The 72,089-nt window shown below is 47.5% G+C and overlaps 1 long non-coding RNA gene across 1 annotated transcript; it reads left to right on the top strand.

The window, feature by feature from the left end:
* Positions 1-32,518: 32,518 nt before the first annotated feature.
* On the top strand, positions 32,519-47,386 carry LOC128321939 (uncharacterized). Its single transcript, XR_008305431.1, has 4 exons — positions 32,519-32,614; positions 37,309-37,527; positions 42,916-42,963; positions 45,449-47,386. It is a non-coding gene; the product is annotated as an uncharacterized LOC128321939 (long non-coding RNA).
* The last annotated feature ends 24,703 nt before the right edge of the window (positions 47,387-72,089 follow it).

A 72,089-nucleotide genomic window follows, 5' to 3' on the forward strand; every position in this document is an offset into this window, starting at 1 on the left:
TGGTTTCTATAATTAATGGTAATGAGAATAGCCAAAGTCTATTGGGTTAGATAGGAGATAGCACCTGAAGAAGATCGTGGTGGTGAGGGTGAAAACAAGAATTTTGGTGTCCCCCGGAAAAATAGCTGCAAATCTATATATTTAATTCTCCTGGGTGAGCCTTGGAATGTGTGTCCCGGCACCCAGCTGATTGGCTGGGCAGTGGAGGCTCCTGATTGGCTGAGGTGCACCCAGGAGAATTGGTCACCATGGCAGGCCTGGCTGCGGAGGCGAGGCGGTGGCAGCCCGGCCACGGCACTTGGCCTGGCCGTGGCACTTGGCCCGGCTGCAGCGGCAGCACTTGGCCTGGCAGCCTGGGCCTGGCATAGGCCGGCCGGAGACTGGGGCAGAAGGTGGGGGGGGGAGAGGTAGCCGGCCCCCAAAGAGCGCACAGGTGCTCTGTGCAGGGTCGGCTAGTTTTATTTAAAACAATCAACACCAAAGGGAAAGCAGTTGCTTGCCCACTTTGTACAAATGGGGGTAACAAGGAGAGTGGGATATAACATGTAAATAAATAAATAAATGTTGGGGAAATAGCAACCATCTTTTATAAGCAACAACTAACAACCTCTGTAAAGCTGAGACTTCTGCCCATCCTCCACCTGGGCGCTTTCCAGATTAGACCTTGCAATAGGGTCATGACGGATCTCTGAAGTGTGCTTCCGCACGTCCTAAGTTGTGACACCACAGTCCCTGATTTACGTCCAAGGTAAAAAAAAACACACACCACTTTTTGCATTGGTTGGGGGGGGCAAATTTGAACTTGCAGTAAAGCCTCGTGGTAAACCCGTGGCAAAGCCTGCTGTCTTGAAATACACCTGGTGTGTGTACACGCAGTCTGAGCCATGCTACTAGCGAGATGACCGAGGTCACTCAGTGGCTGCTCTCTTCCCTCCATGAGAGAGAATTCTGATGTACCTCTTAGCTGCCCCATGCCATCAGCAATGAGGTGCAGAATCTAGGCTTCAGTCAATAGCCAGATGACTAAGGGCTGCTGGAGGCTGTACACTCTCCTTGCATGAAAAAACATTCATTACAACTGCCAGCTGCATAATTCTGAATCACTGTCATAGTCCACTATGGCAGGACATTCACCGAATTTTTAGGGAGATGTGATCTCTTTGCTCCGCCCTCTTTTTTTTTTTTTTTTAATGTAAGCATTCACAGTGTTTCTGTAAGTTCCTGAGAGCTTCAGGAAAAGGACAGGATGTAAACAGAGATATCTTGGGCTCTGGGATACAGGATACAAAAAATCAATATCAATCGAATAAGCAAGCAATGCTTTGAGTGCAACCTAGCTGCTCCATTAATACCCAAGGGAGATTTTCTGTTGACTCCATTTGGGATAGAAGAACTCCAGCTTCTGGCTCTCATCCAGAGAAGCACAGAGGGCAATCTATACACACAGCAGGGCTGCAGCCCAAGCAGCAGTGGATGTTCTCCATTTCATACCCAGCTCTTCTGTTTTTGTGCTTAAACTCTAGGGTGCATATTTCTTGGATTCTTTACTTGGGGCTATACTCCGTCCGTTCCTTTTTATCCCCCTCCCCGTAAATCTAGACTGAATAAAGCAAATCTAATTATAGCCATTTTAGCAATAACTTTGCTGGAAGCCTCACAGCGGTAGACTGCAGAGCTGCTCTGTGTAATAGCAGGAAGAAATGCACACAACATTACAGTTGGAGTTTAGAGATGTTTCTTTCATTGTTCTCCAGTACGCTTCTTTGAGCTGGTTTGGGCACTGTTTTGTCATTTGCTTTTTCATATATTGGTACCTGCTTCTGCAAAGTTGCAAGCAAATATGTGGGGCAAAAAGTGACTTGGGGGGGCATAAGGCCTTGTGAGGGCATGTCTATCCGTAGTTGTCAACAGCTGGAGTTATTACTTGTTCCAATTGTACTGTAAAATTAAAGACGGTTAAAAGAACATCATCAGAAAAAATCCAGGGATGACTCCAAGGCAGGGGCGTAACTATAATAGGGCAAGGAGAGACAGTTGTCTGGGGGCCCACTGCCTTGGGGGGGGGGCCCAGAGGCAAGCCACATGACTGACTCCCACAACTGCGCACCCGCCTGAGCTTCCTTCAGTTGTATTCATCCTCCGAAATTGATGTGAGTGTTAAGACCTGGAGCTACCAGAACAGCATGTCTTTCTCTAGTACCATTAAATGAACTTGCATCGTCCACAATTCACAAAACCTATAAATAAAATAAATAAATAAATAAATAAATAAATAAATAAATAAATAATATTATGTTCTAATGTGGCACATAGGTATGCGTGTGTGTGTGTGTGTCTATGTGTGTGTGTGTGTGTGTATATATATGAATTTTACTTCAGTGAGCTGGGGGCCCTTTTTAAAATCTTGTCTCTGGGCCCACTCCAACCTTGCTACACCCCTGCTCCAAGGGGTGGCAAGTGCACCCCCCAATTTCCCACTCTTCCATCCACCAGACTGGAACTTTACCCCACCATGTATATTATGGACGTATCGTATCGTATGGTATGGTATGGTCCCATAGTATATTATGGCCCTGTAGCTTGAGTAAATTATTTTTAAAGACCTCCATTGTTTAACGAAGTCTCATTTACTCACCCCTCTATCCCAGAACAAGCAGCAGAAGCCCGTGCAGCCGGGGAAGTCGGAAGATCCTCCAGCCTCCCAGGAGACAAACCAACCTCTTCGCTTGCTTCCTGGCCACAAACTGGGCTCAGTGAGACCATGAGCCCTTTCTCACGATCCCGTAAGCAGGCTTGTGGGCAGGCAGTGGGGAAGGCTGCAGCAGCTTACTTTCCCGGGAGATGATCCAGAAGAGTTTGTGGGTGCACAGATCGCAAGCCCAGACCAGCTGCTGATGCCCCAGAAATCCCACAATGCACCGTGCAAGTGCGTTGTGGGGATCCCCCCAGTGATGGCCAGGAGCCTGCTTCTATGTCAGCGCTGGATGGGAACAGCTGGACTGACACACAAGCAGTTAGTCTGTTAAAGGCACGCTCATGCCCTTAACCTCAGCTAATCGGTGGGCTCCCTAGGCAGGTTTGCCACTGAGGCACCGCCAGGAGTCACACAGCTCCCTGCAGTTCTCACAGGCAGCCAAGCCCAAGCTTAGCTCCCCCAGCCCAGTCTTGGCTGCTTGTGAGAACACCCTCCCTGTGTGTGGCGGGGGGGGGGAGGGTCATCTCATCTGCAGATTTCAGCTGACCTGGTATTGACCTCTCTCTCCACCCCAGTCTTTTCTGCTACATGGTGTTGGATAGGAAGAGAAAACTAGCCTGGAAAGCAAACTGGATGATTTGCCTGATCCCCAAAGCGTATTTTCTAAGAATCTAGCTCATTTTCTGAACCGCCTTACAAATGACTGGTTAATGGGCTTGGCTATCATGGTTATTGAAAAAAGTTGTCAATGTCCCTTGATATGAAGAAAATTTGAGACAGATCTGCTGGCCACAACAGGCTTATCCAGCTTCTTTAATAAAGTTAAAAAAAAACACCCCAAACCCCTAACTTTAGCTTATCTCCATAAGTATTTAATGAGCCCTTTCTCATGACTGAGTGAGAGGGCTTGAGGTCGGGCAGTGGGGAAGGCAGCAGAAACTTGCCTTCCCTGCAGATGATCCATGTGGAGTTGCTGGGCCCACAAATTGCACGCCCAGATGGTCTGCAGCTACCACAGGCAGCATGGAGGTTGCCATGGGCAGCACGCATCATCTCGGCCCCCAGGAATGTGGTTGGAGTGCTGGACTAGGACCGGGTTCAAATCCCCATTCAGCCATAAAACTAGCTGGGTGACTCTGGGCCAGTCACTTCTCTCTCAGCCTAACCTACTTCACAGGGTTGTTGTGAAAGAGAAACTCAAGTATGTAGTACACCGCTCTGGGCTCCTTGGAGGAAGAGCGGGATATAAATGTAATAATAATAATAATAATAATAATAATAATACACCAAACAGTATCTGATCCAAAAATACCACCTAGATTCAAGGAAAATTAGAGAAGTCCTTGAAATAATAAAGCAGCAAATAACAGCAGTGTCAAAGAAGATTAGCAGATATGAAGCCAGAACTACACAACACAGGCAGAATCTCCAATTCCAGTCGAATCAGAGACGTTTCTACCAAAGCATAGAAGGAGAAACTGCAGGAAACGTAGAAACACCAAATAAAGAAGAAACAGTGCAATTCTGGGGGAAATTATGGAACAATCCAATAGGTCGAAAAATATAACCAACAAATGCAAGATCTAATAATAACACCAGAATGAATGAGTGAAAGAGCAAAGAAAATTAAAAATTGGACTGCTCCAGGCGACGATTAACTGCATGGCTTTTGGCTTAAACACCTAACAAGCCTTCATAAACAACTATAAAAACAGTTCAATCACATTTTGCAAGGAGGTGATATTGAACAATGGCTAACAACTGGGAAAACTCATCTCATAATGAAAGACCCAGCAAAAGGTGCAGTTCCAAGTAATTATAGACCGATAACCTGTCTGCCAGCCATGTTCAAATTATTAACTGCAATAATAGCAGATGAAGTGATGCAACGCTTATTAACTAACAAACAGCTTCCAGTTGAACAGAAAGGAAATTGCCCAAACACCAGAGGCACAAAAGACCAGCTGCTGATTGACAAAATGATTTTAGAAAATTGCAAGAGAAGAAAAACAAATCTAAGTGTCGCATGGATTGACTATAAGAAAGCCTTCAACTCATTGCCTCACACATGGATACTAAAATGTTTAGAAACAACTGGTGTCAGCAAAAGCATTCAGATATTTATTTAAAAAAGCAATGAGCATGTGGAGTACACAGTTAACGATCAATGGCGAGACACTTGGACAGGTTAGCATTAGAAGAGGCATTTTCCAAGGGGACTCACTATCCCCTCTGTTGTTTGTAATTGCCATGACCCCACTTTCACAAATACTAAACAAAACAGGCCTGTGATACAAAACATCTAAAACATCAAATAAAATCAACCATCTGCTGTACGTGGACGATCTGAAGTTGTATGGAAAGTCCCAGTCAGAAATCGAATCACTGCTAAACACTGTCCGTATATTCAGTAGCGATATAGCAATGGAGTTTGGACTAGACAAGTGTGCTGCACTAATAATGAACAGAGGAAAAATAAGAAAAACAGAAGGAATAGAACTGCCCAATGGAAGCAAGATCAAGAACCTGGATGAGAAAGAAAATTACAAATACTTGGGCATTCTCCAGGCTGATAACATTGCACACACTGAAGTTAAAAGAAAAATAGGAAGTGAATACATCAGGAGAGTTAGAAAAATCATAAAGTCCAAACTCAACGGCGGGAACACCATACAAGCCATAAACACCTGGGCTATACAGTACCTGTTATCAGATACACTGCAGGAATAATAGACTGGACCCAGGCAGAGCTAGAGATGCTAGATCGTAAGACCAGGAAAATAATGACCATCAATCATGCTCTGCACCCCCACAGTGATGTAGATAGGCTATACCTCCCTCGCAGCTCAGGGGGAAGAGGAATGCTGCAAGTCCATCAAACAGTAGAGGAGGAGAAAAGAGGCCTTGAAGAATATATCAAGGGCAGTGAAGAAGATGCACTTCAAATGGTCAATAATGTGAAACTATTCAACACCAATGAAAGAAAGCAGGCCTACAAGAAAAAACAAGTCAAGTTCCGAGCAGAAAAATGGAAAAATAAGCCCCTGCATGGTCAATATTTGCACAATATAAGTGGAAAATCAGACATCACCAAGACCTGGCAATGGCTTAAGAATGGCAACTTGAAGAAAGAAACAGAGGGTTTAATACTGGCTGCACAAGAACAGGCACTAAGAACAAATGCAATAAGAGCAAAAGTAGAAAAATCAACCACAAACAGCAAGTGCCGCCTTTGTAAAGAAGCAGATGAAACCGTGGACCACCTAATCAACTGTTGTAAAAAGATCGCACAGACTGACTACAAACAAAGGCATGACAAAGTAGCAGGGATGATACACTTGAACATCTGCAAAAAATAAAGCTACCTGTAGCCAAAAATTGGTGGGACCATAAAATTGAAAAAGTTGAAGAAAATGAAGATGTAAAAATATTATGGGACTTCCGACTACAAACAGATAAACATCTGCCACACAATACACCAGATATAACTGTAGTCGAGAAGAAAGAAAAACAAGTCAAAATAATCGACATAGCAATACCAGGGGATAGCAGAATAGAAGAAAAAGAAATAGAAAAAATCACCAAATACAAAGATCTACAAATTGAAATTGAAAGGCTGTGACAGAAAAAGACCAAAATAATCCCAGTGGTAATTGGCGCCCTGGGTGCAATTCCAAAAGACCTTGAAGAGCACCTCAACACCATAGGGGCCACAGAAATCACCACCAGCCAATTACAAAAAGCAGCTTTACTGGGAACAGCCTATATTCTGCGACGATCTCTATAACAACAGCAACAACATTGACAATAAAATTCTGGCATCCCAGGTCCTTGGGAAGTACTCGATGTCTGGATAAAACAAACCAGTCAATAACACCTGTCTGACTGTGTAAAATAATAATAATAATAATAATAATAATAATAATAATAATAATAATAATAATAATTATTATTATTATTATTATTATTATTATTATTATTATTACATTTTATTATTACAGTATTATTATTACAATAATAATACTGTGCAGGTATGCAGTGCATTCTGGAGATCCCCCGAGTGATGGGCGGGTGTCTGTCAGTGTTACAGCACCGGCTGAAAGCAGCTGGCACTGATATACGGTCAATTAAACGGAGTTAAGGGAGCACTCACTCCCTCAACCTCCTTTAACAGCCTGACTTCTTAGCTGGGTTGGCCACCGAGGTGCAGCTGGGAACTGACGGGAGCTGTGGGCTTAGCTGCCTTAGCCTAGACTTGGCTGCTCGTTAGAACAGCCTCTATGTACAGCAAAATCCTCACTCCCTTAAGAATGTTCTTTGCCGCCCCTTTGCTTCCCCAAATTATTTGTTCTAGACGAGTCACTCTCGGAAGGTTCCAATTTATGTCTCTAATGGAAGAGAAGGGGGCATAAGAACATAAGAACAGCCCTGCTGGATCAGGCACAAAGCCCATCTAGTCCAGCATCCTGTTTCACACAGTGGCCCACCTCTGGGGAGACCACAGGCAAGAGGTGAGGGCATGCCCTCTCTCCTGCTGTTGCTCCCCTGCTACTGGTATTGAGGGGCATCATGCCTCTGAAGCTGGAGATGGCCCACAGCCTGCAGACTAGTAGCCATTGATAGACCTGTCCTCCATGAATCTGTCTAAGCCCCTTTTAAAGCCATCCAAGCTGGTGGCCATCACCACATCCCATGGCAAATAATTCCATAGATTAATTACGTGCTGTGTGAAAAAGTACTTCCGCTTGTCGGTCCTAAATTTCCCAACCTTCAGTTTCATGGAGTGACCCCTGGTCCTAGTGTTGTGAGAGAGGGAGAAAAATTTCTCTCTGTCTACCCTCTCCACTCCATGCATAATCTTATACACGTCAATCATATCTCCCCTTAGTTGCCTCTTTTCCAAGGTAAAGAGCCCCAGATGCTGTAGCCTAGCCTCATAAGGAAGGTGCTCCAAGCCCGCAATCATTTTGGTTGCCCTCTTCTGCACCTTTCCCAGTGCTCGCGCAGGGCATACTGGAGCTTCCGGGGGCCACATGGCCCCTGAGCTCCCCAGCCCCCACCAGCTCCATCACGGAACTGGCAATCATCTCTGTCACTGAACCGGCAAAAAAAGGGCTCCCACCGGGATCATCTGCGGAGAGAGCGGGCTTAGCCCGCTCTCCCTGCAAAAGCAGGTCTCACTGATCGTGAGACTCGCCTCAGTGTTTAGTCAGACTTCATGTCTGGAATTATATTTCTTTGGGTGTGTGCTTTGCATTGTCTTAAACATCTGTTCTTTGCAACTGAGTATCTAAAATGTCAAAGTGTGCCACCCCAAAATTATCGGGGGTGCTTTTGAAGCATTCTTGTAACCAACTAAGTATTTTAAAGTGTTTCTACAAAGCTAAAACCCTCTGACAGAACCAGTCTGTAGTAATTGAATAAAGCCCCCCCCCCCGTTCTTTACTTTTTACAAGCCTCCAAGTGCTGGTTATTAACCCAGCAGGAGAAGGGGTGGGGGCAAGAATGTGTCTCAATGAGAGCTTGGCCAAATTAACAATTAACTCCATGTGCAGGCAGACACCTGGCAGAGCAATTAGATTTATTCTTGCCTATTAGGTAGGGGGAGCAGACTTTTGCATTTGCCCAATATCCAGTTTCAGAGGGACCTAAAGCACTCTATCCAATGGTCTGGTTCTCTGCAAGTCTTAGAGTGCTTGGTGACAGTGATATTAACCTACCAGAACATCTGGGCTTACCAGAGGCTTTTTTCTTAGCTTTTCTGGGTTTGGAAAGTTAAGGATTTTTGATTGTTCATGGGCAGCTTCTCTGAGCATGCTGTGGAAATGACCCATCACTGATAGGAGTCATTCCTGAGCTAGTTGACTGAGAAGGCTGCGAGGAGCTGGTTAAAACCAGTTCAGCCAGTTTATTCATTGACTGACCTGAGTCATGAAAGGAAAATTTCCACATACCAATTTGCCACAATGCCATCACCTGATGAGGATGTCGCCTGGACCATTCAATTCACAAGTTGTAGCCTTCTTAACTACATTCTATGGGTAGCATCTGAAACTTGGCTTCAAAGAGGCGACATTAGGCTACTAATGGCTATTAGTGCCATTTAAGTCCCTCTGGATGCCATTGCTGTCCTAGCATCTCTTGAGACCTGGATCCATAGGCTCTAAACTTTGAATGGACTCCAAATCACCACTGCTGATATAGAATGATTCTCTGTGCAACAATCTTCTTAAGCTTCAGAGAAGGGGTGCTGTCAAATTCCACCCTGGATACCAAAAGATACGGAAGCCTTTTCAGAATTAAACTAAAACCCACTATCTTCTAGTGGGTTTGGGGACCCATTCCAAAAATAACTGGAGGTGCCCAGTGTGACAAGCAATTGGTTAACCTGGTTGCCTCACATGCCTGGAGGCTTTTAGTGCAGCAAGAGGTCAATATCATGCACTCGCACTGAGCCCATATGGCTCAGAGGCTCAGAGTATGTGAGTGGTGGCCTAAGCTGTCCTGGAGGATATGCTAGCTTCTTGCCTTGCATGTCTTGGAAATCTCTGACACAAGAAGGGTTGGAGAAAAAACTGTGGCATTTTCATAGACCCCTTGTTGCATTAGAAGCCAAGGGCATGTGCTAAGAGGCCCAGCAGTTTAGAGATGCTTTCCATATGTCTGGACTGGATTGTACAGGAGCGTAGCTAGGGGAGAAGGGGCCTGTGTTTGCCCCCTCTCTTGCAGCCCCTCGGAGTGAGGGAGATAATGAAGGAAATAGGGAGGGGTGGAGCTGGGGGACCCTCAGGAGCTGGGGGCCCCAGGTTCTTTGAACCCATCCACTTAATTATAGCTACACACCTGGGATTGTGGAATCTTCACGGGAGTTTTGACAGAAAGGAATGGAACTATTCTGCTCACTTGCCAAAACCTTTTGTAGCAGAAGCAAGTGGTTCTGCTCAGTCCTAATTCAGATTTTATTTTTCCAACTTTTCTTTACAATTCCTAGGCCCCTCTCCTGCTTTAAACACTTTCATTATCATCTGCTTATTCACCCCATGTTCTTTCCTCAGTGCACACACTGTCTTTATAGCCATCTTTTAAACTCCTCCCCACATCTTATCTCCTCTCTTCTCTAGAAACCATTTCTTCTCTGGCCCTCAAATCACATCACCACCTTCTCCAGCCTTTGGACAAACCCCCTTTCTTGCTAACCCATTTCTTGCCTCTTGTTTTTTTATTGCATTGGCTGCACCACTTCCCTTTCTAAATCTCTTCTCCATCGCCTGCTTTCTTCCATAGCTCAATCTCTCTCTTAATCTTTATTTGACTTAATGGCTGTGATCCAGGAAGCCCATTTACACACATACAAGGGACTCAGTGTACACAGCTGGGCTTTTTGTATCTTTCAGCACAGCAGTCACCTCTCCCACCTCACCCCAGTGTGCTGAACAGAACACTTTTGAACCCCAAATTTCAGTAGCAATTTGCTGTGCCATGGGAAGAAGTGCTCGACATGCACTAAAATAAGGAGGAAGTTGACAGCATGAAAACTAGCAACAGCCATGGAATGGGACACTCTGTGGCAGGGGTGCAGATCCTCCCTAAGCATTTGGGGAGTTTTCTTCATTTTACCAAACCCCTTGCTGCCAAGCCTAATAATCCACATTTTGACATTTTCTTCCCACCAAAAATGTATTTCCTCTCCCCATATTTAAGTGAGGAATTGCTCCTCAAATTTTCTCTCTGCAATCCTGCTGTACTGGGCTAGACAGTTGCTCTCTCCCATTGCTAAATATAGGAGAGCCACCATTTTAAATGATGTCTTTAACAGCACCCCATGGGTTAGCAATCCTTCCCCTGGCCAATGTGGGGTCAGTAAAGAGTGGGAAGAAGCAAAAGAGCCAATGGGGAACAAGGAGGGAATTGTCAGCAGGTCAGCCCATGATTTAGGTCACCGATCAGAAGGCTGGAAGGGTGGAAAATTCAAAGAGATGTCAAACACAAAATGGAGACTGACTCAGAGATCTCCACAAAATGGAGGTCCGAAACAACAAAACGTTTTGTAACCGAAACAGGGACATTTTGTTTTGTGTACAAAACTTTTGGATCTGGAAAATTGGTGTTTTGTTTTGTCTACAAAACACCCAAAACAGGCTGTTTTGGGTACAAAATGTTTTGTATCCAAAACGTTTCGCACATCCCTAATATTTGTGTGTGAATTCAGTATTCCCATTACTCCTCTTCCTTTCTCTCTCCATGCCTTTTTGAATACTGGTCTTCAGCTGGTGGGATGTGTCCCATACGTGCATTGTACACCAACCTAAAGTGGGTTGTGGCAGTGACATTGCCAGAACTTTTTTCTTTGGTTTTGTTTAAGGTTTATTTTGTAGTGTTTTTTGTTTGTTTTAGAAGGAGGTCAGAGGGTAGGTGACCAAATGCAAAAGAGAATAAAGGTAAAGGTAAAGTGTGCTGTTGAGTCGATTTGACTCCTGGCACCCACAGAGCCTTGTGGTTTTCTTTTGGTAGAATATAGGAGGGGTTTACCATTGCCTCCTGCCACGCAGTATGAGATGATGCCTTTCAGCATCTTCCTTTATCGCTGCTGCCCAATATAGGTGTTGCCCATTGTCTGGGAAATATACCAGTGGGAATTTGAACCAGCAACCTCTGGCTTGAAGGAGAATAGGCCCTCCTGTAATTCCACATAGATGTATGGGGTAGAATTTCAGCTGGCATAGCTTTTGTCATGCAGGGATAACAAGTTGCATCTATTGCGATGCTCTGTTCCATGTAACAAAGGTTCAGAAGTCCTGTCTTCCCTTTCCTCTCTTATTCTAGAGACAAAAGCAGGAAGATGGACACGTATGGTTAACAAATAATTAAAGTGGGTCTCAGGCAACAGGTTGTAATTAAAGAAGGGCCCTAGGTCAGAAAAAGTTGAAGACTGCTGCTTTAGAACATTCGCTTTTGGGACAGGGCTTCTGCCTTGTCTCTGTCTGCTTGCCATTCATTCACCCCGCTGAATTCTGGGAGGTAGATCTATGAATCTAAATAACACGATGAGGAATTGGGGAGCCTCAGCTGATGCTCAAGCTCAGTCAGAAAGTAACAGTAGGCCAGGCAGAGAACAGTTTTCACTCCTACCGCAGTAATCTCTGCTGCTGTGATGTAATGGCATATAACAGCATGCTGAACTGTGAATGAAGAGGTCCCTGGTTTGAAGCTTGCCTCTGCCATGAACTCACTAGTGCCTGACCTTAGGCAAGTCATTCCCTTTCTGCCCCATATCACCTGTTCCCCCAGCTGTAATATGTGGATAATACTGATCTACCTTACATGGGGGCTGTAAGATTATAACAATTGTAATGTGAAAATAGGAAATAACCTTTGACTGTTGCTGAAAAGGCAGATAATTAATAAATTAAATTAATTGGTAAAAGCCCTTATTATTGAGGTGATCTCAGTTGTACTTGGTGGCTTTTCTGAAGTGGTTATAGTTAATTTAGAACATGGCAATGAATAAACTGATCTCAAACCTATCCTTCCCTCCCTTTATATTGTACATATCACGAATATCCTTTTCTGTCTCCTAAAGGTGAAGTCGATTTTGACTCCTGGCACCCACAGAGCCCTGTGGTTGTCTTTGGTAGAATACAGGAGGGGTTTACCATTGCCTCCTCCTGCACAGTAAGAGATGATGCTTTTCAGCATCTTCCTATATCGCTGTTGCCCGATATAGTACCAGCTTCTAATCCATGGCAGAATTGTACCTTTTCTCTCAATCAGTGCTTAATTGTTTAATAGTCTCTTGTAAGAAATGTTACCAGATATTTATGAAAAGATCTGACAAAAAATAGAAAGTTACTGATATTATTCTTTGTCACTTATTAGGTAGCCTGAAATAAACACAAAGCCCAAATCCAAAACCCTGTTATGAGAGCTGGATTTCAAACACATTTACAGTTCAATTCATTACATGGAAGTAATTTTCAGTGATTCCAGTGTAGCTTAGGCCTTGGAATTGGCCCTGGATTTCCTCTGCCAAAGCACTCAGAATCAGATGGGGAAAAAATCACAGAATGAAGATGAACAAATATTTCCAATTTCACCATTTAAATTTCTACTGTGACATTTCCAATGTTAATGTTAAATACCTCTTGACTAAGACACCAAGGTCCCTGTCATAGATAGTGCTGCCAAGCCAAGTCTCCCCCATCCTTGTACTTGTGCATTTGATTGTTTTTTCTCTTCCTTGCAACAAATGCAGGACTTTATTTTCTTCTCAGCTGAACTTCATCTTGTTGGTTTTGGCCCCACATTCGAGTTTCTCCAGGTCAGATTGAATCTTGCCTCTGCCTTCTAAGGTATTAGCTAATTAGTTCATCTAATCTACCAATCTCTGATGTGTCCCCTCTGTTTCCTCAAGAGTTACTCAACAATAATGAGGTTGAGGTATGAACCCTTTCCTAAAAAGACTACAGTTATGTCAGATTTCAAGTTGCAAGGGGCAGAAACCTTTGATGTTATATTCAAGGTTATTTTCAGAGGTTTTATTATATAATTATGCAAAAATGTTTCTTTTTGTCCCTTTTACTTTCTTATAACTGAAAATGGACTAAGAGGACACCTTCTTAAAAAAAAGAAAAACACTGAACAGAGGTCAAGCATGAAAAGTGAATGTTTCAAAAAAGCCCATAACTTCAAAAAGTTATGGGCTTGTGAAAATGGCGGTTATAGGGGAAACTGTTTTACAATGTTAATTATATCAGCACGAAGCGTGCCTGTCATAACACACAACATAATCAGGCACTTGACATCATTGAACAGAGCTCTTAATTAAGTACAGGGAATGCTGCAATCAGTTTGCAAGTAAGCTACATGCATACTGTACATCTTAAGAGCACTTCATAATAACTGTTTCAAAGGGAATTTCAAAAGGTTCTACAATAGGATAAACACCAGGCAGAATAGTCATACTTCCTGGCATTGGGTATTGGCACCATTCACTTCTTGAAAAAGGTTGAAGAGTGACGACTTCATATAATCAAGCAACAACAGTAATATTTTATTTGGACCCAGCCCAACACATTTGGATTTGGAGTTAATACCTCAAAAATTAAAGGATGTACAATCTGCATGTATTTTTCAGGCACAAAATTACACACAATTTAAGGGTGTTTCCATAACTGTTCAGTCCAGCATAACAAACACTTTTCTGAAACATGCTTTTAAAAAAAAAATCATGCGTGTGTGTGTGTGTCCTGGTATACACCTTTCAGGCAGCAAAACTAAGAGGCTATTCACACGAGCGTGCAAAACCCGACTAAGGGAGCCCAGCACAGTTTTGCATGCTCGTGTGAATGGCCGGGATCAGGCCTGATCCTGGCAGCTACATGGCGGCAAACCCATCTAAGCAGCCTCCCAGTTAAATGAGGTTACGGGAGTGAACCTTCCATACCCTAGTTTTTCTGAACGTGTGTCAGCCACAGCAGCTTGCAGCTGCAGCTGGCACACTTGGTGGGGTGAGGGGATCCCAGGAATGCCCTGTGCACTTTTGCAGTGCATTATTGGGGCTCGGGGGGGGGACGACACACACGCAGTGATGTGTCCCAGCACCCCGCCCCCAGTTGCTGCTGGGCGAGCCATCTGTCCGCCCGCCCAGAGAAGCCATGTTGATTGTGTGCAGGGAAAGTACATGGGACAGTGCAGGGAAAGTACTCTCCTTCCTCACAGACCTTCCTGGAGCTCTTCTCGCAGATTGTGAGAAGAGCTCTAAAGATTGCATAGCTATTATTCCCCAAACTGTTTGTTCTGCATGCATGGAATCTCATTTTTCTGGTACTGGAATCTCAGCTTAACTAGTTTTCCCAACTAAAAAACTAAAACCCAGAAATGAATTCCTGGCTATCATGGTCATGGAGATACTCTTGAAAAGGTATTCTAGACAATTGCCCAGATCGAACCATACACATATGTAGCAATGGGAGGCCAAATCATAGTTCGGAAACTTCAACGTAGTTCAGAAACTTCAGTTAGTTCAAAATGCGGCAGCCAGATTGGTCTCTGGGTAACCCAGAGAGACCATATTATGCTTGTCTTAAAACAGCTGCACTGGCTGCCGATATGTTTCCGGGCGAAATACAAAGTGCTGGTTATTACCTTTAAAGCGCTGAACAGCTTGGGTCCGGGTTACCTGAGAGAGCACCTTCTTCTGTATGATCTCCATCACTCGTTGAGGTCATCTGGAGAGGTCCATCTCCGGTTGCCACCAGTACGTCTGGTGGCAACTAGGAACAGGGCTTTTTCACATGTGCTTTGTCAGCATTGGTATCAACCAGTGTCTTTATGCCACCTTTATGCATTATATATTTTGTAAACATTCCTATGGCAAAATACATGTGTTGCTATGCCTCTGTGACATGCGCGCGCGCGCCGCGCAAAGAACTGCTGGGAGTTTTCCCAGCAACGTCGGAGAAGGGGCGGCAGGGAGGTATCCTGCCACCCCAATTACACTTGGAATTACGGCGCCAGATCAGGAAAGCGGCGGGAGGGGTAAGTAAACCCTCCCGCCGCTCTTAAAGGTACCCCCCCAACCGGACTGGACCGCCCAGGTCCGGACCGGTCGAGAGGCTATTTCAATGGCCTCTGGACCGGTCAGGGCCCATCCCTAAGAAGAAACAGAGGGGACGGGGATAATTGTTTGCTTTCCATTTTCATAACCTTATACAAAAAGTACATTACAGCCTTCTGTTGCGCCCTCTCACTCTTTGTGGGCCATCTTCATTTTTTGTGCTTCCTCTCTTTCTTTGTCCTCCTTATTTCCCCTCCCTCCCTCTCGGTCACTTTCGATTCATTCGCCTTTTTCCTTCTGTAAGGTTTGAATCCAAACACTGTCTTGGGGGTGCAGCTCAAAGTGTCAGAGCACCAGGGGCGAGTCATCCTAGTCCTGCCCTCCCTGCTCCCCACATGTCACTTTCTATTCATTTGACTTTCCCCTTCTGTTAACAAATTCTGAAGGAAGGGGATGCTTGTGGGTAGGGGTGGGCTGCAGCCGCTGCTTGTGCAGTTGGACACAAAGTTTATAATAAACCTGCATGCTTCCTCTGTGCACCTGGAGGTTCTCTATAGCCATCATGACTAATAGCCACAGAGGGATCTCTCCTCCCCCGTGAATCTTTCTAACCCCCTTTCAAGCCCATCTAAGCCAGTGGTCATCGCTGCATCTAGAGGTGGTGAGTTCCACAAGCTAATTGGCTTTCTTTTTGTGTATTCTGAACAGAGACGGGCCTCAGTGCTGAATGTGATTTAGAGGAATTTCCTAGCTAAAGGACTTCAGCAGGTGATTAGGTGGAAATCTAATCTAAGTGATTAGGTGGGAAATTAGCTGGGGACATGCAATGGATGTGGCTGTTGCCTTTGCCCTCTTACATGTTACAGAGGACTCATGCAAGGCTTATTATAAACTTTGTGTCCAACTGCACAAGCAGCGGCTGCAGCCCACCCCTATCCACAAGCATCCCCTTCCTTCAGAATTTGTTAACAGAAGGGGAAAGTCAAATGAATAGAAAGTGACATGTGGGGAGCAGGGAGGGCAGGTCTGGGATGACTCGCCCCTGGTGCTCTGACACTTTGAGCTGCACCCCCAAGACAGTCTTTGGATTCAAACCAGAGCCAGCATGACCAGTAACAGTAACTTGTGACTTCACAGTCAGCCACAGAATTCTGCCATCATGGTTCCCCTTGGAAACCTGCGAAGATTCTGCAGCAGGCACACTTGGCAGCATTTTAGGTTAGCTGAAACATCTTTGATAAATTGGCTGTCTTTGGCTGTCAGTTTATTAGCAGCTTATCAGCTTAGTTGTCAAGATGGGTGGCTGTTGGTCATGTGTGGCCTGCAGGTAAGTCTCTGGCATGGTGGGTGAAGCAAAATCTAATGGCGGTGTGGACTTGGTTTTTAAAGATGCCCTTCCGTTGTTTTAGCCTGTCTCGGCAGTGAACTGAAGCCCAGCCTGCTGTGTTCACATGTGTTTGTGCTCCCTGTGGGAACTTCAGTGGTCACAAGTTCACCACCACTATTCACACCACACAGCTTCTCCTTGAAATGCAGGCAGCCCTCGAAGGTCACCTGCTTGGCTGATTTCCACTGTTTCTTAAGCTTGGAGGTCCTAGACCGGTGAAGCTGTATCACTCAGGAGCTACTGGCTGGCTCCTGTGGGCCCACTTGGGGGGTTGTGGGGAAATCCTGCCCACCAGTTGAAGCTGACTTCAAAAGCTGCCCCCCAGCACCCCCATGTTATTTCCAAGAACATGCCTAACCTTTTCTTCTTTCATGTTCCCATAGGTCTCACCCAGAGGCAGAACCAAAGTGAGTTGCTCTCTTCTCTGCCCTTGACTCCTCTTAATGCTTTTGGCTCTGGTGTGGCCAGCTGAAGGGATGGGGGTGGGGGAGTGATGAGCGGGAGGTGTTCAGACATAGCCCAAACCCAGGTGTGGCATATATTGCCTCATCAAGGTGAGCCCATCTCCTTTCCATGTTCAGAATGCCAGTAATTGGCTGCTGAATCAAATGCCCGGAGAGCAGGCCCACCGGAGAGAGCAGGCCCACCCAGGCCCACGAAAGCAGGCCCACCCCCCGCCCCGCCACAACCAGTCAATCCTCAGTGAAAAATACTCTGAGCAAAATGCAGTGAGTGACATTCAACAGCAATTACATTCACTGCTCCCAACTATGGAATCATCCAAAATTAGCAGGGCCACCTATAAGGATTATGGGATAAAACATACTGGGCTGCATGTGAATTAAAATTAGAGGGAGGGCACATACTAGTAATACCCCTAGTAATACTAGTAATACCCCTAGTATTACTGGGGGAGGAGACCCTCTCTTTCCTGTGATTTGCTACTAAGAATATTTCTCCTTATCTCTGCAGGAATGAAGATGGAGAGGGGGCACTGACAGGTAAGTGGATGATGAGAGTGCCTGCTTCTCCTCAGGGCTCCCCAGCCCCCCAGGGAAAGCCTCCTTGGAGAACTGTTTCTCTTAGACAATGGAGAGAGATGGGCAGACATCCATCCGATGGATGGATAGCAGGAGGGCAGGTTCAGCCACATCTATCCTTTGCTGTTGATGCAACCGAAAGTGTTAGAGGAGACGGGGGGGGGGGCTCTGTGAGTCACATCTAGCTATCCTCCATTCCAAGAGGAGATGGGGAAAGGGCTGTGGCAGCAGGCAGGTAGGTTTGGTCATTCTCCTTTAGAGGTTGTGCACTTTTGAAAAAGTCCTGCAAGAACCCTTTGCCCACACCCAGCCCCAAGACATCCTCTGGGTCTTTTTCTCCCTGCCTTCAAGAAGAGGAAGCTAATTATTTCCAAAGTATCTCATTTTTTGACAATTACATGGGTCAAGATGGAATTGGAGGATCACCTGAAAACAAGGGCAACATTTCCTGGCCAATGTGCTCTGAGCTCAGACCAAAGAGACTCTTTCTTTCTCCAACCACAGTTTTCTACCTCTAGGAGCCAGGCCTGCATTCCTGAGATCACAGCTATGCTTCCTGCTTATGGCATCCAGGCAGATTTTCAAGACCCGCCCCCCCACCCCACTAGGCCAAGAGGCTGTAACTGGGGGTTGGTTCATGAACCAGAGATAGTCCATGTCAACCATCAGCTCCCATTCTGCTCAAAGGAGAAGCTTCTTTCCTCACACAGATGGGAGAGCCCATAGCCCAGTAGTGGAACAATTGCTTTGCTTGCACAAGGTCTCCTGTTGAGACTTCATCATCTTCTGTTAAAGGATCTTAGCTAGCTAGGAAAAGGCCTCTGCCCAAGAGTGGCTGCCAGCCAGAGTAGGGCAAAGAGAGCCAAGAGCATGACTTGGTAGAAGGCAGCCATTGCACTCCCTTCTGAAGTGTACATGGTGAGGGCTGTCTTGCCAGTCAGTGCTATGCAATGTACTCCTCTTCATTCCTTGCTTGTTTCCTTGGGTGGCCCACCTCACCCACAATCCCAGGATACTTCCCAGCTGGCTAACCTAGCAGAAAAGGGAGGCCATTTCTATCAGGCCTACAAGCCACGATCATTTTCTGATTCCTGCTTTATTTCCTCTCCTTCAGCTCATCCCAGAAACCCAACCCATGTTGCACCATTTTCTGGGGGACTCCCCAATGTTTTGGGGGACACTCTGGGGAAAGAGCTCACTGAGGAACCCTCCATGCCAGAACCTCTTCCAGCACCTTGCATCACCAACAACATCCTGGGGGAAGAGCTCACTGAGGAACCCTCCGTGACAGAACCCCTTCCAGCACCTCGCATGACCAATGACATCCTGGGGGAAGCGCTCATTGAGGAACCTTCAGTGCAAGAATCCCTTCCAGCACCTCATATCACAAATGACATTTTGGGTGAAGAGCTCACTGAGGAACCCTCCATGCCAGAACCCATTCAAGCACCTCCCATCACCAACAACATCCTGGCGGAAGCGCTCATTGACGAACCTTCTATGCCAGAACAGCTTCCAGCAATTCACATCACCAAGAATATCCTGGGGGAAGCACTCATTGAGGAACCCTCCATGCCAGAACCCCTTCCAGCACCTCGCATCACCAACAACATCCTGGGGGAAGAGCTCAGTGAAGAACCCTCCATGCCAGAACCACTTCCAGCACCTCGTACCACCAATGAAATCCTGGGGGAAGAGCTCACTGAGGAACCCTCCATGCCAGGACCCCTTCCAGCACTTCGCATCACCAACAACATCCTGGGGGAAGAGCTAACTGAGGAACCCTCCATGCCAGAACCTCTTCCAGCACCTCACATGACCAATGACATCCTGGCGGAAGCGCTCATTGAGGAACCTTCCATGCCAGAACAGCTTCCTGCACCTCGCATCACCAACAACATCCTGGGAGAAGAGCTCATTGAGGAACCCTCCATGCCAGAACCCCTTCCAGCACCTCACATCACCAACAACATCCTGGTGGAAGCGCTCATTGGGGAACCTTCCATGCCAGAACAGCTTCCAGCAACTCACATCACCAAGAACATCCTGGGGGAAGCACTCATTGAGGAACCCTCCATGCCAGAACCCCTTCCAGCACCTCACATCACCAACATCCTGGGGGAAGAGCTCAGTGAGGAACCCTTCGTGACAGAACCCCTTCCAGCACCACGTATGACCACTGACATCCTGGGGGAGGCGCTCATTGAGGAACCCTCCATGCCCGAACCCCTTCCAGCAACTCACATGAACAAGGACATCCTGGGGGAAACACTCATTGAGGAACCCTCCATGCCAGAACCCCTTCCAGCACCTCGCATCACCAACAACATCCTGGGAGAAGAGCTCACTGAGGAACCCTCCATGCCAGAACCCCTTCCAGCACCTTGCATGACCAACGACATCCTGGGGCAAGAGCTGACTGAGGAACTCTCCATGACTGAACCCCTTCCAGCACCTCGCATGACCAATGACATCCTGACGGAAGAGCTCATTGAGGAACCCTCCATGCCAGAATCACTTCCAGCACCTTGAATGACCAACGACATCCTGGGGCAAGAGCTCACTTAGGAACCCTCCGTGACTGAACCCTTTTCAAGCACCTCGCATCACCAACAACATCCTGGGCGAACTGCTCATTGAGGAAACCACAATGACAGGGCCCCTTCCAGCAACTCACATGAACAAGGACATCCTGGGGGAAACACTCATTGAGGAATCCTCCATGCCAGAACCACTTCCAGCAGCTCGCATGACCAATGACATCCTGGGGGAAGAGGTCACTGAGGAACCCTCCATGCCAGAACCCCTTCCAGCACCTCACATGACCAACGACATCCTGGGGCAAGAGCTGACTGAGGAACCCTCGGTGACTGAACCCCTTCCAGCACCTCGCATGACCAATGACATCCTGGAGGAAGCGCTCATTGAGGAACCCTCCATGCCAAAAACCACTTCCAGCAGCTCACATCACCAAGGACATCCTGGGGGAAGAGCTCACTGAGGAACCCTCCATGCCAGAACCCCTTCCAGCACCTCACATCACCAACGACATCCTGGCGGAAGTGCTCATTGAGGAACCCTCTGTGCCAGAACCCCTTCCAGCACCTCACATCACCAACGACATCCTGGGGGAAGAGCTCACTGAGGAAGCCTCCAAGCCAGAACCTCTTCCAGCACCTCGTATTACCAATGACATCCTGGGGGAAGAGCTCATTGAGGAACCCTCCATGCCAGAACCACTTCCAGCACCTCGAATCACCAACAACATCCTGGGAGAAGAGCTCAGGGAAGAACCCTCCATGCCAGAACCCCTTCCAGCACCTCGCATCACCAACGACATCCTTGGGGAAGAGCTCACTGGGGAACCCTCCATGCCAGAACCCCTTCCAGCACCTCGCATGACCAATGACATCCTGGTGTAATAGCTCATTGAGGAACCCTCCATGCCAGAACCACTTCCAGCACCTCACATGACCAATGACATCCTGGGGGAAGCGCTCATTGAGAAACCTTCAGTGCAAGAATCCCTTCCAGCACCTCATATCACAAATGACATTTTGGGTGAAGAGCTCACTGAGGAACCCTCCATGCAAGAAACCCTTCAAGCACCTCCAATCACCAACAACATCCTGGCGGAAGCGTTCATTGAGAAACCTTCCATGCCAGAACAGCTTCAAGCAATTCACATCACAAAGAATATCCTGGGGGAAGCACTCATTGAGGAACCCTCCATGCCAGAACCCCGTCCAGCACCTTGCATCACCAACAACATCCTGGGGGAAGAGCTCAGTGAAGAACCCTACATGCCAGAACCCCTTCCAGCACCTCACATCACCAACAACATCCTGGGGGAAGCGCTCATTGAGGAAACCTCCGTGCCAGAACCCCTTCCAGCACCTCACATGAACAAGGACATCCTGGGGGAAACACTCATAGAGGAACCCTCCATGCCAGAACCCCTTCCAGCACCTCGCATCACCAACAACATCCTGGGAGAAGAGTTCACTGAGGAACCCTCCATGCCAGAACCCCTTCCAGCACCTTGCATGACCTACGACATCCTGGGGCAAGAGCTGATTGAGGAACTCTCCATGACTGAACCCCTTTGAGCACCTCGCATGACCAATAACATCCTGACGGAAGAGCTCATTGAGGAATCCTCCATGCCAGAACCTCTTCCAGCACCTTGCATCACCAACAACATCCTGGGGGAAGAGCTCACTGAGGAACCCTCCGTGACAGAACCCCTTCCAGCACCTCACATCACCAACAACTTCCTGGGGGAAGCGCTCATTGAGGAATCCTCCATGCCAGAACCCCTTCCAGCACCTCACATGAACAAGGACATCCTGGGGGAAACACTCATTGAGGAACCCTCCATGCCAGAACCCCTTCCAGCACCTCGCATCACCAACAACATCCTGGGAGAAGAGCTCACTGAGGAACCCTCCATGCCAGAACCCCTTCCAGCACCTTGCATGACTAACGACATCCTGGGGCAAGAGCTGACTGAGGAACTCTCCATGACTGAACCCCTTCCAGCACCTCGCATGACCAATGACATCCTGACGGAAGAGCTCATTGACGAACCCTCCATGCCAGAATCACTTCCAGCACCTTGAATGACCAACGACATCCTGGGGCAAGAGCTCACTTAGGAACCCTCCGTGACTGAACCCTTTTCAAGCACCTCGCATCACCAACAACATCCTGGGCGAACTGCTCATTGAGGAAACCACAATGCCAGGGCCCCTTCCAACACCTCGCATGACCAAAGACATCATGGGGGAAGCACTCATTGAGGAATCCTCCATGCCAGAACCACTTCCAGCAGCTCGCATGACCAATGACATCCTGGGGGAAGAGCTCACTGAGGAACCCTCCATGCCAGAACCCCTTCCAGCACCTCGCATGACCAACGACATCCTGGGGCAAGAGCTGACTGAGGAACCCTCGGTGACTGAACCCCTTCCAGCACCTCGAATGACCAATGACATCCTGGAGGAAGCGCTCATTGAGGAACCCTCCATGCCAAAACCACTTCCAGCAGCTCACATCACCAAGGACATCCTGGGGGAAGAGCTCACTGAGGAACCCTCCATGCCAGAACCCCTTCCAGCACCTCACATCACCAACGACATCCTGGCGGAAGTGCTCATTGAGGAACCCTCTGTGCCCGAACCCCTTCCAGCACTTCACATCACCAACGACATCCTGGGGGAAGAGCTCACTGAGGAAGCCTCCATGCCAGAACCTCTTCCAGCACCTCGTATTACCAATGACATCCTGGGGGAAGAGCTCACTGGGGAACCCTCCATGCCAGAACCCATTCCAGCAGCTCGCATGACCAATGACATCCTGGGGGAAGAGCTCATTGAGGAACCCTCCATGCCAGAACCACTTCCAGCACCTCGAATCACCAACAACATCCTGGGGGAAGAGCTCAGGGAAGAACCCTCCATGCCAGAACCCCTTCCAGCACCTCGCATCACCAACGACATCCTTGGGGAAGAGCTCACTGGGGAACCCTCCATGCCAGAACCCCTTCCAGCACCTCGCATGACCAATGACATCCTGGTGTAATAGCTCATTGAGGAACCCTCCATGCCAGAACCACTTCCAGCACCTCACATGACCAATGACATCCTGGGGGAAGCGCTCATTGAGAAACCTTCAGTGCAAGAATCCCTTCCAGCACCTCATATCACAAATGACATTTTGGGTGAAGAGCTCACTGAGGAACCCTCCATGCAAGAAACCCTTCAAGCACCTCCAATCACCAACAACATCCTGGCGGAAGCGCTCATTGAGAAACCTTCCATGCCAGAACAGCTTCAAGCAATTCACATCACCAAGAATATCCTGGGGGAAGCACTCATTGAGGAACCCTCCATGCCAGAACCCCGTCCAGCACCTTGCATCACCAACAACATCCTGGGGGAAGAGCTCAGTGAAGAACCCTCCATGCCAGAACCCCTTCGAGGACCTCACATCACCAACAACATCCTGGGGGAAGCGCTCATTGAGGAAACCTCCGTGCCAGAACCCCTTCCAGCACCTCACATGAACAAGGACATCCTGGGGGAAACACTCATAGAGGAACCCTCCATGCCAGAACACCTTCCAGCACCTCGCATCACCAACAACATCCTGGGAGAAGAGTTCACTGAGGAACCCTCCATGCCAGAACCCCTTCCAGCACCTTGCATGACCTACGACATCCTGGGGCAAGAGCTGATTGAGGAACTCTCCATGACTGAACCCCTTTGAGCACCCCGCATGACCAATGACATCCTGACGGAAGAGCTCATTGAGGAACCCTCCATGCCAGAACCTCTTCCAGCACCTTGCATCACCAACAACATCCTGGGGGAAGAGCTCACTGAGGAACCCTCCGTGACAGAACCCCTTCCAGCACCTCGCATGACCAATGACATCCTGGGGGAAGCGCTCATTGAGGAACCTTCAGTGCAAGAATCCCTTCCAGCACCTCATATCACAAATGACATTTTGGGTGAAGAGCTCACTGAGGAACCCTCCATGCCAGAACCCCTTCCAGCACCTCGCATCACCAACAACATCCTGGGGGAAGAGCTCACTGAGGAACCCTCCATGCCAGAACCTCTTCCAGCACCTCGCATGACCAATGACATCCTGGCGGAAGCGGTCATTGAGGAACCTTCCATGCCAGAACAGCTTCCTGCACCTCGCATCACCAACAACATCCTGGGAGAAGAGCTCATTGAGGAACCCTCCATGCCAGAACCCCTTCCAGCACCTCACATCACCATCAACATCCTGGTGGAAGCGCTCATTGGGGAACCTTCCATGCCAGAACAGCTTCCAGCAACTAACATCACCAAGAACATCCTGGGGGAAGCACTCATTGAGGAACCCTCCATGCCAGAACCCCTTCCAGCAACTCACATCACCAATGACATCCTGGGGGAAGTGCTCATTGAGGACCCCTCCATGCCAGAACCCCTTCCAGCACCTCGTATCACCAATGACATTCTGGGGGAAAGAGCTCACTAGGGAACCCTCCATGCCAGAACCCCTTCCAGCACCTCACATCACCAACAACATCCTGGGGGAAGCGCTCATTGAGGAATCCTCCATGCCAGAACCCCTTCCAGCACCTCACATGAACAAGGACATCCTGGGGGAAACACTCATTGAGGAACCCTCCATGCCAGAACCCCTTCCAGCACCTCGCATCACCAACAGCATCCTGGGAGAAGAGCTCACTGAGGAACCCTCCATGCCAGAACCCCTTCCAGCACCTTGCATGACCAATGACATCCTGACGGAAGAGCTCATTGAGGAACCCTCCATGCCAGAATCACTTCCAGCACCTTGAATGACCAACGACATCCTGGGGCAAGAGCTCACTTAGGAACCCTCTGTGACTGAACCCCTTCCAGCACCTCGCATCACCAACAACATCCTGGGCGAACTGCTCATTGAGGAAACCACAATGCAAGGGCCCCTTCCAACACCTCGCATGACCAAAGACATCATGGGGGAAGCACTCATTAAGGAATCCTCCATGCCAGAACCACTTCCAGCAGCTCGCATGACCAATGACATCCTGGGGGAAGAGCTCACTGGGGAACCCTCCATGCCAGAACCCCTTCCAGCAACTCGCATCACCAACGACATCCCGGGGGAAGAGCTCACTGGGGAACCCTCTGTGACAGAACCCCTTCCAGCACCTCGTATCACCAATGACATTCTGGGGGAAAGAGCTCACTAGGGAACCCTCCATGCCAGAACCCCTTCCAGCACCTCACATCACCAACAACATCCTGGGGGAAGCGCTCATTGAGGAATCCTCCATGCCAGAACCCCTTCCAGCACCTCACATGAACAAGGACATCCTGGGGGAAGCACTCATTGAGGAACTCTCCATGCCAGAACCCCTTCCAGCACCTCGTATCACCAACAACATCCTGGGAGAAGAGCTCACTGAGGAACCCTCCATGCCAGAACCCCTTCCAGCACCTTGCATGACCAACGACATCCTGGGGCAAGAGCTGACAGAGGAACTCTCCATGACTGAACCCCTTCCAGCACCTCGCATCACCAACAACATCCTGGGCGAACTGCTCATTGAGGAAACCACAATGCCAGGGCCCCTTCCAACACCTCGCATGACCAAAGACATCATGGGGGAAGCACTCATTGAGGAATCCTCCATGCCAGAACCACTTCCAGCAGCTCGCATGACCAATGACATCCTGGGGGAAGAGGTCACTGAGGAACCCTCCATGCCAGAACCCCTTCCAGCACCTCGCATGACCAACGACATCCTGGGGCAAGAGCTGACTGAGGAACCCTCGGTGACTGAACCCCTTCCAGCACCTCGCATGACCAATGACATCCTGGAGGAAGCGCTCATTGAGGAACCCTCCATGCCAGAACCCCTTCCAGCACCTTGCATGACCAATGACATCCTGACGGAAGAGCTCATTGAGGAACCCTCCATGTCAGAATCACTTCCAGCACCTTGAATGACCAACGACATCCTGGGGCAAGAGCTCACTTAGGAACCCTCCGTGACTGAACCCCTTCCAGCACCTCGCATCACCAACAACATCCTGGGCGAACTGCTCATTGAGGAAACCACAATGCCAGGGCCCAATCCAACACCTCGCATGACCAAAGACATCATGGGGGAAGCACTCATTGAGGAATCCTCCATGCCAGAACCACTTCCAGCAGCTCACATCACCAAGGACATCCTGGGGGAAGAGCTCACTGAGGAACCCTGCATGCCAGAACCCCTTCCAGCACCTCACATCACCAACGACATCCTGGCGGAAGCGCTCATTGAGGAACCCTCCGTGCCAGAACCCCTTCCAGCACCTCACATCACCAAAGATATCCTGGGGGAAGAGCTCACTGAGGAAGCCTCCATGCCAGAACCTCTTCCAGGACCTTGCATGACCAATGACATCCTGGGGGAAGAGCTCACTGGGGAACACTCCGTGACAGAACCCCTTCCAGCACCTCGCATGACCAATGACATTCTGGGGTAAGCGCTCATTGAGGAACCCTCCATGCCAGAACCCCTTTCAGCAGCTCGCATGACCAATGACATCCTGGTGGAAGAGCTCATTGAGGAACTCTCCATGCCAGAACCCCTTCCAGCACCTCACATCACCAACACCATCCTGGGGGAAGCGCTCATTGAGGAATCCTCCATGCCAGAACCCCTTCCAGGACCTCACATGAACAAGGACATCCTGGGGGAAGCACTCATTGAGGAACCCTCCATGCCAGAACCCCTTCCAGCACCTCGTATCACCAACAACATCCTGGGAGAAGAGCTCACTGAGGAACCCTCCATGCCAGAACCCCTTCCAGCACCTCGCATCACCAACAACATCCTGGGCGAACTGCTCATTGAGGAAACCACAATGCCAGGGCCCCTTCCAACACCTTGCATGACCAAAGACATCATGGGGGAAGCACTCATTGAGGAATCCTCCATGCCAGAACCACTTCCAGCAGCTCGCATGACCAATGACATCCTGGGGGAAGAGCTGACTGAGGAACCCTCCGTGACTGAACCCCTTCCAGCACCTCGCATGACCAATGACATCCTGGAGGAAGCGCTCATTGAGGAACCCTCCATGCCAGAACCACTTCCAGCAGCTCACATCACCAAGGACATCCTGGGGGAAGAGCTCACTGAGGAACCCTGCATGCCAGAACCCCTTCCAGCACCCCACATCACCAACGACATCCTAGCGGAAGCGCTCATTGAGGAACCCTCTGTGCCCGAACCCCTTCCAGCACCTCACATCACCAAAGATATCCTGGGGGAAGAGCTCACTGAGGAAGCCTCCATGCCAGAACCTCTTCCAGCACCTTGCATGACCAATGACATCCTGGGGGAAGAGCTCACTGGGGAACACTCCGTGACAGAACCCCTTCCAGCACCTCGCATGACCAATGACATTCTGGGGTAAGCGCTCATTGAGGAACCCTCCATGCCAGAACCCCTTTCAGCAGCTCGCATGACCAATGACATCCTGGTGGAAGAGCTCATTGAGGAACCCTCCATGCCAGAACCCCTTCCAGCAACTCGCATCACCAACAACATCCTGGGGGAAGAGCTGGGGGGACATCCTGGGGGAAGAACCCTCCATGCCAGAACCCCTTCCAGCACCTCGTATCACCAATGACATTCTGAGGGAAAGAGCTCACTAGGGAACCGTCCATGCCAGAACCCCTTCCAGCACTTCACACCACCAACAACATCCTGGGGGAAGCGCTCATTGAGGAATCCTCCATGCCAGAACCCCTTCCAGCACCTCACATGAACAAGGACATCCTGGGGGAAGCACTCATTGAGGAACCCTCCATGCCAGAACCCCTTCCAGCAGCTCGCATCACCAACAACATCCTGGGAGAAGAGCTCATTGAGGAACCCTCCATGCCAGAACCCCTTCCAGCAACTCGCATCACCAACAACATCCTGGGGGAAGAGCTCAGGGAAGAACCCTCCATGCCAGAACCCCTTTCAGCACCTCGTATCACCAATGACATTCTGGGGGAAAGAGCTCACTAGGGAACCCTCCATGCCAGAACTGCTTCCAGCACCTCGCATGACCAATGACATCCTGACGGAAGAGCTCATTGAGGAACCCTCCATGCCAGAATCACTTCCAGCACCTTGAATGACCAACGACATCCTGGGGCAAGAGCTCACTGAGGAACCCTCCGTGACTGAACCCCTTCCAGCACCTCGCATCACCAACAACATCCTGGGCGAACTGCTCATTGAGGAAACCACAATGCCAGGGCCCCTTCCAACACCTCGCATGACCAAAGACATCATGGGGGAAGCACTCATTGAGGAATCCTCCATGCCAGAACCCCTTCCAGCACCTCGCATGACCAATGACATCCTGGAGGAAGCGCTCACTGAGGAACCCTCCATGCCAGAACCACTTCCAGCAGCTCACATCACCAAGGACATCCTGGGGGAAGAGCTCACTGAGGAACCCTCCATGCCAGAACCCTTTCCAGCACCTCACATCACCAACGACATCCTGGCGGAAGCGCTCATTGAGGAACCCTCCGTGCCAGAACCCCTTCCAGCACCTCGCATCACCAACGACATTCTGGGGGAAGAGCTCACTGAGGAAGCCTCCATGCCAGAACCTCTTCCAGCACCTCACATTACCAATGACATCCTGGGGGACGAGCTCACTGGGGAACCCTCCGTGACAGAACCCCTTCCAGCACCTCGCATGACCAATGACATCCTGGGGGAAGCGCTCATTGAGGAACCCTCCATGCCAGAACCGCTTCCAGCAGCTCGCATGACCAATGACATCCTGCGGGAAGAGCTCATTGAGGAACCCTCCATGCCAGAACCACTTCCAGCACCTCGCATCACCAACAACATCCTGGGGGAAGAGCTCACTGGGGAACCCTCCATGCCAGAACCCCTTCCAGCACCTCGCCTCACCAACGACATCCTGGGGGAAGAGCTCACTGGGGAACCCTCCGTGACAGAACCCCTTCCAGCACCTCGCATGACCGATGACATCCTGGTGTAATAGCTCATTGAGGAACCCTCCATGCCAGAACCCCTTCCAGCACCTCACATCACCAACGACATCCTGGCGGAAGCGCTCATTGAGGAACCTTCCGTGCCAGAACCCCTTCCAGCACCTTGCATCACCAACGACATCCTGGGGGAAGAGCTCACTGAGGAAGCCTCCATGCCAGAACCTCTTCCAGCACCTCACATTTCCAATGACATCCTGGGGGACGAGCTCACTGGGGAACCCTCCGTGACAGAACCCCTTCCAGCACCTCGCATGACCAATGACATCCTGGGGGAAGCGCTCATTGAGGAACCCTCCATGCCAGAACCCCTTCCAGCAGCTCGCATGACCAATGACATCCTGCGGGAAGAGCTCATTGAGGAACCCTCCATGCCAGAACCACTTCCAGCACCTCGCATCACCAACAACATCCTGGGGGAAGAGCTCATTGAGGAACCCTCCATGCCAGTACCTCTTCCAGCACCTCGCATCACCAACGACATCCTGGGGGAAGAGCTCACTGGGGAACCCTCCGTGACATAACCCCTTCCAGCACCTCGCATGACCAATGACATCCTGGTGTAATAGCTCATTGAGGAACCCTCCATGCCAGAACCCCTTCCAGCACCTCGCATGACCAATGACATCCTGGGGGAAGCACTCATTGAGGAAGCCTCCATGCCAGAACCCCTTCCAGAACCTCACATGACCAATGACATCCTGGTGGAAGAGCTCATTGAGGAACCCTCCATGCCAGAACCCCTTCCAGCACCTCGCATGACCAATGACATCCTGGGGGAAGCACTCATTGAGGAACCCTCCATGCCAGAACCCCTTCCAGAACCTCACATGACCAATGACATCCTGGTGGAAGAGCTCATTGAGGAACCCTCCATGCCAGAGCCCCTTCCAGCAACTCACATCACCAAGGACATCCTGGGCGAACTGCTCATTACGGAAACCTCGATTCCAGGGCCCCTTCCAACACCTTGCATGACCAATGACCTACTGGGGAAAGTGCTCATTGAGGCTCCCTCAGTGCCACGTCCTTCCATCCTCACAGACACTCCAAAGGAAGCAGCTTCTGTGTCAGAGCCTTTACTAGAGCCTTCCATCCTATATAATAAAAGGCTAAGTGAGTGGCCGTGGCCTTGGAACATTGGGGATCTGCGTCCCTGTCTCTCTGGGCTGTTCTGGGCCTGCGCGAAGCCAACGCCAGTGTCCCAAAGCCACCAAACACTCGACCTCCTGCCATCGCCCGCCCGCCCTCCACCACCGTTCCGGCCCCACCGGCAACCATTTCGCGCCTATCCCCGGTCCTCATCGCTGTCTGCCCGCCCGCCTGCCTCCCATCACTGTCCCGGCCCCACCCGCGGCCATTGCGGGCCAATCCCTGGTCCTCCTTGCACGGAACCCACTGGCGGCCATTTCATCCCAAGCACTGCCGTTGGCCGCCTGCCCTCCCTCCCTCCCAACTGCCGATCCCTCCTTACTCCGGCCATGTCCGTCGGGTTAAAAACTCCTTAATTTCCGAGAGGGAGAGGAGCTCGCAAGTAGAGCTCCTCTCTTTGCAACGGATCTGCCCGTACTGGCGGTTTGGGCGTAAAGGGCGTCCTTTACGCCCAAACCGCCAATACGGGCAGAGTCTTTGCAAAGAGAGGAGCTCTGCTTGCGAGCTCCTCTCTCTCTCAGAAATTAAGGAGTTTTTAACCCGACGGACATGGCCGGGGTAAGGAGGGCTTGGCAGTTGGGAGGGAGGGCAGGCAGCGGTGGCGGCGGCGTGGGCCCATTTTGCCCGGACGAAGTACTCGGAACTTGGGAGGGAGGGTGGGCGGGAGGGCAGCGGAGCCAGCGGCAGAGAAAGAAAGAGAGAGAGAGAGAGAGAGAGGGGAAGGAGTGAGGGAGGGAGGGAGATAGGACAATAGAAAGATAAAAAGAAGGAAAGAAGGAAGGAGAGAAAAGAGAGAGGAGGGAAGGAAAAGGACAATAGAAACAAGGAGGGAGGGAGGGAAAGTAGGAAAGAGAGAAGGAAGGAAGGAAGAAAGGAAGAAGAAAAAAAGGAGAAAAAAATGAGGGAGAAGGACCAAAAAAAAGGGGGGGAGGGAGGGAGGGAGGAGCAGCCAGCCCCAAAGAACAAGCCCATTAAAGAAAGAAAAGAGGAAAAGACCAAGAAAACAGAAAGATGGGAGTTAGAAGAGGTGGAAGGAAGAAAGGAAGAGAGGGAGAGGGGGAAAGAAGAAAGGAAGACAAGGAAACAGAGGAAGAGAGAGAGAAAAGGAAGACAAAGGAAAGACAGGAAAAAAAACAAAAGGAAAGGAGGGCGAACGAGAGAGGAAAGGAATAAAGGGAACAACAACAACAATAACAGGTACTAGCGCCCGTTATTTTAACGGGCTTAAAATTACTAGTTGGTTATAAATATCTTCAGCAAGAAGTAGAACTCCTCAAACGGCTACAGCATGACTATGTCCAGCAGCGTAAGTATTGCGACACCTCAGAAACCTTTTGCAGATACACCCAGCACAAAGATCAGCTGCAGTTTTGATACCCAGCGCAGATGATGGACTAAGCCCTAACACTGCCCTTTTTGCAAGTCACCAGTACTCAGCCTGGTCAGCACATACAACATTTGTTCCTTTTTGCTCTCTTTGTTGCGGAACTGAGGGTTCGCCACATTTCCCAACAGTTCCCTCGTTCTCTCCGGGCCATCAACCTGCAAATTGGACACATGCGGACAAGGCTCATCCGCAGTGAAGTTCGGCTGCAGCGGTGGGAAAGGGAAGGTATGTTCACAGCATGCCCCCTGAAATTGCTGCTGGGCTAAGAACGGCTCCTTTGCTCTGTTTCTTTCATGTTGAAATGCTTGATTTGAGTCTGCATCTAAGGTTTCAGAGGGGAGGCCTGTGAGTGGGTTGTCAGTGCTTGCTGAAGTGTTCCTTCGTTTTCTGTCTTTCAGGTGTCCAAGCTCCAATGCCTGTAATCCAAGCCAGGGGCGTAACTACCATTAGGCAGGGGGAGGCAGTCGTCTCGGGGCCCCACTGCCTTGAGGGGCCCCCCAGAGACACCTCACATGACTCCCCATTGCCCCCTGCCCAGCCCCAAGACCCTTCAGCCACTTGCGCTGTTTGCCCTCTCTCCTGCATGTCGTCCTGGTCGGAAATCAAAGCAGCAGGCAAGCTGCTTTTCTCCCCGCCTCTCAACTGATCGGCGGGTGGGCGGGGCTTCCAGGGAGGCCTCCATGTAGGCCTCAGTAAAGCCTGAATTTGAGTAGGCTGGCAAGCCTCAGGAAGAAGGCTGGCAGTCAGAGTGGCCACTACAGCTCTCTGCAGCAGACCCTCTTCCCAGGCCAGACAGCTCAGCCTTTGCCAGGTAGAATATGAATTCCTTTTTGTGGTTACACTCCCCCCACCCCCTATATAGGGATCTGCTTGCCATAGGGCTTTGATGGGGGGGGGAGACTGAGAAGTCTCTGAATATTTAATTTAAAACTGATTGGAAAATTTGCTGGCTTAAAAAAAAACCTCTAAAAAGTCCTATAAGTGGCTTGTTTCATGGCAGGAAATTACAAAAACTTCTGGAACAAATTTATTTATGTATTAATTAATTAATTAATTAATTCATAAATACACTTATGTTCAAGTTGTTTTGCAACCCAGGTCTGAGTGAGAACTGAGACATGAGTGAGAACTGTGATGCATGTGTTGTGCTTTTATATTTTTTCCCCTTAGGGTAAATCTGGCCAACATGTGAATGCAGCACCTCCGTTCCAGAGGAGATGTGTGTTAAAGGGCTTTAAAAGCCTCTTGTGAAAAACCTCCTGGAATCAAACTTTACTGAATTGGTTCAGAATTCTGAGAAAACAAACACGCTCACCCTGCATGGCTGAAAGTCTCCTTTGCTAATTTGCAGCAAGGGGCCCATTTTAATAATTAGTGTTTCTAGTGTCTTCTCATTTGCTCAGTTTTGTACATCTGTTTTTTGTATGTTTTGGATGAGGACAGAAATGTGAGAATAAAAGTCCCCTGCTAACTGGGCAAAGAGGCACCTTTTTCTCTTTGTAAACCTCCCTGAGCCATTTTTGGAAGGGCGGTATAGAAATCGAATTATTATTATTATTATTATTTTAAAAATGGTGATGCGGAAGAGGAAACTTGATTTAGGGCAGGGCTGCACAACTCCAGCCCTCCAGCTGCGGTTTGGCTACAGTTCCCATCAACCCTGACTATTGGCTACTGCGACTACTGGGGACTATGGGAGCTGTAATCAAAGAACAGCTGGACGGCCCAAGTTCAAGGCCAAATGTTATTCTCCAGCCCTCTTATTTTCCACGAAGAGCCAAAGCAGCAGCTGGAGGCTTAGATCCAGGCGGAGTCAAACTGAGTGACTGATTTGGCCCTGGGGGAACAGCTAGGAGGTAGCACCTCCATTTCCTTTACAGGAAGAAAAGCCGTGGGGGTGGCTCTCTGTAGAGCATGACAGGAAAGAACCAAAAAAGGCAGCCTCCATATCAGGCCACCTCACAGGACCTTCTAGCCTTGCTTGTACTCTGGCAGAAGAACCCAAGGAGACCACCTTTATATCATGAGAGCTCTGTATCAGACCGCCACCCAGGGCAATCCATCCCTGCTGATACTTCAGGGAAAGAGAATGAAGAGGCCCCCTACATAGCAGGCCTCCTCCCAAATGCAGGATCAGCAATGAGATTAGACCTTTAGCCTCTAGGCTGTTTTTCTGCCGGAGAAGAGAGAAGGAAAGCCTGAAAGAGAGCACTTGTCACTGCAGATGTTAGATTTGATATGACAATGAAATAAGACAGCAATGCAGGGACCACTGCATTAGCTACACAACTCAGTGGTCGAATGCCTGTCCTTGACCATCTCTAAGAGCCCTTAAAGATGGTCAAGTGTAAGGACAAGAATACGTTTGCTCTTGAGGCTCATTGTGCATGCACTGAGAAGAATCATTAGAATCAACAGAAGATGCCTTCTTAATGGGATACATTGGGCTGAGTGTTTGCACCTAGAACAACACATCACCATGGGAGTGCTGTGCCCATGAATGTAGTAATGCAAAGAGGTGATGTTTCAGACAAATGGTGCGCCTGATTCAGACAGCTCTAGGCAACAAGCTTGATCCTCTGGCAATGATTCAGGAATATCATCCAATCTTCAAGGTTAGTTTCCTTTTAAAAGTGAAGAGAGAGTTTCTGTAATCCTGACACCATTACTACATTTTATTAACATTATGCTAACTGGATGGTCATACATTGATTTTCTTAAAAGGATTCAATTTCCTGGCCAGAGTGACCAACATTTAGTCTACTAATTGTTTTAACTTAAGAGAAATAAACAGCTCCAGGAGATATGACTGTTTTGGATGCCCCTTAATAAAAATGGAACTACTTTGATAGAATTTCCTTATTTTGCCAAGACCAGATGGCTGAATTTTGAAAGCACATTTAGCAAATAGTTTCTCTCTCTCTCTCTCTTTTCTTCTGATAGAGAATAGTTCATATCTGTATCAATATATGCCAGCCCAGGGCCAACTCCAAAAGTAAATGGGATATTTGGCCCAGGGGTCGGGGAGCCAACAAAACAGCAGCTGAAAGTCCCTTGCTGTTGCCTAGCAACTAATACACATCCCTTTGCCTTGGCTCAGCAAAATTGCCAAATCAGATCTCAACATGGATATCACAAGCCACAGCACACCTAACCATGACAGTGCCTGCAACGAGGCAAGAAAGGATGCATCTTGCCAAGAGAAAGGCACACCACCTGCATTCAAGGGTGGAACTTGGGGGGGGGGGGGGCAGCCAGGGCACGTGCCCTAGGCGCCACTGAGGAGGGGGCGCCACACCAGTTCCTGACACCCCCACCCCACTCCCCACCGGCCCTGCCCCAGGGCCCCTCAGCCACTTGCCATCCTGCTTGCCTTGCCCTCCGGCTCTGGCCTAGGATCCCAGTGGCTTGCAAACTGCAGAGAGCTCTTCTTCTTCTCTCCCCGCCTCTCAGCTGATTGGCAGGTGGGCGGGGCTTCCAGAGAGGCCTCCGTGTTGGCCTCCCTGAAGCCTGAACTTGGCATTCCCCAGCAAGCCAGGAAGGAGGCAGGAGGAGTTCTCTGCAGCAGACTCTCTGCCCAGACCATCCAACACAGCTTTTGCAAGGTAGACTGTGAATTCCTTTGTGTGGTTACCCCACCCCCACCCCAGGTATATAGGGATCTGCTTGCCATAGGGCTTTGATGATGGGGGAGAGAGACTGAGAAGTCTCTGAATATTTAATTTAAAACAGATTGAAAAATTTCTGGCTTTAAATTTCTGGCTTTTTACTATCTAAAAAGGCCTGTTGCTTGTTTCATGACAGAAAATTACAAAAACTTCTGGAACAAACAATATTATATTCATTCATTCATTCATTCATTCATGTATAAATGCACTTATGTTCAAGTTGTTTTGCACCCCAGAAGGTCTGTGAAGCATGTGTTGTGATTGTATTGTATTGTATTGTATTGTATTTTTCTTGTGTGTTAACTGCTCTCCAAAAACTCACAAGACTTCAGGGTACATCTGGCCAACACGTGAATGCAGCACCTCCATTCCAGAGGAGATGTGTGTTAAAGGGCTTTAAAAGCCTCTTGTGAAAAACCTCCTGGAATCAAACTTTACTGAATTTGTTCAAGAATTCTCAGAAAACAAACATAGGCTCACCCTGCATGGTTGAAAGTCTCCTTTGCTAATCTGCAGCGAGGAGGCCATTTTAATAATTAGTGTTTCTAGTGTATTCTAGGCATTAAAAGTAGCACAAATAATATATAGTACTCACTGTATATCACTATATATTGTGAAGTGTCCGTGTGTGTATTCAGTGAAATGTATTTTCAGGCAACATACTTATTTTGAAATATCAGACTTAAATCCTTGGGGGCCTGGGGTGCGTGGAGGCCCTGGACTTTGAGGGGCTGGGGGCCCATTTTAAAATCTCATCTTGGCCCATTCCAACCTTCCTATGCCCCTGGCGGTCACTACACATGGGTTTCTGCACAACACCTGTACAGAAGAAACTTCCATGTAGAAAATGTGTCTCTTGTAAATTGACCCTGAATTTCCCATCCTTGACTGGGATATCTGAGAGAGAGTCAATAATAAAAGAACAGCACACTGCTTGTGACAGGAAGGGGCAAATTACAATGATTTCTTAGTCTGGCAAGGGCTTGTTTTGGCCCTGGCAGAACTTGGCTGTCTGCTCCTGTTGCAAACTCCTCTGTCTAGTGTGGCAAATTAATGTATCCTCCTCCCTCTTGGTGTCAAAGTAAGCACATATACCCCATCATGAGCCAACAGTCATCACAAGACAAAGGCTGGTAGGAATCATTCACTGGTTTATAGACCCCCCGCCACCTTCTTCTTCCCCTATTTTGCTAGTGGCTATTTGGGCAGGTGATCCTCTAGTCTAGGACAAAGTCATGTTTTTTAAAAAGCATGATATGAGTCAGAGAAAATGACACCTGGAATCCTCGCATAACTCCTGACTGGTGTTCTAAGTCTTTTACAGAGATGGCTCATGTTTTCAGGTTTTGATCAACAACCATGCCTAGATGGTACAGTGTTCCTTTTAACAGGGATTTCCAGATATTGTTGACTACAAGTCCCATCATTCCTATTTGGACAAGGGCGCAATTTCAGTGCTTGCTCTAGGCGCTATTTTCCCTAGATACACCTCTGTCTGTAGCTACTCCTGGTCTATGGAATGCACTCCCGGCAGATATCCGCAGTTTAGGCTCGCTGTCGGCCTTTAAGAGAGCCCTAAAAACCTATTTATTTGGCCTGGCCTTCCAAGGCTTGTAAAGTGTTGTTGTTTTTAAATGTATTTTAATTGGTTTTAAATAGTTTTAATCATTTTGAATTGTTTTTATATTGTTTTTAGCATTATTTTAATTGTGGGTTTTATGTTTTTAAAAGTTGTTGTACATCGCCCAGAGCCTCTGGATGGGGCGGTTTATAAATGTAATAAATAAGTAAGTAAGTAAAAAATCCATGGAGCTGAGCCAGCCTGTTTCATCTCTAGTATCCAGGACTCCACATGCACAGACAGCCCCAGAGAGATGGTAAATGGCAATATTAACCATCTGTTCCAGGAAGGAGGGGGAAACCAGGATGTTGGGTGAATTAAAACACTGAATGAGGAGGAAATCTACAATTCCACCAGCAAGATGAGAGGCCAGCATAAGTGTCCATGTGCCATTCAAGCCAACTGTTTTATCCACAATTACATTAAATGACCCAGGTAACAGTTGCAATTTGCCATATACATATACAATATATACATATGTGGGTTGCTCTTCTTTTTTCTTCCCTAAAAGCTGGTTGTGTTCTGCTGCTTGACAAATGTAGATCCTGCTTGTTTTAAAATTTTCTGCAAGGTTAAGTTTCTTTGCCAGAAAATGAATTGTGTGTGTCTTGCATATCCAGACCTAAGCCACAGAGCCCATAGATGTGCACTAGTACTTCCACAGGTGTACTGCGGCTTCCTCCTTTCCTTCTCCAACTACAGGTGGACCTTGCTATATGCGGATCCACCACCCATGGTTTTGCATATCCGCAGTCAGGTGATTGACACTTAACCTTGGCATACGTGGACTGACTTGCCTGTGTGGCGCAGCGGGTAAAGGTGCAGGTGTGAGGTACCAAGGTCCCGGGTGCGCTTGGTCTTGGTGGGGGGGGAGTGTATCTTATATTTAGGAGAGGAGAGCTGCTTTTGTGGTAGCAAGTATGACTTGTCCCCTTAGCTAAGCAGGGTCTGCCCTGGTTGCATATGAATGGGAGACTTGATGTGTGAGCACTGTAAGAGATTCCCCTCAGGGGATGGAGACTCTCTGGGAAGAGCAGAAGGTTTCAAGTTCCCTCCCTGGCTTCTCCAAGATAGGGCTGAGAGAGATTCCTGCCTGAAACCTTGGAGAAGCCACTGCCAGTCTGTGAAGGCAATACTGAGCTAGATAGACCAATGGTCTGACTCAGTATATGGCAGCTTCCTATGTTCCTATGTACGTGGGCGGGGGGGAGAATTGGGTTAATTCCAAATATCCACGGTCAGAGGCAACCAGAAATGACTGTGGAGGTTATTTCTGGCTGCCATTTTGTGAAACAGAGCCATTTTGTTGCTCATTTACTTGAAACCCCCCATGAAACATTGTGGGGAAATACCCCCCCAGAACTATTTTCAACTTCTGGTTTGCTGGAGGCCCACAGAGCATGGTAGGACACTTTATTTTGCCCTTTAAATCCCTTTTCCCCCATTTGGGGGCAATTTCTGGGCCTCCTGGAACCTAATTCGCCCAGTAGGGTGATGGGTAGGACTTCAGAGTTCTGACCTGCTTCTATTGGCCCGCACTATTCTCTAAGGGTGATTAATCACCTGGTGTTCCAGTCTGCCATGCCTGTGTAATAGTTAATAAAGTTGTGGCCCTTTTCATCCATATTAAGTCTGCGTGTCTTCCTGAGCTGGGGTCTGGGGACAATGTTTAATTCTTGTTTTAAAATGTTTTTAAATTGTTAATTGTTGTGTTATTGTTTTTAATTTTTTTTAGCTTTTCATTGTTTTATAACTTTGTTTTAATTGTAAACCGCCCTAAGCCATTTTTGGAAGGGCGGTATATAAATCAAATAAATAAATAAATAAATAAATAATAAATAATTCCCACGATCCCACTGCCCCAATGATTCAGTATTCACAGTTTCCATATCTGTGGTAATTGCAGAAAACGGAACCCCCGCAAATACTGAGGTTCTCCTGTATATGTTGCATTGGAAGGCAACAAAGGGGCCCTCTGTGCTCAGTTTCACAAGCAACATGTTGGGCAATGTTTTTGGAAGGGAGAGCAGCCTCAGAAAGTCCACTACATGCACTTGAAGATCTATGCTCAGGCAATATAGTATATGTGACAAAGAAGCAATTATTTTCTGCCCATATTGAATCTGCAAGCTCATGTCCAGCAGAGTTTTTCAGGGTTGTGAGAGGGCTAGTACATGCCCCTCCTCTCGTGAATCAGATTTTGGAACCAACAATTACCTGCTGTGACATTTTTAATGAGTCCTTTGTGGATAAAATCACTCGTATTCAGGCCTACTTAGACTCAGATCCCACAATTACTGCAGTGTCTGATGTGAAGGTGTTCAGCAACTCCTCTTATGTAGTTAGGCTGGATCAGTTTCAGTTTGTGACTCCTGAGGATGTAGACAAACTGCTTGGAATGGTGCTGCCTACCACCTGTTCTCTTGACCCTTGTCCGACATGGCTTATACTATCTAGCAGCGGGGGTGGTGGTGGTGGTGTTATTCTATAAGGCCTGGTAGATATTATAAATGCTTCTCTGCAGGAGAGCAGGATGCTTCCCTGCCTTAAGGAGGCAATCATTAGACCTCTTCCGAAGAAGCCTGCATTGAATCTTTCAGAGTTGAGCAACTATAGGGCTGTCTCCAACCTTCTGTGGCTGGGCATGGTAATTGCTGAACTCCAGGCAGTCTTGGAGGAAACCGATTATCTAGACCCATTTCAAATTGGCTTTCATGTGGGCTATGGGGTGCAGACTGCCTTGTTTGGCCTGATGGACGATCTCCATTAGGAACTGACAGGGAGTGTAACTCTGTTGGTCCTTTTGGATTTCTCGGCAGCTTTCAATACAACTGACCACAGTCTGGAGTGTCTGCGGGGGTTGGGGGTGGGAGGCACTGCTCTGCAGTGGTTCCTCTCCTACCTCTTGGGCAGATTCCAAATACCGTCCCTTGGAGACTGTTCTTCAAAATGTGGACTTTTATATGGCATCTTTCAGGGCTCCATACTGTCTCCAGTGCTTTTTATGAAACCACTGGGAGCGATCATCAGGGAATTTGGTGCAGGGTGTTATCAATATGCTGATGACACCCAAATCTATTTCTCCATATCAACATCATCAGCTGAAGGCATAATCTCCCTAAATGCCTGCCTAGGGAAAGTGATGGGCTGGATGAGGAATAACAAACAGAGACTGAATCCAAATAAGACAGGGGTACTTATTGTGCAGGGTTGGAACTCAGGGGAGAGTTTTGAACTTCTGGTTCTGCATGGAGTCACACTTCCCCAGAAGGAGCAGGTATGCAATCTGGGAGTGCTTCTGGATCCAAACCTCTCCCTGCTGTTCCAGGTTGAGATGGAGGTCAAAGGTGCTTTCTATCAGCTTCAGCTGATATGCCAGCTGTGTCTGTCTACAAATTTGATGATAGATAGATAGATAGATAGAGCACCATAGTTCCCTGAAAGGCCCTTTAGATCCCAGACTTAGCTGCTTGTTGTCTCTAGTTGTTCTAATTACACTGGTTTTTGCTGTGCTCTGTGAGGAGCTCTGTTACAAAAAATATGCAACTCAAAAGTAAGAACGTTTTCTTTGAATCATTTTTTTTTAAAAGTGCTGCCTTATCCTGGGTCCATTTCGCCCCCAGGATTGTGTCTACTATAACTGGCAGTTCTTCAGGATCTCAGGTAGAAGTCTTTTCCAGCACTTCTAACTGAGATCCTTTTACCTGGAAAGCTGGACTAGAACCTTCTCCTCTCCATACAAAGCAACATCACTTAGCTATCACTCTGCCCCTTTACTTACACTCATCCAGACTTAAAACAAGAACCACCCCTTCCTTGGGCAGACTAAAGTGAACTTTCATCCAATTCATTGAGAGTCCAATTATACACTTCTTGGGTTCATGGTGATTTGTAGGGGAATCACATAGGAACATAGGAAACTGCCATATACTGAGTCAGACCACTGGTCTATCTAGCTCAGTATTGTCTTCACAGACTGGCAGCGGCTTCTCCAAGGTTGCAGGCAGGAATCTCTCTCAGCTCCATCTTGGAGAAGCCAGGGAGGGAACTTGAAACCTTCTGCTCCTCCCAGAGCGGCTTCATCCCCTGAGGGGAATATCTTGCAGTGCTCACACATCAAGTCTCCCATTCATATGCAACCAGGGCAGACCCTGCTTAGCTAAGGGGACAAGTCATGCTTGCTACCACAAGACCAGCTCTCGTCCAAGGTGAAGCCAATCACTGTGGGTCAACGCAGCAAGCTTCATGTTGGGGCTTCCCATGCCCAGGTTTTGAAGGGAAGATCTATGGGGGAAGAAGTAGACATCAATACGCCCACCTGAAAATGGTTGTGCTAATGTTTATGATGGTGAGGGAGATGTTGCCTCACCATCAACAGACAGTGTAGCTTCACAGGATTGGGAGCAGCTCTCACAAGATCTCAAGGCGAGATCTCACAAGAGTTTCCCAGCTGTCAGGAGCTATATAAGGGAGGCCTGGCTAGTGATGAGGGGCCCGTCCAGGAGAAGATCTTGGCATGGAAGGAGACTCTGAGCCTTGTGGGTAGCAACACAAGGGTAGAACTGGTGAATGGGACAAGTCGTGCCTGTGAGTCTTAAAGCTCCCCCTGCTAAAAACTCTGAGGTCACCTCAACCTCCTTTGGCAGCGGAAGGCGGATGGCTATATTGAGAGCCTGACACAGTTCAAACCCACTTTTTCTCAGTCCAACTCATGTTTTTTAAGTATTTTAATTGTTTTAAAATGGTTTTTATATTGTTTTAAGCAATATGTTTTAAATGGTGTTTGTTTGGTCTTTAAACTTGTCATGCACCACCAGAGCCTTTGGATGGGGCGATCTAGAATGTAATAAATACATATATAAATGACATGCTTGTTTGTGGTGAATTGGCCATGCAAACAATCTATTATGTGCACAGACCTTGAGGTTATGAACTGGACCAGATCCTATTTAAACAGGGAGTTATAAATTGCAGCAACACCACTAACACCAGTCATGTAGCTCTCAGCCTAACCTACCTCACAGGGTTGTTGTGAGGATAAAAATAACCACTCTGAACTCCTCAGAAGAAGAGCGGATATAAGTGTTAAAAAATTATACAAGGTTGCAATATTCAGCTTTTCTTGTCACAGAATTTGAGTTCTCTTGATGCACAATTTCATTTCATTTCCCCCCGCCCTCCAGAGTGGACATAGCCCTGGGTATAACGTGCTGGTACACTTTCATACTGAATATTCTTATGCCTCAGCTGTAGCATAGTCCCTCCCTCTGTCTCTCCTTGGATATTTGCTTTCTGAGTGTCAATTGCTTAACAGCTGCCTGTTCTCTCTCTCTTCAGAGATTAGTTTGTTTTCTTAACACAATTATTGCCACGTGGCTTGCCTTTCTGCATGGATCAAATCTGGAGAGAGAGAGAAAAGGCTGATAAGATCTTGCTGTGCTATGAAATACAGAGCAGCCTGTCTTGGCTGCAGTGCGATCCCATCTGGGCTGCTAAGAGAAAGAAAGTTGTACAAAATAATTCATACAATAATTCATACTTTGAGCAAGCCCATTCATTGCTGGGATCTGTCTCCAAATAAATGTGCAGTAATCAATTGGAATATATATTCTCACTCAGAAGGCAGAAGGGCTGCCAATCACAAAGCAGGGTCTGTCATTCCAGGCTCCAACACACAAAATACTGAGAAAAAGAAATCCACTTTCCTCCCTGCCCCCGCCCCCCCGCCACCTAGCCAAAATAGATTCTGCAAAGAAGACAAAATGTACTCCTTTGGCATTGTAACATTTGCTTTAGATGTTCTTGTTCCAATTTTTCTTCTAGGGACTGGAAAAGGAGGAATGGAACATAAGGCACTGGATGGATGGTGGAGTAAGTGTGCAGATGCAGAAAAACAAGGGCTTGTGGCCACAGAGGGAGCTGTTCTGAGTGCAAAGGTTCTGTTCTTGCTCTGTGACCTGAGAAACAGAGCTTAGACCCATTTCAGTTTTTAAGCCTATCGTAGCAACAGCTCATTGGGGTACCTCTGCAAACTTATGAATAAAACTTCTCCATTCTAGGACCAATGGATTCCCTTTTGTGATCCAATCGATGAATAATAGCCTATCCATGAGCTGGGGCAGTTGCTAAGTGATAACTCTGTGAGGTGGATCTTACAATCTGTGAGACCCGCTTTTGTAAGAACTGCGGGGAGAGCGGGCTAAGCCTGCTCTCCCTGCAGACGAGCGGGCAGGGAGCCCTGGACGGCCGGATCGGCCACCCACATGATGGCTGGCTCCGAGACAGAGCCAGCGGGGGGAGCGGGGGCCATGCAGCCCCCGCAAGCCCCAGTATGCCCTGCGCAAGCATGCAGGGCATACCGGGGAGACCCCCGAGCCGGGAGGCTGCTTTTAAGCCTCCCAGCCGGGGGGCTACTCACAATCGCAAAAAGCAGGTTTGCAGGAGCGCTAGCTCTGCAAACCTGCTTTTTACAAAGGGTTCTCAAGCGGGTTTGCCACTCCAGAACCACCAGGCTTGGCTGCGAGCCCGGTGGTTCTGACAGTCAACAAAAATCGGGCTAGCCTTTGCTAGCCCGATTTTTGTTGATCGTGAGAAGCACTTCTGTATCTGGCATACTTCACAAGAACTTACAAGGATAGCAGAAAACCACAAAGGCTGCATTCTCACAATCATAAGGATCCTGGTTAAAAACTTTATTGGGATAAGCAAGCCCCACGGAGTGATTGTGAGAACATGGAAGTCCAGGGTTATCGTGGTCAGACCATTCAGGGTAACCAAATTTAACCCAGACAGATATCTAGGTGGGCTCACTAATCCTCTTTAATCAGGATTGCTGTGATGGTGCAAATGCAGTACTGCCAGAAAAGTAAGGAGCTTAAATAAAGGAAACTAAATAAGCAAAAGGACACCAATCAGCCCCTACAGTTTTTCAAAATTGACGAGGCCTTTACTGGAGATGAGGGAGAAGCAGAGCTGTGTTACAAGTTTGTACCAGGCCTAGATAAATGGTGCTTGGGCCCTAGATCCTGGGACCAAAACAAATTCAGTTCCCAAGCCAAATTTATCTAAAAAAATACCATTGTCATTGTATGCGCTACTGCAAACTTGATTAAATGATGCCATAGGAAACTGAAGTGTGAAACCAACTTAACACTATGCAACACCTACCACAATTGAACTCAGGATAAAAATATGCATAACAGTGAGCAAGTATCTGGCACTGACATACTTGTTTTTTACTTTCTAATTTGCTTCTGTGGTGGGAGGAAGTAATCTGGATTGGACCACAGCATGTAAGCTGGATGGAGTTATACTGCCACAGAAGGGAGTGCTCTTAACAGCTGTGCTGTTTTACACAGCTTGGGAGTGCTCTTGGATCCAGGCCTCACCCTGGTATCTCAGGTGGAGGCTATGGCCAGGAGTGCCTCCCATCAGCTTCGGCTGATTCAACAGCTGCATCCATTCCTTGAAGAGAATGATCTCAAAACAGTGGTGCATCAGAAGGTAACCTCCAGGCTACCAATGTGTTCTACGTGGGGCTGCCTTTGTACGGACTTCAGAAACTTAGTTCAAAATGCAGCAGCCAGATTGGTCTCTGGGGTAATCCAGAGAGACCATATTATGCCTGTACTTAAACTGTTGCACTGGCTGCCGATATGTTTCCAGGCAAAATACAAAGTGCTTGTCATTACCTTTAAAGCCCTGAATGGCTTAGGTGCAGGTTATCTTAGAGAGCACCTTCTTCTGTATGATCCCCACCTTATGTTAAGGTCATTTGGGAGTTATTCACACATGGCTTCATGCTATGGAGTATCTGATGTTTAATTCGGGGGATTAAACAGATAGTTCACATAGAGTCGGCTCCTCTCTGCAATCCCTAGCTTTTTCCTTCTCACAGCTTGCTCCAGGTTTTTCCTCTAACCAATCAGATCTCAGAGGAGGTGGCAAGAGAAGTTTTTGTTATTGTTGTTGTTCATTTGACAGCTGGTTATGAAAGAACGGCATGACAAGCTGCCAAGCAGGTGGATCAAACGGTAGAAGGCTTAACCCGAACCTGCCGAATCTGACCCAAATCTTTGCTGATTTTTATAATGAACTTGCCTTTGTGAGTGAATGCCCTCATCACCTCACCCCCCCCCCCCACATACACACACACCCCAGACCATCTAAGAGGCAGGGAAGTTTAAAGTAGAAATCATTGATTTCTCTCTGTCATGAAGAAAAATACAGGTGAATCAGCTCAGACAAAAAGGGCTCAGGTTACATCAGAACCTGTAGTCTCCATTCTCTCTGAGCCTCTGGGTCTCTTGCCTCTTTTCCTATTCTGCACCTCTTTTTCATGTTCCTTCTATGAAAGGCCAAGAGAAGCCAGGGATCAAGAATGTTCTCCTCAGGTTCCCAGCTGTTGTGCTTGGATGACCAGCCTCCCCACTTCACCAGATACTCCAGCTTGCCCTTACAGAGCCGCTTGCTGAGGATGCACTCAGCGATGAAAACCTGCTCTCCCATGCTACTCAGCTCCTCCACGTGTTGCCTGGTTCAGTTCCCTCCTGCTCTGACTTGGTTGTGGTGGAGACAGCATTGTGACTGCACAAGGCGAGAGACCCCGAGAGAGAGAGAACGCTCTCCTCCTCACCCACTGCCGTCCTCCCTTCGCCAGGCACAAGCATGAGCATGCCCATTCCCCGCAATAATTCAAGCACTGGAGATGCTGAGCACAGTGATCTATCTCCAGAGATGGAAAACCATGATTGTAAATAACTTTACATCTTGCAAAAGTACTATGTGGTTAATAACATAAAACATTTAGGGAATGTTCTGCATTTGCAGTTGTCACCCAAACAAGTTTATGTACCTTTTGCCATGCTAAAGGCAACCCTTTTCGCACAATCAGGAAAATGCCAGCCTTGCCATTCTCTTGAAAAGTATTGGAAAACGCTGAATTACAGGCAATAGCCCCTACACACATAAAGGGAGAAGCCTTGGTTTGTTTGTTTTAAAACGTAATGGAAAATAAAGAATTTTTTTAAGTCGGACATACTTCGGGCTAAGCCAGAATGTGCAGCCATGATTCAGGGAAAAACAGAGTCATGTCTGTACTGGTCCCTAATCGCCCGCAGGGACGTCAGGGTAAATGCAGCTAATATGTGGACTGGCACACTCCATTCCAGAGTAGATTCAAACCAAAAGCCATGTGTGTAAAGCCTCATGTCCAAGGCTCTAATTGACACAACAGGAAAACATGTTTAATGAGCCCCTGGTGGCGCAGTGGTAAAACTGCCGCCCTGTAACCAGAAGGTTACAAGTTCGATCCTGACCAGGGGCTCAAGGTTGACTCAGCCTTCCATCCTTCTGAGGTTGGTAAAATGAGTACCCAGAATGTTGGGGGACAATAAAATCATTGTAAACCGCTTAGAGAGCTTCCAACTATAGAGCGGTATATAAATATAAGTGCTATTGCTATTGCTAACCACAAATGATGTATGTCGATGGATGTACTGACTTGCTTTTAACCTATATAAACTGGCAACTGCGTACCCTGAGTGTGCAAGCGCTTGTCAGACATCTGACTTGTACTCTGCCTTCATGATCATGAAAAAAAGCTAATTTGAGCACACATTCTCATTGTGTTGACTTGTAAAAAGGGAATTTCTCTGTCAGGCAACAGGTTCTATTGCGGGAACCTTGTCTAATCCTCTTTAGTTCGGTTAGACGCCCCATTCTCTGACAATTTGATGGAAGGATGATTGCAAGGGGCTGAATTAAGAGGCCAAGGTTCCAGAGGATTTTCCCGCAACATCACTGCCCTGAGCCATTTTGGAAGGGTGGTATATAAATCTAAATCCAATAAATAAATAAATAATATCAGCATAAAACAAAATCAAAGCAGTAAAACTAGATAACAAAACATCAGGTTACCGTCTCCAGTTACCACCAGTACATCTCGTGGCGGCTTGGAACCAGGCCTTCTCTGTAGCTGCTCTTGGGCTATGGAATGCACTCCTGACAGCAATTTGTGGTTTGGGTTCATCATTGTTGGCCTTCAAGAGAACCCTTAAAACTTTTTATTTGGTCTAGCCTTCCAAAGTTTTTAAATTGTTCTTAAATATTTTTAACTGTTTTTAAATGGTTTTAAACTGTATTTAAATATGTTTAATATTGTTTTAAGCTGATTGTTTAAATGCTTGTTTTTTGTTTTGTTGTTGTGTACTGCCCAGAGCCTTTGGATAGGGCAGTGTTAAAATGTAAGAAACAAGCAAATAAATGTAGAGGGAGGTTTGACCCGTTGACTCCACCACAATCCAGATCTGTATCCCACCACCCCACCACTCCCAGGGCTGCAATGTATCGAGAAAACAAGCATGTCAGCTCCAAGAATGTGCTTGACACAGCTTGGCCTTCAGAATAGCTGCTGTCTTAGGTTTCAGTTCTCTTTCCACATTCCCCAGAACTGTTTTCTTGAATTCACCCTTCGTTCCTAAAGTAAGGTTTGCAAAAGTTCTCATTTTTCCAGAAAGAGACAGTTCCCAAAAACCAGTCCAGAAGTTTGGGGAAAGCAGAAATAAGCAATTGTGAGAACCTAGCTAGCTACAGACAGACAACAGCCTTTGCCAGATGTATCCTATAAAGCTGCTAGTGCTTTGTTCTAACGGTAAGTCCCAGTGTATTAATAATTAAATGTATCCCCACCACCACCACCAATAACCTGGGTTGTATTTCCTCTCTAATGGACGGGGCTGTGGGAATTTGGAAATGGCTGCATTGCAGCTATTTAGCTTTAATTTTACAAGAATCAAAAATAGACAACTGAAAAAATACACAAACTTGCTGTTTCCAATTAAGAAGGGATTTCTGTGAATTCCCTTGCCACTGGCATTCTTGCTTAGATAAATAACAAATGGTGAGACAGACAAGAATCAGCTAGGAAAATGGGCAGCAGGCAACTCCCAGGGATGTCTTAGGGCCAAAAGAGGTTTGGCAGCCACAGATTTTATTTCCAGATCTACCTGTTCTCATTGAAAGCATGAGATGAAAGGGGGCTCTACTTTTCACATCAAAGTGTGCATGGGTGAGAGGAGCTGGAACCTTCCCCCCTGCGCCTTACTTTCTTGGGCTTCCTTTTCTCCAGTGCAACCCCAATACTGTGAGTGAGCAGCACGGGAGAGCAAAGTTCTTGAACCAACAGAATGTGAGGAGGTAAAGTATAGGGAAGGGGGTTCCACCGAAATGTCCCCTTTGATGTAAAATGTAGACCCTCCTCCTCAGGGACATAGCAAGGCTGGAGTGGGGTCTGGGACAAGAAGTAAAGATGGCCCCCTAGGCCCCTTGCCTTCTTCTCCTTCCCCTCCCCCATGCCGCCTTTGCTGCAGAAGGTAAGGAAAGGAGGGGGGGGGCGGTAATTATGGCATAACCCTGTTCGTTTTAACAAGGTAGGATTCAAAAAGGGTCCCTAATCCACTTTAATTGGAAGAAAGCTTTTCAGCTCTGTCTCAGCTTCAGAAGAGAAGAGAGAGTGTCAGGTAGCATTTCCCCCTCCTCATCTCCTCATGACTGGCAGGCTGATGTTCAGGAACATTTCCCTCACAGTTGAGCATGACAAGCTAAGGGAGGGTTAGGCTGAACCTGCACACTAGCCAGCCAGTTAAGAGGAGAGATGGATGCTGCCTGACACTCTCTGCCCTTCCCTCCTGGAGAAGACACTAGGGATGTGCCAAAATGCGATTCGGTGTCCAAATTGCCGTCACAATCCTTTTAAAAATAAGAGCTTCCGCAGCCCCTTTAACAAGGAGGAGAGCAGGGCCATACCTGCTCCTCCTCCCACTGGCTGCCGCTTCCATATTCCTGGCGCTCCCCCTGAATATCTTTGCACATTGGTGGGGCATCTCCCAGCTGCCCCTGCGCACAATGCCGGCACACACATGGCCTCCATGCATGCACAGCGGAGGATGTGCTGACCATGCAAATGGCTGCTGCATATGCACAGAGGCCATGTGTGTGTCATTTTCATGTGCAGGGGCGAACTGGGAGACACCCCGCTGGTGTGCGAAGATATCCGGGAGGAGCACTGGGATTACACAAGTGGTGGCAAGTGGGAGGAGGAGCAGGTATGGACCTGCTCTCCTCCTTGTTAAAGGGGCTGCAGAAGCCCTTATTTTTAAAGAGATTGTTCCAGCGATTTGGATGCCAAATTGCCTTTCGGCACATCCCCAGAGTACACCTCACAAGCCAAGATCAGGAGTCCTCTGATCAGGAACCAGCAGCATGCCAGTGGGCTGAGGATGCAGGAGGAGGAGAGTGAAGACTAAGCTGCCGCCCCGCCAGCAGGAGCCTCCTCCCTCAGGGCACAGGGACATTTGTCCCATCTTGTTCAATTATAGTTACACCCTTCCCCTCCTCAGTCCTCTATACCATGAACAAACATGTATACAAGAAACATGGCTGCTCCGTAACATCTAGTTTTTCTTTAAGATGTAGGCATTCCCAATAAAAATTATAAATCTTATTAACCATAGCAATAATTTGTTTGTTTATTTATTTATTTATTAGATTTATATACCGACCTTCGAAACTGGCTCGGGGCGGTTTATAATAACATTTGTAGGCATAGAACTAATTTGATTATTAGATTTATATTGTGCCGTTTTTCAATGTACATCAAGGTGATGTATATCAGGTTCCTAGAATGCTGCTCTCCAAGCACTGACCAGATCCAGACCTCCTTAGGCTCAACAACATTGGTACATCATCTGCCTTCAGACCATGGGCTAGTAGAGAGGCAGAGGAGAAGCACCTGTGGAAGCTGTCTGAGGCCCATGCTGACCAGCTGAGGACACACACACACACAAGCTCCCTTTTCATCATCAATTGGTTTGCCAAGCATTTGATACTTTATTGGAGACGGCAAGGGTGTGGGTCCTGGGGGAAGCATGCCTTTGAGTGTGAAGGCACCTGTGACATCTCCCCAAGGCTGCCTGAAACCATGATCAAAGCACAACATTCAGCTCCCTTACCTTTGATGGCTTTTCAGGTCTGTGTTCCCTGTTGCTTGTTCCTCTACACATCTGGCTAAAGGGGTATGACTGTACGGCAGATGGTGATGTGACTTAGAACTGTACTTTATGTAGTGACTAGCTTGCCAGCTGTACCACACTTCAGGATGCAAAAACATGGCATTCATTTGGGAGAGTGCTGGAACTGGCCATTCCTAAGGGATGAAAACAATGAGACTATTCTCATAACCAGGGGGAGCAGCCTCCGTGCATGCACAGAGCAGTGCGGCTCTCTGGCGGCTGGGACTCATTGTCCCATTCTCCAGGAATCCCATAATGCACCACACAATAAGCATGGTGCACTGGGGGATTCCCTTGGGAGTCGGATGCTCTGGGCGCCCAACTCTGTGTATGCTTGGGCTGCATGCAGCATACACACAACTCCATACCTGTGGTAAAGGGCACACTCACCCTTTACTCAGGTCACCCTTCATTGAATACAAAACACGGGCTTGCAGGGGAGGCAGCGCCAGGCTTGGGCTCAATCCTGGTGCTGCACATAAGCAGCCTGACCCAGGTAGGGCTGATCATGTGTATAGCCTTAATGTTTTTTTACTCACCAAATATTGCTGCAGGCAAAGGTTAGAGCACTTCCACTTCCCATGGATGTATCTGAGCCCACCCAGTGGTTTATACAGAGTCCTCACACTGTAACAATTTTCCAAACTGAACTTCTGCATGCATACTTGGAAATAAACTGCACTGTGTTCAATAAGGCTAAGAAAGTGTGTAAAGAGTTGTATCATGACAATTGCTTTCAGTAAATGAACTGATTTATATGAGTGTTATGATTTGGCCACTATAATAAATAGATAAGAAATATATTATCTAGATAATAGATAATAAATATCTGATGTGGCTAAAACCTTGGCATTTAACAAGTGACTTTGTTCTCCTAATGGCTGAGATTTACTGCCTATCCATTTTGCCTAGAATGGAAGCATGTGAAAGCTTGCATTGTTTTGAACCAAAACAGTAATACAATTTTATTAGAGTTCCAGTGAATTTTTCAAGAAGCAAAATATTGAAGCTATTCGCACGACTGCGCAAAAGCGGGCTAATGCAGCCCAGCCTGCTTTCGCAGGGTCATGAGAACCACCGGGCTCGTGGGTGAGCCCGGTGGTTCTCTGGTGGCTAGCCCATCTAAAAGCCCCAGGCAGCTAATCCGCCCACCCAGGGCAAATGCTCTGCTCGTGTGTGGGGAGAGCAGGCTAAGCCCGCTCTCCCCACACTAACCCTCCCAGCGCTTCACACTAACCATGTGAAGTGCATCGTTGAGTCAAATTTGGAAGGTCCTAACTTAAGTAAAACATCCGAGGAATATTAAAGGAAGTAAAAAGCATTTCAGTAAGCCTTGTGACATTTTGCAGGGAAACACCGCACATCTCTACTGGAGGCCCACAGGAGACCTTCATGCAGGTTGATAGTCAAACTGTGCTGATGATATCATCCTCACAATAGTGCCAAGATGCAAGGAACCTTGGGACATGTTTACATGTTTATACTACATTTCAGGACATGCTTACACTACATTTCACAGGATTCTTGGTACCTGGGACTGCAGCATGCAAGGTGTAAGAGAGGGAGGGAAGCCTCAGATGAGACCTACCTGCAGCCACCATTTCCCCTGTCACAAGAGAATATGGGCAGCAGAGTAGGACAGCTGAGTTCTTGCCTTCACCAAGGCGCATGGAGAAGGATGAGGTGGTATTTGGACCCTGTTGTGTTCCTACAACAAGATGGAGGGTCACAGTGGTGGAATAGCTATGTAGAGCAGGCATCCCCAAACTGCGGCCCTCCAGATGTTGCTGAACTACAACTCCCAGCATACCCAGCCACAAAAAATTGTGTCTAGGGATGCTGGGAGTTGTAGTTCAGCAACATCTGGAGGGCTGCAGTTTGGGGATGCATGATGTAGAGGCAAAGGAACAAAAACGGGGGGATAAAAAGGGGGCTGTACACTACAATTCATGTTCTACAACCATGAGAAAACAATACCCAGTCCCCTTCTAGTTTCTAAATATTTCATACAACTGTCCAGGGCTTTCAGAACAATCTGAAAAGCTGCCTTCAGAACAATGAGGGCCATGCTTGTTTTTTTGTTTTTAAATGGAGCTGCCTTTTGTTTAAACCGAATCAGGCTGTTGGTCCTAGGGCTGCCAACATTCCAGCATTGGCCAGGAGTCTCCAGAAATTAGCACCAACCTCCTGGTGTCTTGTTGAAAACAATACTGGAGATTTTAATGGCTTGCTATTGTGAAAAAGCTCTCCATAGCTTCAGAGTTATCAGCACTATTGGTCCTTTAGAACTGTTCACACTGACTGGCAGAGCTCTCTGGTGTTTCATTCTAGGGTCTGATGCGTTTGGTGCCCTGTAAGGTTTTTCACAGCTCCCCCACCACCTACCATCTTGTGTCGTCATCTAGATGGGCAACAAAAAGAGAAAGTTTACTGAGCTGCTGGGAGAGTGGCCATATAGACATAGCAAGTGGTCTGAGCTACAAATAGGTGAGTGACATGTCGATGGCAGAGATAAAACATTTTAGCAGGAGCATCTTGAGAGTGACGACAGGAGAAAAGGCCATTGAGAAAGGAGTAGTGATAAAAAGCAGCTATATCTTTACAAATATGGTCAACTGCCTTAAGACAAAAGCATTGTTTTGAAGAGTTTGCTTGCTCAGATATGTGTATGTAGGCATGTAATCCCCCTTGTAAACTAGAGTCTGTTTCCCCTGACAGGTAAGGCTAAAGGCAAAGCGTGCAATCAAGTCAATTTCGACTCCTGGCACCCACAGAGCCCTGTAGTTTTCTTTGGTAGAATACAAGAGGAGTTTACTATTGCATCTTTCAGCATCTTCCTATACTACTGCTGCCCGATATAGCACCAGCAGGGATTCAAACCAACAACCTTCTGCTTGTTAGTCAAGCATTTCCTCCCAAATCCTTCCTTCCCTTTTAGCACATTTATGGAGATTTATTATTTAACAGCTTTGAATGAGTGAAGATGTCATTGGTAAGTTCAGCTTCTTGTAAAGCCAAGATTAGCCATGCTGTGCAGGTGAGGGCAACATTAGCCAGAGGGGCAGTAACTTCTGTTTGCCTGCCCTGAAGTTTAAGGATTTGTGGTTTGGTTTGTCATTGTCAGTTCCAGGGGCAGAGCCACCATTGGGCAAATGGGTTCAAAGAACCCAGGCCACTGCCAATCAGGGGCCACGCCTTGTGGCCCTGACATGCCCCCCGCATCTGACGTCAGCTGCGAGGGTGCTTGTTTAGCTCCCATGCGGGGCCGTGTGGCCCCTTTTGGAAGTTAAATGGCTGGTGCGGTGTTCACGGTGCGGCCAGGAGCAGCTCTTCCTTGCCTTAAAGGCAAAGAAGAGCCACTCCTGGCCGCGCTGCAAACGCAGCACCAGCCTGGCTCTAACTCCCAGACAGAGCCGTACGGCTCCGTTTGGGAGTTGGACAGCCAATGCTGCGTTCACAGCATGGGGTGGCCCCGCAGCCTCGCTTGGCTGACATGGAAGCTAACGGGAACCCGCCCTATATCAAGCACGGGCGGGTGGGCCGAGTGCAGCTGAGCGAAGCGCCAGGCACCTGAAGGGGTGGGAAAGGACGTAAGACGTGGTGGGCGGTGAGCTGAGCTCAGTGTTCACCTTAGAATTTTCTTCTTCTTCTTCTCACCTTCTCTTGGCCCGACTCGAAAGGACAAGCAGCCACTAGAGAGTCCCGAGCAATGGGCTTTGTGATTTACGTCCCCAGCCCCTTTCTCAGGCCTCGCCCTGGCTTGCTTTCCCTTCAGCTGGTGACGGCCTCCTCCCCCATTTGCACAGCTGCTGCAGTTCAGATTTGCATTTGTACTCGGCTCCCCTTCTGTATTTATTCGTTCAGGAAAGTGCTTTGCAACCATGTGGGGGACGGGGGAGGAACGAGTGAGGCAGCGTGCTGGCTCTGGTATGTTTGGGCTAGAGTTTGGCGGTGGGAGCGGGGCCACTGCTCTTCACCATCTTGGTTGCGTTATTGACTGTGGGGGCTCTAAAAAGGGTAATACTGGGAGGCAGAGGGTGGCTTGGAACTTCTCCAGTCGCCCTTGGAGAAGTCCCTGCCGGCGGCCCAGCCCTTCACGCTCTTGCCTCTCCACAGCCTATGGGAGAGTCCCTTGTAGTTGTGACAAGAGCTCCTTTCAGGAGCCAGACCACACCCCCAGCATCTGACGTCAGACGCGGGTTCAAGGTGAGAGGGGCCGCCACGGCTGGGCACGGGCCGCTCGCGATCTGGCTCCACCACTGGTCGGGTCTCACCTGGACTGGGTACAAATCTTTTCTGCCAAGCCAATGGAACAGGAGTGAAAAAGCTGATATGAGGAAGCATTCCCTTTGTAAAAAGAATAAAAATCAGGGCTTTTGTCTGTAACTGGAAAAGGAATTCCCCTTTGGTTTGGAGGCAGGAGCACATTTACCAGGATGAGCTGCACTTTCAGGGCTCCTGAGAGGCTTCTGTTTCCCTCTTTTCCAGAATGGGAATAAAATTTGAACTATTTTCCTACAGCCAAAGCCTCCTGGCCAAACTATCATAATTAAGCCAGGAAGTAAGAAGTTTTATATTGTTGATTTCTTCATGTTTTTAAATCTCTTTTTTATTTCTTGTTGTCTTACAAATGCCTATAAATCTGATCTCCTTAAGTAAATCTAATTTTACTTTTTATTAATATAATCTGTGCTTTTGGTTAACTCCGCATTACCACAGGATCTGGAACATTCTCTAGTTACAGGCATTCTTTTAAAAATATCTTGGGCACACCTCAGAGTTGTTAGGAGCCATTTTGCATCATTTACAAGATTGCTTTTCAGGAGGTCTTTATTCAAGACCTAGTTAATGATCAGATGTTGTATAGACTGTTAAAATTAAGGTTTTTGTGTCCCTAAGTAGTGTCTTGGAGGTGCCTATGGCCCGCTTGGGCTCTCAACTCATATCCCAGGGATTACAGTAGCCAAAGTGGGAAATGAGCAGAGCAGGGATAAGGATTTTAGCAGCAGATGTGAAAGGCAAAAGGGGCTGACAGTACCCATCCATCTTTGCCATATCTTTGTCACAGAAGATGCTGAGAATAAGGTTGGGTGCTTCACTCTTCTGCTCTTTGTTCACATAATATTTCAGGGGTGCCTGAGAGATTTAAAAAGATGTCACAGGCAGGCAGGCATGTGGGAAGTATCATGTAACCAGACTTCTGAGGAAAATTCAAAACACCTTACGTTTATTGCTAATGCCTGGGGAGGGACTACTAGCTTGAAGGTTTGACTCCAGGGCCAGGTTTAAGGGGAGGTTATGTTGCATTAGGTCAGCAACCTTTCTATTAGGGTTCGCTCAAAGCTGCCGCCACACATATGTGTTAGAAGTGAATGCTAATTCTCCTCTTCACATCTGGATCCCATGTATGGCAACTCCGGCAAGTGGTGAGATTTATGTTCTGCTGAAGCATTCCGCAGCTTTTAGCCCAGAAATGATTGGACTCCAGATGTTAACAAGATGCTGGGACTTATTTCTACTATTAAAATTTGGTTTTTTGAAATTTTGTTCATGGCAAAACTATCAAATCAACATTTTTAGGAATGGAACTGCCATCCTATATGTAGGAAGCTAAGTCAGGATTGGGTTACTGATGGAAATCCCCAGAAACCTAGTTCTGAGCATACAACTGAGCATGAAAGGAGGGTTCATCATACCTCAGTGGCTGCTATAGCCAAAGGCCAGAAAAATTAAATAAGCCAACCCACTTACCAGAGCTTAGTGGCAGAGCAAATAGTTTTAAAAGCACAGATTGTGAGGAGCTCCAAAAGGCTCTCTCCAAACTGGGTGAGCGGGTGACAAAATGGCAAATGCAGTTCAATGTAAGCAAGTGTATAGCGATGCACACTGGGGCAAAAAACCCCAACTTCACATAAACAGTGATGCTGTCTGAGCTGTCAGTAACTAAGAGTGAGATCTTGGGGTTGTGGTAGACAGCTGATTGAAAGTGTCAACTCAGAGCGCAGCAGCTGTGAAAGAGGCAAATTCCATCCTAGGGACCATTAGGAAGAGGACTGAAAATAAAAATACTAATGCCCTTATACAAGAATGGCTGAAAAAGAGCTCTGCCTTAGGATAGCTGTGGAGAGTTGCTGCCAATCATAGCATCATAGAATATTAGAGCTGGAAGGGACCTCGCAGGTCTTCTAGTCCAATCATCTGCTCACAGCAGGAAACTGCTATAGCAGGCATCCCCAAACTGCGGCCCTCCAGATTTTGCTGAACTACAACTCCCAGCATCCCTAGACACAATTTTTTGTGGCTGGGTATGCTGGAAGCTGTAGTTCAGCAACATCTGGAGGGCTGCAGTTTGGGGATGCCTGCGCTATAGCATCCCTGGCAGATTGCTGTCCATCCTCCAAGTTAAAACATCCTCCAAGAGTCCACCACTGCACAAGACAGACTGTTCCATTGCTGAACAGCTCTTAACACTTAGAAAAATTCTTCCTAATATCTAGCCTAAAGCTGCCTCCTTGTAATTTTAACCCGTTGGTAAAACTAAATCAAATCAAATCAAAGTAGGCAATGCTGAATTAAACAGACCAGTAGTCTTACTTAACTTAAGATAGCTTCATATGTTCTTCACCATGTGAGGCTATGATGAAGTTGTTCTCACAACTAGGCAGGCAGGGTGGCAGGCAGCAGGGAAGGCTGCAGAAGTCTGCCTTCCTTGCAGATGATCTCTAAGAACCACCTGGGCACACGAATCACACACCCAGATGGTCTGCCACTGCCCCCAGGGAGCATGGAGGCATGGGGGCCTGGATGCTGAGTCCCGGCCCCTGGAAATCCCACAATGTACGCTACAAGCGCGCAGTGCATTGTAGGGGTCCCCCCAGCAACAGGCAGGTACCCATCAGTGTTGCAGCACCATCTGAAAGCAGACAGTGCTGCCACATGATCAAGTAAACATGGTTAGGGGAGTTCTTGCTCCCTTAACCTCATTTAAGAGGCGGGTTTGCCACCAAGTTGCTGTGGGAGCCACTCAGCTCCCAGCCTTTCTCGTGGGCAGCCAAGCCCAAGGTTGGCTGCCCTAGCCTGGTCTTGGCTGCTTGTGCGAATAGCCTCTATTTGAGTCAGGAATGTCCTATTCACACCTTCTGCCAGTCTTGGAGGAGCTGCTTGCCTGTGGAGAGTAGACATTGCGAAAATCAAAACAGAATGGAACAGGCTAGAATAGGCTTTTTCTAAATAAAACCGAAGCAAAAAACAAACAGTAAGATGTTTTAGAGGCATTTGAGAACAATATTTTAGGCTTGAAATATTTCCAATATTATAATTTTATAAATACCTTCCCAACCAGAACATAACACAATGAGTTAGAACTAATATTTCAGTTATAATTATTGTAGAAAAACCAGTGAGTTATATTAGAGAAACATGCTAACAATATTTTGGAAATAAAATCCATGCACTGTTAAATTTTATTAACCTCTTCCCAGACAAAATCTGTTTTAACGAGAGAGAGAGAGAGAGAGAGAGAGAGAGAGAGAGAGAGAGAGAGAGAGAGAGAGATTGGAACCCCTTGTTCATCTAAGGCATCAAACACAAGCAGATTTACACAGCCGAACTAGGCGGTATTGTACAGTAAGCCACAGCACTTTCCTTCCTTCCTTCCTTCCTTCCTTCCTTCCACCCTCAATTTTTATACTGTCAATCATAATGTATCTCAAGGTGGTTTACAAAAGATAAAATATAATAAAATTCCATAGAAGTTACATTTAAACCTTAAAATCAACATTAAAAACCATAAACACACACACACACACAGAGCAAGAAAGCTGAGAAAACCTGGCAGCCTTTAAGAGGTAAACACCTGAGTAAATAAAACAGTCTTGAGTTGTTTTTTAAAAGCAGCCACAGATGTCAGAAAATGAACATTAACTAGGAGAGCCTTCCAGAGCTTAGGGGCAACAACAGAGAAGGCCTTGTCCTGTGTGCACAACAATTAAGCTTCTCTCAACATCGGTACATAGAGCAGAGGGCCCCCTGATGATCTTGTTGGGCGGGCAGAAACCCTTCAAAGCAGGCAGTCCCTCAGGTATCCAGGGCTCAAACCATTAAAGGCTTAAAAGTAACCAGTACCTTGAATTGAAAGTTCACATTGAAAGTGTCGACTCAATGTGCGGCAGCTGTGAAAAAGGCAAATTCCATGCTAGGGATCATTAGGAAGGGGATTGAAAATAAAACGGTTAACATTATAATGCCCTTATACAAAACTACGGTGGGACCACACTTGGAGTACTGCGTACAATTCTGGTCACCACATCTAAAAAGGACATTGTAGAACTGAAAAGGTGCAGAAGAGGGCAACCAAGATGATAAGGGGCCTAGAGCACCTTGCTTATGAGGCAAGGCTACAATACCTGGGGCTTTTTAGTTTAGAAAAAAGACAACTGCGGGGAGACATGATAGAGGTCTATAAAATCATGCATGGCGTGGAGAAAGTGGAGAGAGAGAAATTCTTCTCCCTCTCCCATAACACTAGAACCAGGGGTCATCCCATAAAATTGATTGCCAGGAAATCTAGGACCAACAAATGGAAGTACTTTTTCACACAACACATAATCAACTTGTGGAATTATCTGCCACAAGATGTGGTGACAGCCAACAACCTGGATGGCTTTAAGAGGGGTTTGGATAACTTCATGGAGGAGAGGTCTATCAACAGCTACTAGTTGGAGGGCTACAGGCCACCTCCAGCCTCAACGGCAGGATGCCTCTGAGAAACCAGTTGCAGGAGAACAGCAGGAGAGAGGGCATGCCCACCACAACTCCTGCCTGTGGCTTCCAGTGGCATCTGGTGGGCCACTGTGCAAAACAGGATGCTGGACAAGATGGGCCTTGGGCCTGATCCAGCAGGGCTGTTCTTGTGTTCTTATGTTGAATTGGATCTGGAAACAAACAGGCAACCAGTGCAGCTCTTTCAGAATAGGTGTAATTTCCTCCGAACAAGCAGTTCCAGAGAGAACCCTGGCAGCTGCATTCTGCACCAACTGAAGTTTCCAAATATTCTTCAAGGGCAGCCCCACATAGGGTGTATTGCATTAATCCAGCCACAATGTGACTAAGGCATGGGTAACCATGGCCAGATCTGCCTTCTCAAGAAAGGGATGCAGCTAGTGCACTAGCCAAAGCTTTCAGTATCACATGTTCCCATGAGCGTGCTCTCTGAGCATGCATGCTATCTAAAGGGATACAGAGGTATTTCATTTTCTCTGTCTGCTGCAGGAAATCTTGCTGTGTTACATGCTGACTTGTAGTATGGCTACATCTTTGATTTGGTAATATTTGTCAGTTTTGTACAAGCACTGACAAAGATTTACAAGAGGGGATTAAAAAAAAAAGCCTCAAACCGGACTCTATTTTCATACTTTGCAAAAACAAACAAAAGAACAAATAAGGCATTTCTGATCAATACTTCTACTGCCAGTTTCCCTGCCAATTCTTTACACTTCCAAATATCCCATATTTCTATGTCTATACCAACATACCATTTTATCTCTGTCATTTTATGCCAAAATGTATTTTCTGCTATCAGCAATGGTTTTAGAATAAAAATTAAAACATTGGGAAATCTTATCAAGAATCTTGGGTTTTTCTCCCATGCTGGTAAAACAGGCAATAGAGTCTCTTTTATTACTCTAGAATGGCATATAGATATGAGCTTACTATGTGGTGAGGTTCTTTACATTGTGGTTGCTTGCTTACCTGTATGCACAGTATGACTTTTTTCTGACACTTTAAAAAAAGTGTTGTTATTAAGAATAACAGTATACCACTTTTCAATAAATATGTTGTTAAACAGTTTGCAAGAAAAAGGAATGAAATAGTTCCCTAACCCAAAACAGCTCCCAATCTAAACAGAAACACAAGTTCCTGTTTAGATTAGTGACAGAACTAGTATTGGCGGCCTTCAATACTATTGACTATGGTATCCTTCTGGAACGTCTGAGGGGATTGAGGGTGGGAGGCACTGCTTTGCAGTGGTTCCGTTCCTGCCTCACAGGCAGATTCCAGATGGTGTCTCTTGGAGACTGTTGTTCTTCAAAATCTGAAATTTCATATGGTGTCCCTCCGAGCTGGGACAGATCATCAGGAGATTTTGTGCAGAGTGATATCAGTATGCCGATAACATCCAAATCTATTTCTCCATGTCAGCGTCATCGGGAGAAGGCATAACCTCTCTAAATGCCTGCCTGGAGACGGAGATGGGCTAGATGAGGGATAACAAACTGAGGCTGAATCCAGATAAGATGGAGTTACTTATTTTGCAGGGTTGGAACTTGAGAGACGGTGTTGATCTGCCAGTTGTGGATGAGGTCACGCTCCCCCAGAAGGAACAGGTTTGCAGTGTGGGGTGCTTCTGAATCCAAACCAATCTCTGGTATCCCAGATTGAGTCCCAGGTTGAAGTGGTGGCCAGAGGTGCTTTCTATCAGCTTCGGCTGATATGCCAGCTGCGTCCGTTTCTTGAGATGAATGACCTCAAAATGGTGGTACATATGCTGGTAACCTTTAGGCTGTACTACTGCAATGCACTCTATGTGGGGCTGCCTTTGTATGTAGTCCGGAAACTGCAGTTGGTACGGAATGTGGCAGCCAGGTTGGTCTCTGGGACATCTAGGAGAGACCATATTACTCCTGTGTTGAAAGAACTACACTGGTTGCCGATAAGTTTCTGGGCATAATACAAGGTGCTGGTTATCCTCTCTAATAAAAGCCTTGGTGTCCGTCCGTGGACGGACACCAAGGCGTGTGTTCGTGCCTCCCTGGCCTGTTCTGCGCCTGCGCGAAGCGCAGGCGCAGAACAGGGCAAGGGAGACACGCTCGCCGGCACCCGGCAGCCATCTTGGGCGGCCAGAAGCGGCCGCCCCGAAGAAGCTGGAGAGGAGGCGGCGGGAAAGTGACCAAGGCGGCAGCAGAGCCGCCGCCTCGGCCAAAATAGATGGAGGCCGGGGGCGGAGCGGAGGCCATGTAACCTTAACAAAAAATTTACTCCCGCGGCCGCCGCCGCCGACCGCCCACCCTCCCTCCCAGCTGCCGAGTCCCCCTTACCCTGGCCGACTGCTGTCGGCCGAAGACAGCCCTTAATTTAAGAGGCCGAGAGGAGCTCGCAAGCAGAGCTCCTCTCTGTGCAAAGCCTCTTGCCGAACTGCCGCTTTGGGCGCTTGCGTCCCTTGCACCCAAAGCGGCAGTTCGGCAAGAGGCTTTGCACAGAGAGGAGCTCTGCTTGCGAGCTCCTCTCGGCCTCTTAAATTAAGGGCTGTCTTCGGCCGACAGCAGTCGGCCAGGGTAAGGGGGACTCGGCAGCTGGGAGGGAGGGTGGGCGGTCGGCGGCGGCGGCCGCGGGAGTAAATTTTTTTTTAAGGTTACATGGCCTCCGCTCCGCCCCCGGTCTCCGTCTCCCCGGCCTGGCGGGGGCAAATGCCTGGGCCGATTTGGCCCTTAAAGGTAGGGGGGGAACGGCGGAGGGAGGGGGAATGGCGGCGGGGGTCCAGGAGCGCCGTTACTAGCGCCCGTTATTCAACGGGCCAAAATTCACTTGTTACCTATAAAGCCCCAAACAGCTTAGACCCTGGGTATTTAAGAGAACGTATTTTTCACTATGAGCCCCATCAACCATTAAGATTGTCTGGAGCGGTTCATCTGCAGTTGTCGCCAGCTTATCTGGCGGCTACTCAGGGACAGGCTTTCTCCATTGCTGCCCCAAGGCTTTGGAATGCGCTCCCTGTTGAAATAAGAGCCTCCCCATCTCTGGCAACTTTTAAAAAGTCACTGAAGACATTTATTCAGCCAGACTTTTAATTAGATAGATAGTTTTAATATTTTTAATGTTTGGTTTTAACTGATTTTAATGTTAAAGGTTTTAATGTTTAAATGATTTTAATTGTTTAATTGATTTTAACATTTAAATAATTTTAATTGTAAACTGCCCAGAGACACAAGTTTTGAGTGGTATAGAAATACGTTAAATAAATAAAATAAATAAACTAGTCAGTAATGAGGGGTGGAAACAGCAACTTAATAGTTGGAAGCAAGGAACAGCCATCTGTATTGCTGGACTTTCACACCCATGTAAGAAGCAGAAAAACATCCCCAAATATACCATATGGTAACTTTGTTGTGTGAACTCACCCTATGTGGGGGTTTGAATTGGGTGAAGGTGTACTTGCAGATCTACACTTTCTGTTCATATGCTTTGCAAAATGTGTTGGCATATTCCAGAAGCACAGATTCAAAAACTGAGGCAACTCATAAGGCAAAGCTTGGGTAAAGGATGGTCTTCTATTTTAGACTGACATAAATTCCCCTCCCCCCACCCAGAGAGCTGAAGCTTCCCCCCCCCCCCCGCGAAAGCTGAAGGCAGTTTCAAAGAACAATTAGTGCAGGTGGAACTAAGAGCTCAGTGAAGGAGCTCTTGAACCAGTTAAGTCAGGCTTCAAATAGAGGTGAAGCCAGGAACCTTGCCTCTTCCTGGAGCCCAGGCTAGTCCCAGTCTGAAGCAGGCACCTGAACTGCCCTTCCCCCCACGTAAGCCCATTGGGAGGGGGGACTCAAGTAGCCAGGCAAGCACTTCAACTCTGCTGTTGGAATTTGGCACTGGCAGAGCATCACCTAAACTTCTGGAGTCCCAGGGGCAATGAAAGGAGTTCTAGGAACAGAACCAGAACCCTGCTGGGGGTTCTGGGTCCCCTGAGCTCCAGGGCTCCCCTGAGGGCATAACTTCAGGATGGCTGACAAGCTCTGGCTACTCAGGGCTAGTTGACTCCAGGGGGCTTTTATCAGGACCAGGGATCTCAGCTGGGATATGCTCCTCCTTTGAGAGGGTGTCTTCCTGGTTGGAGTCATGTTAGGTCCTAACAACATATACACTCTTTCCCCTCTAGTGAAACAGGTTTGGCAGGGTTTTGTATTTCAAAAGCCAACAATACTGTTTAATCAGAGGCAATAGTGAGGCAGAAGAAAGGCGTATGCACACCTTGGAATACAATGCCTCATTCAAACCACTTTCAGTTATTCTTAAACAGTTATATTGGGCCCAGACTTAGGGTAAATATGCAACACTCATTATTCAGATCCTCTTTTGGTCTGGCTTCCAGTTTGGGTATGGGACAGAAACAGCCTTGGTCACATTGGTGGATGATCTACACTGGGAGACTAATGGGAAGAGAGCAACCCTTTTGATTCTCCTGGACTTCTCATTATATCCCTCTGAGATATAATCTATGTTGGGACTTGGGGGCATTGTTTTGCAGTGGCTCCGATCTTGCCTGGAGGGTATACCCAGAAGGTGGGGAGGAGGGACATCTGTCCCACCCTTGACCTTTGGCCTATGGAGTGATGCAGGGATCAATTCTGTCCTGCATGCTGCTTAGCTTCTATCTGAAACTGCTTGGAGAGGTTATCTGTGGCCACGGGCTATGGTGTAATAAATATGTGGATGACACCCAGTACTACCTATCATTTAAGTCAGCAGGTATCAGGGAAGCAGTGGATGTCCTTAACCAGTTTTTGGAGGCTATTCTGGGTTGGATGGGGTGAACAAACTGAAATGTAATCCAGATAAAATGGATGTGCTCTTGGTTGATAAAACTGATTATCTGAGTGGTGAAGTAAATCTGGCATTGGACAGGGCCACACTCACCTTGAAAGACAAAGTCCACAACTTGGGGCTACTTCTGGACCCAATGCTGTCCTTAGAGGCACAGGTGGCAGTGGCTGGTATGCCAGCTTCAACCCTACATGGAAAAGTTGGATCTGACCTCAGTCACCTACGCATTGGTGACATTCAGATTGGATTACTGCAATGTGCTGTATGTGGGGCTGTCCTTGAAGACTGTTTGGAAGCTTCAGCTGGTCAAGAATGCAGCTTCAAGGTTGCTCATGTGTGCAAGTTGCGTCACAAATATTACACCCATCCTGGGGCAGCTTCACTCATTACCAGCTTGTTTCCAGGTTAGATTCAAAGTACCGGGTTTTTTTTTTAACCTTTAAAGCCCCAGCTTGGGCCTGGGGTGTTGTCCAATCTGCTAGGGCCCTCCATTCAGCATTTCGGGCCCTGTCCGCAGGCCTGCCACTGAGATTTGGTTGGCTGGGATTAGAGACAGAACCTTTACAGTTGTGGCCCCTCAGCTTTGGAATGCCTCCCAGAAGAGCTTCACCATCCCCCCCCCTTTCAGGGTTTTTAAAAACATAGCAGATTTAAGCCCAGCCTTTGTCTCAGAGCAAGCCCACGTGAGGGGAAGAAAAATGCTGCATCATTCACTCCATGTTTGCGCAACAAAGGCTGTTCCTTAAAAATTATTCCTTTGGTACTCACTGCCACCATGCCCACTTTTTAAACAGAGTTTAATCCCTCCCTGGTGTGGGCAAAATTCCAGGGAACTCTCCTTTTCACCAATGGAAAATAACAAAAACACCCCTCCACATGCAGCCTACACGTGAAGAGAACACTTGGTAGTGAGTTGCTGAGCAATCAAACTTGAGACGTGTTTGCATCAGAGTAAAACTCCTTCTCCTGAGTTAAAAATCCACTCAGAGGCAGGTAAAATACAAAGAACAAAAAGAGAAAAACTATTCAAAATACTACATACTGCTTCAGTCTGAGGCTCTCTCAGCTTTCAGTTACAGGTAAGAGAAACACTCAGTACTTGCAAGAATACTTCAAAAAGCACCCTCAAATGATACTGGGATGGCACACTTTAAAAATTGTGGTTACCCAGTTGCAAAGAACAGAAATGTAAGAACATACCAAAAAGCACCTTTGGGAGTCTACAGAGACTTTTGCAATGCCCTAGGTGGAAAGAAAGGGCATAGTCTCAGTTTCTCTTAGTTTGTTACATTACAAATAAAAACACAATAAACCAGTTGTAAGGATTTGCAAAGCACAAAAAGAAAGAAATCTAACGTGAGCTAACTAACAAACTGTTCCCTTCAGAAGCCCTGGCTTCCTTCCCCTTTGAACTCACCCCAAACTCCAGGAGAGATTTCAAGCATCCTGCAATTCTGTCTCTCAAGGATCTGTAGATGCCCTTCCATGAGATAAGTCGCCAGGCTAGCTTTTGACCATGAGGAAGCAAATGCTCCATTGCTACTCCTCACTAAGCCTTCCACCCGTCCTCTCTCATCCCCCTCCTAGCTCCTTCTGAAAACAAAGACGTACTTCCCTTCCTGCTGCAAGACTCTCTGGTACCCACCCACCGTGTGCTGAGTGGCTGTTCCCTAGCCAGAGGTGTAACGGGGGGAAACGGCACCCAGGGCAAGCTCTGCCCCTGAAATTGTGCCCCCCGCCCCCCCCCCACATACCTGCGCCCCCCTGGCCGGAGTGAGTGCGGTGGTGGCAGGCGGAGGCAGATCACGTGGCGGTGGCGGGCAGCGGCGGGAGTGAGTGCGGCAGTGGCAGGCGGCGACGGGAGTGAGCGCGGCGGTGGCGGGATTGAGCGCGGCGGTGGCGGCGGATCGCCGAGTGCAGCAGTGGCAGGCGGCGGCGGATCGCCAAGTGCAGCAGAGCGACGCCGAGGCCTGCCGTCTGGCCTGGCGTCGCTTCCGAACTGCGAGGCGTGCCTGCGCAGTTCATTCTATGAACTGCGCAGGCGCACCTGTGCAGTTGGGAAGTGACACCAGGCCAGACGGCAGGCCTCAGCATCGCTCTGCTGCACTCGGCGATCCGCCGCCGCCCACTACCGCCGCACTCGGCGATTCACCGCCGCCCGCCGCCGCCACCGCCACACTCAGCAATCAGCTGCCCGCCGCCGCGCTCACTCCCGCCACCGCCCGCCACCGCCAGGCGATCCGGGGGGGGGGGTCGGGGGGCATGCCACTTTTTGGCGCCCCCCCATGTGGCCCACCAGAGTGGCGCCCAGGGCACGTGCCCTGCCTGCCCCCCCATCATTACAACCCTGTCCCTAGCCTGTCAGTCAGGACAGGGTTCACTTCCAGTTCACTCTTTAGGGTAAGGGAGGGCAAAAAAGCACCTGAAAACCCATCTTTTTAGAGAGGTTTTTAAGTGTTGTATCCATAGCTGTATGTGGTTTTTAACTTTTTAACTTGTTTTTAGTTATTTTACTTTTATTAACGCTGTATTTTTTAAAATAACAATAGCAATAGCAATAGCACTTACATTTATATACCGCTCTATAGCTGGAAGCTCTCTAAGTGGTTTACAATGATTTAGCATATTGCCCCCCAACATTCTGGGTACTCATTTTACCAACCTCGGATTTAAGTTAAGGGTTTAAGTTGATTGTTCTATCATATGGATTCTTTTTAGCATTTTTCTGAGCCAACCCAAGCAGTATTGCCTTGGAGGGGAAGGCTAGGCATACCTTTTTAAAAAGGAAATAAATAAAACAATCTTTTTCTTCTTCTTCTTCTTCTTTTTTGCTGTGGCACTTTAAAGGCACAACATCCACAGTTGCACTGGACATTTCTGTTCAGAGGGTGGAATCCACTTTTAAATCCAGTTTATTTCAATAGAAAGATTTCACGCATATGCTTAACTCTCCTACTGAAATAAATGGGATCTAAAAGGGTTTAACTGGCTGGATGGGGTCCCATAATTAGTGGTGGTTTTATTTTTTGCTCTCAACCAATGAGGAGAGATTGGGATACCATCCCCCCCCCTTTGGAGGGGAAATGGCAAATTGTTAGAATGTCCATTTCCTCAGTTTCACATCTCCTGAGGCAAAGGGGTGCCAAGCCCTTTTTGCTAAAAACAAAAATGTAATGGTCCGTTGAAAACCATGTTTGACTGATAGAACTCTAGCCAATCCAAATTATGAATGTGGTCACCATAACATTTCCTCTGAGAAATCTCTCCTGGGCATGCTCAGTAGCATTGAGTGCTGGCTTGTGAGCCCCAGGGAAAGCTCCTGAAACCCATGGTCACTAGCAGTGCATGCTGGGATATGCATCTTCTGGGAAGAGTGAATGCTCTGCTGTGCTGACATTGTTCATTTCCCCTCATTCTTGGCTCAGCTCAACACACACTTCAAAGAGGCCTCTGCAAAGGAAGAATGTTTCAATTCAAAGATATTTCCATCTGTTATTTCAATATTGTGTGCTGTGGGACTTACTTTGCTAACTCTTTGCTTTGCTTTGATTCCATTTAGATGAACAAATGTTTGATTATGAAGCCCCATGGGAGAGTCTGCCAATCAGGTTGCTGAGCTGCGAGCATTCCTGACCCTCTAATTTTGTCTAGAGTGAGAAACCCCTGCTGTAGAGAAAAGTGCTTGGCGGCTGTTGCATTCGACGAAACATATTGTTCCACCAGAGAATATCAATGGGGATGGGGGTGGAATTTAGAGAACATATGCTTGAATCTAATAAACTGACATTGTGAAGAGGAATGAGGGGCCGACGCCCAGGAGTGGGTTGCTCCTACTGCAGCTCAGTGGGTGGTGAGGTCCAGGGTTCCCTCAAGCCTGTCTTTTCTTTTCTTTTCTTTTCTTTAAAAAAAATTCACCCCCATGCTCAAGCTGAGCCACAGGGGAATCCTCATCAGCCGCCTGCTGCCTAGCTTTATAGACATGTTTGCAAGCCACACATGCTCCGTGAACTCTCACAAAAACGCCTCCTGGCATTAGGGAGTGGGTCCCTATCACCCTAGCAACAAGGGCAATGTTTGCTGTGGCTTCAGTCACCAACCAGTTCCCTTCTTCTCCCCTATGTGGCCCAAGGGCTCTGGGTTGGTTTCCCCTGCCATCCACTTCTGCCATGACAGCTGCACCATTCCCAATGCAAGGATTTCCTTCTTTGGTGATGATTCTCACCTTTTCCTCCATGTTTCAGTGCTGTGGAGGCTGTCCCCATGTAGAAATGTAGGGGGCGACTTCATAGTTTGTTTGTGTTTCCTGGGCCAGTATAAAATAATCTAGTGTCTGATGTGGAAAATCTGTGTGGCACTAGTGCACACACCCTAATCTCCCTGCTAATCTGGCAAGGAGGCACCTTTAAAAGTGGTGATTCTCTTATATTTGGCAACTGCCCCTGTTCATCCCGGCACAGCATTTCCCCAGTGGCTGTTTCTCGGGTCTCCCTTGAGTTTCTTTTAAGACTATGAGCCCCTTTGGGACAGGGAACCATCTTAGCACTTACATTTATATACCGCTCTATAGCTGGAAGCTCTCTAAGCGGTTTACAATGATTTAGCATATTGCCCCCCAACATTCTGGGTACTCATTTTACCGACCTCGGAAGGATGGAAGGCTGAGTCAACCTTGAGCCCCTGGTCAGCATCGAACTTGTAACCTTCTGGTTACAGGGCGGCAGTTTTACCACTGCGCCACCAGGGGCTTCTTATTCCTTTTTCTATATAAACCATTTTGAGAACTTTTTTTGTTGAAAAGCAGTATGTACATCATCATCATCATCATCTAACATGGGCACAATCCAACAGGAAGTTCTCCTGCACAAGTTTTATTGAAATGAATGAAAACTGTGCGAGAGAATGGATATACTCTTGTGCCACTCTGATTTATTTCAAGGGGTTTTTCACAGATTTATTTACTTACTTACTTACTTATTTGGTGGATTATGCCTTATGGGCCATTTGTCAGTCTCCTATTTGGTTGCCCTTAATGGTACCCAAAACCTGCTGCAGGGCAGGTATGTGTGGGTGTCTCCCCTTGCCTCATAACAGGGCCACCTCAGAATGTTGAATGTCATAATACTTCTAGCCAGCATGTTACATTTAGATCCTCTGTAAATTAACTATAACAGAAGTAAATCAACTGTAACAGAAGTTGTTGGACTACAGTTCCCATCATTCCCCCTCACAATAAATTGTGGCTGGGGATGATGGGAATTGTTGTTCAACAACAGCTGGGAAGTCAAGGTTGTCTACCCCGTCATATATTAATAGAAGATCAACAGTGATGAGCAAAGAGCAAGATATCATCCAGCCTGTGGGGCCCCCTCCCTCAGGGGCCCAGGGACATTTGTCCCTTCCCCAGCTACACCCCTACCAGAGGGAGAATGACATTTTCTTGACTCTTCTGGGAACATTTCCCATTGAATATTTCAGCACTGGTGCTTCTGAACAAAACTAGAAAGGTGTTTTTTTTAAGCACCAAAGTAACACCCAGTACAATTTCTGACACTTCCTATTGGATACCTTGACTCTGGTCTGGGGACTTAATTATGCTTCACACATCTTACAATTAAAACACCTTGTAGCCCAATCCTATGCATGTTTACCTGAAGATAAGTCTCACTGTGTACTTCTACCCTTAAGAAAGTGTGCATAGAACAGCAGTCTTTTGGTGAGTTTCATAAAGCCTGTTGATATTAGAAATGGGGCTTGTGCAAGTTAACAAAATAAAACTGCTCTGGAAAATAAATATGGTCTGCTCATAAAATCACTGTTTAACTACCGTTATTTCAATAAAATGGAAATGCTACTCTGTGTGGTGGCTCTGATAGAGCAGAGTTCAGCAGATTTTATCAATAACATCACAGGACTCCTACAGAGCGACTAAGTGGGTTGTCATGGTGATTATGACAGATTTATTATCATCGTAACTTAAAGCTCTATAATAAGTATCTGTGTAGTTGTTACTGGTTTGCAATGATAGTTCAAACCACATCTTTATGATTAAATCTGAGAAAGCGCCTTTCTCTACAAATCCTCACCACTCATTAAGATCATCAGGAGGCGTCTATCTTCGAATGCCACCAGTTCATCTGGTGGTGACCTGGAAACGGCCCTTCTCAGTGGTTGCCCCTGGGTTGTGGAACGTGCTCCCCGCGGTTATAAGGGGATGATCTTCCTTGGAGGCCTTCAGGAGAGCCTTAAAGATTTTTAGTCTGGCTGTTAATGATATCTAGTTTTGATTTTAATCTGGTTCAAATGTTTTTTGTTTTTAATTTTATTTGTTTTATTATGTGGGAGACTTTTAAAAAAATGTAAACCACCCTGAGTCACTTTAGGAAGGGCAGTATATAAATCAAATGAATGAATGAATAAAATAAAATAAAATAAAATCTGTATCATGGCTGTAGAATCCAAGGGAAAGAGTTGTGGTATGCAAGGGTTAGGGTTTAATAACAGCCTAACCCAAACAGTTTTAATGAAATAGATACAGTATTATCTACAGAGAGGCAAGTGCAGTCTGCCTTTTGTGCTCTTGCTGTAGGCTGTTTGCTGTAGGCCCCGCCTCTATTCCAGGACTGGAGTAAAAGTAACTAAAGCACCATTCAAGAGCTGGCCTGGATCAAGGAACCGATTAACCAAGAACACCGCATCAACTAGGATATACCCAAAGAACTGTGGGAAGGAAGGAAGGAAACTGACCCCTTTCAGAATCTTCAGATCAGAGGCTGTATATGTTGGGAACCAGGGCAAGTCTTCTTGTCACCTTGCAGATGTGACATAAGAAATAATGTCTTGGCGAATCCTCATAAAGTGAATGGGGACTACATTCAGTTGCTGGTCATAAACTTGCAAGGGTCTGCAGCTTAATTTCCCATTATAGTCATGTAATTTACCAAAAAGGAATTTAATCCACAGCAGCTGTCTCATTACACACACACATACATAAACACACACAACATACTTTCCCACTTTTAAACAGATTTCAGAAACGCTGCATGTAACTTTCTGCAATTTAATTAATTATAACAAGTATATGTGGGCAATAAGGCATTACTGTGCAGTGTGCCAGAGCAGGGTTAGGGTTTGTCTGATCTCAGCATGCAGATTATGTCCCAGATGGAATCCTGGTTTTTCAGGCAAGAGTACAAGACATTTTACCCAGAACTTAAGAATCCTGTGTACCAAGGCACAAAGCATTCAAATATACCAACAAAAATGCCGTGATGACCTGCCATTTTTACGTGCATGTGCTCTTCATTTCGGAGGCACTACGTATGAACTTTATACTCATATATATTATCTGTACCTGAATATAAAAGGTATCACAAGAAGTGGACCTCAGACACTACTTAATCAAAGTAATAATGCCCCACATCTCCACAAGTATTTGTCCATCTCCCTCTAAGCCATGGTAGAGGGTAGGAGCAGGAGAGGTACAATGACTGAGAGGGAAGGAAAGGTAATGGACTGTGTTTTGGGAACCTATAATCTTTCATTGGGTAAAGAGTCCCTCCCACAATGCCCCTTTCCTCAAAGGAACTACACAGCATGAAAGGTTTCGTTTCACTTGCTTCAGTGCAGGCTTGCACAGCATGTGGGCTGGGGGCTGGATCTGGCCTGCGGGGACTTTTTTGCTGGCCCCCAGGTAGGAATATCCTGCAGCAACAGCAGGAGCCATGAAGAGCTCTTGCATGTCTTGTCCCTCCAACAAGCAGCAGCAGCAGCTCAATGCAGTCAACTGCTTGAGACCAGATGATATGGTCTCGGCAGTGATGACCCAATGGGCAAGTGGGCCAGCTGCTGCAGTGGTGATGGACTGGAGCAGCAGCAGGAGGAGGAGGCAGGCACAGGCAGAGCACACCTCAGAAAGGCAGAGGGCGAGGCTCATTCTTTTGGACAGTTCCTTCTTCTCTGATGGCAGCCATCCTCTGTGCTCTTTGGAAACTGGCTTACCACACCATCCTATATATGTTCCACAGTGTACCCAGTAAGGCTTACTCCCAAGTAAGCATGCCTAGAATTGCAGCCTGAAAGCAACAATGATTTAGGGAGCGGATAGGATTTGGCATTTGTTTGGGGCGGGCATGCACTCCAGGGGCTGACTGAGCAGGACAGGGCCTATTTTCTGATCACTAACCTTGGTTAAAATTGTGGATCCCTGAAGAGGGGGGAAAGATCCACAGGTAGCTAATAATTGCTTTCATTTATATTAATTAATCTTAATGTAATAATGAATGTGCTGAAAATTGACCCCAGCCCCCGTATGCCAAGTCATGGTTGGTTCCGACC

Source organism: Hemicordylus capensis, chromosome 4, assembly GCF_027244095.1.
Source record: "Hemicordylus capensis ecotype Gifberg chromosome 4, rHemCap1.1.pri, whole genome shotgun sequence".
Classification (NCBI taxonomy): domain Eukaryota; kingdom Metazoa; phylum Chordata; class Lepidosauria; order Squamata; family Cordylidae; genus Hemicordylus; species Hemicordylus capensis.